Below are 72,089 nucleotides of genomic sequence, written 5' to 3'. Positions count from 1 at the left end.
CATTGGCCAGATTGGTTGTATGTGCAGGTATACTGAGGGAACTGGGTTACTAGGGTTAGTTTACTTGGTCTCAACTATTCGAAGTTGGTAGTATTCTTTGTATAGCGGCTTAATTATGAGAGTATTTAAAACTGGACTAGGTCCCGAGGTTTTTCTGCATTTGCGGTTTCCTCGTTACCAAAATCTCGTTGTGTCTTTACTTTTACTTTCCGCAATTATAATTATTGTATTATTTATAATCAAAAGTAAATATGAAGTACGTTAATTCTACACTTGGGTTGATCCATATAGTTTAAGGTTCGGTTTCGAACTTGCATTATATACCAAGTATATGCCTTGTGGTTTTCTATCTTCTTGACAGTCTCTGTTTATATTAGATCACGCAATGTGTCGGACTTATAGGTTGATTTCAAAAACATTATGGTGTACTTGGTACCGTCGTCATTTCAAAGCCATTGCTAAAATGTCTATTTATATTATGTAAGCATTCATTTCTCTATGACGTATGAGAGGTTTATAATCACGGTTACAACACCGCATTCATTAATCTTCACGGTATAGAAATCGTTAATCCCAGCCTACTGCATAAGAAAATATGTTATGCATATTTCATAATAGTATCAATTAGAAGTGAGATCAAAATTGCAACATTAGAAGTGAAATCAAAACTGCAATAATATATTGCCAGGATAAACGAAAATTTACATGACTGGACTTGTCTAAGAGAATTTCAGCCTTTCCATTGATCAAGATGCCTTAAGTGGGACATCTTCATAATTATGGTGTCTTGCTGACGGTTTTCGGGCTTGATTGAGAAATAGCCATCTCTTAAAACCAACCTTGTTTATTACTCCTTTGCACCAGTCATTCTCTAGCGCAACTTTCACTTTATCCTCTTTCAGAAAATGGCCATCTTCTAGGAGTTGCATAGGGAGACGCATGTTACCAAATCCAATTTTTACAAGCTTGACCTTCTTAGTTGGTGGAAATTGATGTTCATGTGAACCTTCGTTATCCTCTTGCTTCTCCTTTAGGTTTTCATCCTAAATCAAAACCAAAAGTCAGGGAAAAAACATAATTTTGGGTGGACTAGATAATTACATACATATTAGATATAGTGATAATACCGCATTCTGACAATAAATATGATATTCGATTATCAAATGCGTAAAAAAAACATATACAAAGTATTTTTATGTAGGATGTTTTTCAAGATTATAGCTAACATATCAATGAAAGTACAGTAAACACAAAATATAAAATTGAGCGTTTTTATTACCAACAAAGGAAACATTATAAAATCATTAATCTCATATTAATATCTCTAATTTTAGAGAAACCCAATGAAAATAAACATTAGGTGATTTATTTTAAGAAACTAAACCCACACATCTTGAAATTCGATGCCTTATTAACACAAATCTTGAAATTCAACACTACATGAAGTTAAAAACCGAATTTGATGCTTTATTAACACCAATCTTGAAATCCAACACTATACAATAAAACTTTAATATACTAATAGTCCTGGGACTGCTAAATTCTATCAATTTAGCGAAGTATTAATTTATCTATAAATTAATAAGTTATTAATTTATCGTAACATACCAAATTAAAATTAAATTTTCAAAAAAGAAAAAGAAAAAGAAAAATATTATGCGTGTAGTATATATACTTTCATATTAAAACTTAAAATAATAAGATGAAAACACAATAAATTATTCCATAATTTATCAAGGGACTAAAAAAATTTAGAGATGAAGTCCAATGTTGTAAACATATGAACATAAAACAAACACATTGGACTCTTATTTTAATAGGGCACTATAATATAGTGTCACTACACTGATTATTAATTTATATATTACTTGAGCCCTATTGAAACATAATTTTTTTATTAGCTTATAAATTTAGCACACTAGCCCAAATCGGGACTAATAATTATTATTTTTATTTTAGCGAAGTTATTTATTTATTGCGGATTAATTTAACGAAATTCTACTGTAATAAGAAGTTAAAAACCGATTTCGAAGAAATAGTATTGTATATGAGGCTCATCTTCTTGAGGTTCCTCCAAGGCTGGATTGCAAGAACCATGAACATTTTGTCTATGAACTCTCAAACTATCAGTACCAAACTCAATTTCTTCTCCCGGATCCTTAGAGCACAATTTCACTTTGTAGCGCCCATCTTCAAGAACTTTAGTAACAACACCTTCCCGCCAAGAATTGCTATAGAAACAATCGATTAAATCATTTACTTTCAAATTCAAGTTATTATCATTATCTTGAGGTTGATTTGGTGTAACATCATGACTAGCCACTATTGTTTCTTTCAAAATCCTAGGTTGGTTTTCTTGCGGAACATTTTTTTTTGTTTTTAACAACAAAACCCTAGATTGATTCTTGCAGAGAAATTTGTTTCTTGACCTTTTGAAGGGTACTTGTACAGAAGGACGAAAGAATAATAGAAATGGATGGCGAGCAAGTAAAAACCGGACACGTTGTATACTAAATCGTTCAGGCGAGTCGCTATACTTTAGGGTTGGTGGGGCTATGGTTTTGGTTCCTACTAATTGATATCCCTTTTTTAGTATGTACGTACTATCGCAAATATTTGGCGTTGGGTGTGTTTCCTTTACCAATATGCTAGTGCGCGACGTTTTCCCCTCCCCTCTGATTTAGAAGTTAAAATAAATTAAGAAAAAAAATAGGGATACATGGGATTCTCCATAATGTTAGTTACCTTTATCTCATGATTGTAATATAAGATATTGGAGTCACCCAACATTAATGTTGATCCCAAAAAAATGAAAGGAAAAATACATCTGAATTTGAAAATTGAAAATCTAAGCTAAACCTGGCATTCTCATCCAGTGTGCGTCGTATTTACAAAGTTGAATTTGTGCATTAAATTTCCAGAGCTCTAGAGTTTAACTTTTTTAGTTTCAAATGGTTAGGAGTTAATTTGTACGAAAGTTGTACACACATGTAATCAAATTTCCAAAATATTTGGTCGATTAAAAATTTACTATATGACTTTTTTTTCTTCGAAAATACGAGGGAGTACCTAATATATTAAGATTGAAATTCAGTTACCACTATAACAAAAGTAAATGGGAGTTACTAGGTTACATAAGATTTGTCTCCATATGTTCTCGATCGATTATCAGATACATTACATATAACAAAGACATTCGCAGCCCAAATAATATCAAGTATATTAATAAAAAAGAGATGATACTTTAAAATTACTAAATGACTGGTAGCATTTCCAAACTCACCATTGATACTATATCTCTGATCCTTCGCTTTCGCATACATTCTTTTGAGCAACAGAAGAGTTGGTTCTGAATCCCCTTGAAAGGTAAACGTACGTCCATTCCATTTCGTTGTCTATCGGAAAGCCGATTCAGCACCTATCCGCTCTAATTTCTCTTTTGTTGAGCAGTTTCCATATGATCCCTTAGCTTCAGTTATGTAACCTGCATAACTTACTAAAGTTAATTCAATTACTGAACTTGTTATATGATTTGACATTGACACAACAATGTTAATCATATAACTTAGAAGGGAATTTCATTTTTTCATTGAGTTGATGTTATCTGCAGATTATTATCAGTATTATCAGTTTTTCATTGAGTTAATTTTATAGGATTGTAATAATACCAATGGTTCAGATACGGACGAGATTTTTTTGACAATGCTCCCGCATGGACGTGCCATTTTCTATTATCCAACTAAGGAATTCTATACCGAGAAGGGTTACAACAAAAATTCTAATAACCCGTAAGTCCTTTTGTTGTCCTGAACAACAAAAGTTATTTTCGTTTATACAAGCGAATAAGTGATACCAAGCAAAGAAAAACACCCACTAATTATTCTTCCAAAACTGGAGCAAGCTTCAAGGTGGAAAGATCCTTTGTAGCGATGCAGTAATGGTAATATCCGTAAAGGTCTGTACTTCTTAATTTCTGGTGTTCACTAAGGTGTTATGATGCTTCCTGATCTATCATGTCAAAGGCATTTCCTCTTTGGTCTTCAATTTTTTGCGTAATCCACTCCCGAAAATTGTTTGAGTAGTTCATCAGGGGTTCCGCAGGACGATCATATTGTTTGTTTTTTTGTTTGTGTAGTTCATCGGGGAGTTCGAAGGGGAATTGGGAAACACCAGAGAAGAAGATTAGGAGAGAAACTATGTTTGTGAGCCAACCATGAAAGTTAATTCTACTATTTATTATATAATTATGTTGAAATTCAGGTGCATCAAAACCTATTCGATAACATTGCATTGCATAAAAGGATAGATAAGGGTTTTTCTCTTATATTATACATCTTACAACTCTTGTTAATATTAGAAATTACAGCTGCCACTATCATGTTGTTTGGGAGAATAGCGTGGGCTTCTTCATTAAAATTTTGATTGTTGGAGTGAGATTCAAGTTCTATATTATCTCCCGCTCTTTGTTTTGATTTTTTGCAATTTGAGTTAATTAATAGAATTATAAAGGGATTCAACAGTAAAATTACCATTTGAAGTAAGGTTTCAATGCACAAAATTATTTTCAACTTTCATCAGAACTTGATCTTTATGATCTGATTGATAAAAGATTTCTCAAAGCAAACTATTAATTTGTTCATATCCAAAATTTTGTTTTCAGTTAAAAGTTGACTTACCTTTTTAATGTTATTTGTTCCAATTGCAGGCTTATTCAGTGGTGGTTCGACTTATAGAATTCAGTAATCGTCCAACATCAATATTTTCTCCATTACCTAGTTTTCATATACAATTCTTTTTGATTTTCTTAATACCAGAAAACATCCTTTCCATGTCCAACATACTGTTTTTTTAATTTGGTTTTGTGTTGATGTGGGTAATTTTTGTGTTCGGGTAGTAGTTATTTTTCTTTAAGAATTGAAACTCACCAAGTATTTGGATTTTCCTTTATTCACCATCCTATTTTAGCTATCATAAAATAAAAAAATTCTATGTTTTGTTGCCCAAACCTCTGTCTTTTAATCGGTTTACGGATCGAGTTCAACACTTTAAGATAGATTCCCTTTTTTACTTTTTGATTATCCCTATTTCCATTCTTACCCCACCAGTAATCTCTTTCTAACCTAGTCAAATTACGAAAGATGTTCTTTGGGATTTTAAAATAATTTATTTGGTATATGTCAAGTGAAAAGGTGATATTGTAATCATAACCTTTTTTTTAGCATGAGAAAGGTTATTTCCCTTCCAACTTGAGACTTTACTATTCATTTTTTTGAATAAAGGTTCGAAACTTTTTATTTTTTGATAGAGGGGCTCTTAGATATTAATCATTTAGGGGGATAACTTTTATTCCCGAACTTTGTTTTATATCATATCTTGCTCTACCATCTATTTATGAACCTCGATTTTCCAAGGTTTGTTGATTGTCCCGAAACAAGAATAAACTCAGTGAAAAACTAAACTAAGTTGTTACTACTAGAAGTGTTCGCATCACAGAAGATAAAATAGTCGTCAGGTGCATTTTTGCGGATTTTCATACCTTTTATAAGACCCCTAGATTCTGCTTTAAGAATTATTTTATACAAATCTTTGATGTATAACATGAAAAGTAGAGGGTACCAAGTACACCACCAATTTTTTTGTTCAGAAACCTGTATGGACAAAACCTAATACAATTGCAAGTAGATTTAATCAAAGATACTTGAACAATATGTATATAGAGTTTTCTCTTATCTCTTCCACAATTCAATATTCCTAGACTACAAAATCCGTTAACCTGATTGTGTAGAAGGGTTCTTGGACAATCTCAGAAATCAAAGATCAATCTAGTCGTATCCAAATCAAGAGGATCCAAATTTTTCTAAGTATGAAACCTTATATGTATCTTTTTAAGATACAAATACTACAAAAAAAAGAATCGTAATTGATCACAAATGATAAGGACTTAAACTACCGAGATTGAATACATATTTACTTGTTATTCCTATATTATCAAGATAAAACAATATAATACGGAAAAGGAAATACACAATACACCAGAAGTTTTGTTAACGAGGAAAGGTGTGCTTGCAGACAAAACCCCAGGACCTTGTCCATCTTTGAACACCAAATTGTATTAAGCCTCTATGGAAACTAAACTACTATAAGACTTCGGACTAGAATGTTACTGAGACCGAATTAACCATCCAAACACTTAAGTTCCAGTCACGCTCCTTAGGTCTTTTGAACCTCGCAAGGCTCTACGCAATTGATTCCTTTAGATGACATCCTTTACAATCTAAGATTTTCTTCATCCTAAGTGAAGATTTTTGATATTAATCTTCTCTAATAGAGAAGCTGTTAGAGCATAGCTCGTTTGAACCCACCAAGCGTTGGTATGTCAAGTTTGGTTGTTATATTTTAATGTATCAAAACTCATTTTAAAGAGTCGCTTGATTATTTACTAGAGTTAAATTCGTATAGGTTAGCCAGAAAGTTACTAGGATATGAGACTTAAGTATTACATGAAGACTTGAAGAATGTGAAGAAGTAAAGAACTACAACGACGACATCATCCTTCCACTTGAGGTTAGTAATATTTGACTTGAACTGTTTCATTCCGAACATATCTTTCAAGTCGGGCATATTGAAAACATAACTGCGAAGCTGTGAATGATTATACTCTAGTTAGACATAGTATTAAGGAATTACAATACGAAGTATAACGTCTATATTTTGAACTTCGTATATAAGACATCGACATAATCGTATGAATGCTATCGTGATTATGTTTATGGGTATGGGTGAATATTTTGTCCTAGGAAACAATGTTTTACATTCGTTTAAAGGAAGTACAATTCATAAAAAAAATTTATGAATCGAAAGGGAAATCACTAGGCTTATTGGTATTGTTATTCATTTCAAATCTTTAGATTACCAATATGTGTGTTTAGTATACCGCTTATAACTTGTTTTATGTATCTTGGTAAAACTATTCACAATGCCTGACTTTTGTATTGATATGACTTTTATTAGTAAAACCGATCCTAAGTAATCACCTAAGATGGTATGATCGATATTTGTAAATGGTGTGACCATTCCTAGTCATTGGGTAACCGATCCTAGAACTTGGTTGGCACTAATCACAAGTTGTGTAATCGATCCTTGTAGTAAGTTAACAAGTTTTAGTAATTGGTGTTACCAATCCTATAACTTGTGCAACCGACCACAAATAAGTACCATAAATAAATGGTAAGCAATCCAGGTACTTAGTTAACAATTTTTTGGAAACTAATGTGACCGATCCTAGTATCCACTTAGAGGTGGAACCGAAACTTATTTTGGTAGAACCGTGAAACCCATTAATGGTGATTTGATAGGATAATCAATCACATAGTTCTTGGAAATCAGATGAACCAATTCTAAACTCGTTTGGAAGTGTGGCAAATCGGTTCCAAGATTGTAAATATGAAAAGGATTTATAAAGTAAAGATGTCGACATACTTTGAACATGTGCAGTAACTCTGACCTTTTATTGTTCAAAGATATTCCGTAATAACTAATGGAGAATCCCGGATCGAAATAAATTGAGAATCTTTTAATTAAGGTTTTTAGTTTTATATGCTTTTAATTTCCAACAATTAAAATACATATCTTTAGAAAATAAAAATTGGTAATGTGCATTTACTAATTGGAGATTTTCTACTGAGATTTCGGTCAATATTTGGACAGAGCATTTACAGGAATTATGAAAATCGAATTTGGAAATATATTGCATATCTTGAGAATATTTTCGGTTTTGTAAATTCCTTGGTGTCCAAACTTCCTTGATCTATAAATATTGAAGTTTGCATTTCGAGCAAACTAATCCTCAGAGCCAGCAAAACTACCTAGTTGTGTAGTTACTGGTGGAGCCGTTTATTCGGAGAGTAAAGTACCCTAATTAGGCGAAATCTCTTACGACCGCTCGTTTTAAAGACTTCTTTGGGATTGGGAAGCTCTACGAGTACAGTTGGTGGGAAACTAGATAATTGCAGTTTATTATTAGTTTTCAATTGATTTGATAGACTAACGGTGGTTGAACTTTGATTGCACCTAGTTTTTTTATGCTTGTGAATCTTCTCTTCTGATATAAGATTCACTCAAACTAGATCGAAGTTTTGACGGGGATCTTTAGACTGTTTGTAGATCTAAAGACGTCATGTGATAATCCATTGTTAACAGACTCTGTTCTGTTTTTGATTGATCAAAAGAGATTCAAGTTGATTGTGCGCAGGTGTTTATTGAAGATCTAAGAAGATTTGAAGACAAAGAAGATTTCTTATTTGAGTTCATAATCTTTGGCGTGCACAAAACTTGATCGGTTGGGGATCCAACTATAATCGGTTTCTCTTTGTGATAATCTTAATTGATTAATTGAGTAGATCGACATCAATATATTGTCTTCGTGACTAAGAGCATTGATTGCAAAATCTAGACTCAACTATTTTGGTAGTTGTATTGATAGATAGATCTAAGAACCTGATAAAGGAGTTTATTGGGATAAATGGAAGAGCCTTTTGTCAAACTCATATCACTTGTTTGAAAAGAGTTGGTACCGAACAGATTTGTTGTTCCTTTACTGTTTGGAATACGAACCAAAGGAATTGTTCCAAGTGCGTGACTTATTGCAAGTTGGAGGTGCAGGGATACGGACGGAACTAGGTGAACTATAGGTTTAGTTGCTTGGTCTCAACTATACGAAGTTGGTTTAGATTTTGAATAGCGTCTTAATCCTGAGAGTATACAATTCTGGACAAGGTCCCGGGGTTTTTCTACATTTGCGGTTTCCTCGTTAACAAAATCTTGCTGTGTCTTTTACTTCTCTATTTCCGCCACTATAACTGTTTTTATTATAATTAGAAGTAATATAGACAAACGTTAATTCTTAATTACTTGATAGAAATCCTATTTTGTTTGGTTAAGTCCGAACCTATTATCAAGTAATCATACTTCGTTGTTGTATTGTCTCGATTTTTTATCCATAGTCAATCACACAAGTTATCATGTTGTCGTATTGTCTCGATCTCGTATCCATAGATGATCACACGAAGTGTGAACCGATTAGTTGTATTGTCTCGACTCAGTCCATAGACAATCACTTTCGGAGAAAGGACTTATAGGTGGAAAAGTTTTAGATTGAGGTATATTTGGGTACCCTCGTCTTTTCGATTGGTATCCGAGCAGGCAAACACGAAAAGATTTAACAATCTGTGTTTGGTGCGATCCAACCTATAAGAAATGAACTCGAGTTCTCATGAATCGACTTTAATTAACATACCGCCAAGATTTGACGAAACAAACTATCTATGGTGGAAATCTGCTATGAGATCTTTTCTTCAATCACGAGACTTTAATACATGGCTATTAGTCGTCGATGGTTATAATCGTCTAAAAGTAGAAAATTCGGAAACTGAGTTTAAACGCTTAGTGGATTTCCCAAAAAAAGAAAAGGCTTTTGCTAAACAAAATTCAGATGGTTTGAATGCTATTATACATGATGTAAGTCGTGATCTACAACATCATGTATCAACATGTCAAACTTCGAAAGAAGCTTGGGATAATCTTCAGATCGTATTCGAAGGAAACACATCATAGAAAGAAGATAGACTTCAAACTCTTACGTCCGATTGGGAAAACCTTCGAATGGATGACAATAACACTTTTGAAGAGTTTTATATCAAACTCTATGAGATGGTAAATGCTTCTTTCTCTCTTGGAAAGACTATTTCTGAAAAAGATATAGTGTGCAAAATTCTCAGATCGTTGTCATCTAGATATGATTCTAAGAAACATGCAATCATATAAGCAAATGATCTTTCAACACTCTCACGAAGCACACTCGTGGGAAAGTTAAAGATCTTTGATCATAAATCACAGTCTATTCAAACTAAAGAAATCGCTTTTAAAGATGCAAAAATTCTGAAAGCTCCAATGGAGAGAAATAGACAGACGGATGATTCAGATGAACAGATTGCAGAAAATTCTGATGATAAAATTGAAAAATCATTATCATTGATTACTAGACAGTTTCGAGATCTCTTAAAGAAAATAAATAAGAGATTCATAAAGGATACTCATCGATCTTCTCGTCCACATGATCGAGTTCCTGTCAAAAAGGATCAGGAAGAAGATGATGAATATCAGCCTCATTGTTTTAAGTCTAAAGGGTTTGGTCATATAGCTAAAGACTGTCCCAATCCTAAAAAATACACTGGAAGCAAGGCTCTGGCTGTAACTCTAGATGAGACCTTTGATTCATATGATTCTGAAGAAGAGGAAACAACTAATATTGCATTAGTTGTCAATCTTATTCCTTCCTCCTCCATTAGTGATTTAACCATTTTAAGAATGGACATGTCTTCCGATGTTACTAAATCATCTAATGGTAAAGGGAAAAATAAGATGCAAAAACTGTCTCAAAAACAAAATTGCTAAAAGTTGTGTATGCAACCCCAGTCAATCTCAAGATACATCGTTAGTTCGAGGTGACAAAAAGAGACTTTCACATATGATACTAGATCAAGGACACTCTGGTTGTTCAAAATTCCATAATGATAGAAAATATCATACTAATACCACCTGATCCGTATTAGAATTCTTTCCTCACCACGTGTGCCAAATTTCTGTGAGGAAGAAGAAAGATCAAGGCACTTATGTGTAGATTATGGAAATAAAATCTAGTAATTGAAAATATTTGAGATATTCGTATATTTAGGAAAATTATATTTTCGGAAGTATGAAAATTATAAAAAGATCCTTCTCTTTTCTTGGTCATTCCTTGTCTGAACTATGAGTCTGGATCCAATGACGTCTCTTGATAAGATGTTAGATCAGAAAGATCACCTTAAGAATAAGTCTGCATCTTCTGTTGATATAGAGAAATCAAAGAGCAAAATCAAAAAGAGAGATTGGATTAGCAAGATGGAAAGAGAGAATATGTCGAAGAAAAATCAGTGTATTGAAGCATTGACACACTTTCGTGTTCAATCAAAGACAGAATTACATGTTCTTGCAGAATCCTTCACGAAAATTTCTCAACTGCAAGAAATTCTGGTCAAATAACAAGGTTATCTACTTGAAGAATTTCACAAGCTGAAGACTGAAAGTAATAATCTACCTTCCTCTAGCATTGAGATGAAGGATTAATCCAGGAGAATAGACATCCGTTTTTGATTTCTTTCAATAATTGTATAAGGTCTATTTTGAATAAAACTATCTATTATTATGAATAAAATTATTAGTTTATAATTTTTCTTGTGATAGTTTTTCGATTACATAGCCTGTGCTTGAATGCTTTATATTATTGCTATGTATGTTATGGGATGTTTGTTTTCGGTTTTCATAACCTTGATATTCGATCTCATATTATGTGAACCCTTATGGTTTGGGTGACTTTTTGGTTTAGCAGGATTAAGTTCTAGCTCATGTTGGTAGGCTTTATCAAAGGATCATAAGGGGTTCCGATTGAAACTAATATGTGAAAAAGTTACACTATGTTGAATCATTTGGTTTAGCATAAAAGCATATGTGTTTCGGGGTTTCAACTTTTGCATCGCATTAGTTAAAACCGGTTTTTCAACCTTTCTCTGGTAAAGGTTGGTCCTTGTTGTTGTTCTTTTGTTTTGGCGAGAGGATGACAACACAACGGGGGAGAGTTCTAATGTGAACTTGCGCTTAATGACATATCTTTTGGGGGAGAAGAGGATGCGGAACTTGAGGTAAAAAATTTGTTAGTTAATCGTTTTTCTGTTTAAGAAAAGCCTGATTTTATTGCATATATTTATTGATTTTGCTTAACAAAATTTCAGTACAATTGATGTTTATTCCATTATTTGTGTATGGATGTATGTGTGATTCAATTATTTCCGGTTAAGAAAAACTATTGTTATCTTTCGTTATGGTTTGGTATCAATTGTTTAGGCTTACAAAATTTCGGTGCAATTGCGGTATTATAATGTGTATGTTTGTTTCAATTGCTTCCGGTTGAGGTAAATTATTATGCAAGTTGATTTATTTGGTTTGTATGAATTGTTTATGGCTTAACAAAAATGGTTTTTGGGATGAATTGTTTAGTCCAATTTGATTCCATATAAGAGACACTAAGTTATTTATGATCTTAGTTAGACTTATCAAAGTGGAGGTTTCGGTTATTCAAGTCTAATTGAATGCCTTAACAAGAAATGCTAGTTAACTAACCTAGTATTTGTCTTGTTTAAAAGTGAAAGGTCAAAGTTATTATTTGAATAATTAGAGCCTGATGAGAAAAATAGAGTTAATTCTGATCTTTATTTTGGTCTTATCGAACAAGCGATTGTATTTGTGCAATCGGTTTAGCAAAAGAACTAAGGTGCTTAGTCAATTTTTGATTTGTTAAACTATTAGGGAAAATTTCTTCGGGAAATTATTTCCTTGGTAACATATCAAAACAAAATTACTTTGTAGTTTCGGTATTGATATTGGTTATCTAAAATGGTGTGTGGAACCCTCGTGCTTAACTCTTATAGGTTGCAAGTCTTTTGAGATTTGTAAGATCCTTTCGGTTTGTCCGTTATTTGCTCGTACCTATGTCATTTTGTGATAAAAAGGGGGAGAAATATATGGAGTAAACAAGTGATTTGGTATCACTAAGGAAAGGAAAATGGTGCTTAAACGTTATATCTAACGAAAGAGTAAAGCATAAACTAAGGGGGAGTAACATATCATATTGATACTTGTGGTTATCTTAACTACAAAAGGAATAACAAAGACGTGCGGATTGAAAATCTACCTATCTTACCTTTAGGGGGAGTATTAGCTTTGTTATTATAACGTCGACAGCGACATTTATGGATTGAATGTATACAAGTTATCGTGATGTTGAAACTTGGAATCAAGCGTATGTGTAATGAATTCTTGTAATTTGTTTATCCATATGATGTAAGAGTTTTGTCACTAAAATTGACAAAGGGGGAGATTGTTAAACCATATCTCGGTTGAACCCGCCAAGCGTTGGTATGTCAAGTTTGGTTGTCATATTTTAGTGAATCAAAACTCATTTTAAAAAGTCGCTTGATTATTTACTAGAGTCAACTCCGTATAGGTTAGCTAGAAAGTTACTAGGATATGAGACTTACAAGTATTACATGAAGATTTGAAGAATGTGAAGAAGTAAAGAACTACAACGACGACATCATCCTTCCACTTGAGGTTAGTAAAATTTGACTTGAACTGTTTCATTCCTAACATATCTTTCAAGTCATGCATATTGAAAACATAACTGCGAAGCTGTGAATGATTATACTCTAGTTATACATAGTATTAAGGAATTACAATACAAAGTATAACGTCTATCTTTTGAACGTCGTATATAAGACATCGACATAATCGTATGAATGTTATTGTGATTATGTGCATGTGTATGGGTGAATATTTCGTCATAGGAAACAATGTTTTACATTCGTTTAAAGGAAGTACAATTCATAAACTTGTTTCATGGAATCGGTAGGCTTATTGGTATTGTTATTCATTGCAAATCTTTGGATTATCGATATGTGTGTTTAGTATAACCGCTCATAACTTGTTTATGTATCTTGGTAAAACTATTCGCAATGCCTGACTTTTGTGTTGGTATGACTTTTATTAGTGAAACCGATCCTAAGTAATCACCTGAGATGGTACGATCGATATTTGTAAATGGTATGACCATTCCTAGTCATTGGGTAACCGATCCTAGAACTTGGTTGGGACTAATCACAAGTTATGTAATCGATCCTTGTAGTAGGTTAACAAGTTTTAGTAATTGGTGTGACCGATCCTATAACTTGTGCAACCGGTCACAAATAAGTACCATAAATAAATGGTAAGCAATCCTGGTACTTAGTTAACAATGTTTTGGAAACTAATGTGACCGATCCTAGTAGCCACTTAGAGGTAGAACCGAAACTTGTTTTGGTAGAACCGTGAAACCCGTTAATGGTAATTTGATAGGATAATCAATCACATAATTCTTGGAAATCGGATGAACCAATTCTAAACTCGTTTGGAAGTGTGGAAAATCGGTTCCAAGATTGTAAATATGAAAAAGGATTTACAAAGTAAAGTTGTCGACATACTTTGAACATGTGCACTAACTTTCACCTTTTATTGTTCAAAGATATTCCTTAATAACTAATGGAGAATCCCGGATCGAAATAAATTGAGAATCTTTTAATTAAGGTTTTTAGTTTTATATGCTTTTAATTTCCGACAATTAAAATGCATATCTTTAGAAAATAAAAATTGGTAATGTACATTTATTAATTGGAGATTTTCTACTGAGATTTCAGTCAATATTTGGACAGAGCATTTCCAGGAATTATGAAAACCGAATTTGGAAATATATTGCATATCTTGAGAATATTTTTGGTTTTGGAAATTCCTTGGTGTCCAAACTTCCTTGGTCTATAAATATTGAAGTTTGCATTTCGAGCAAACAAATCCTCAGATCTAGCAAAACTACCTAGTTGTGTAGTTACTGGTGGAGCCGTTTATTCGAAGAGGAAAGTACCCTAATTAGGCGAAATCTCTTACGATCGCTCGTTTTAAAGACTTCTTTAGGATTGGGAAGCTCTACGAGTACTGTTGGCGGGAAACTAGATTATTGCAGTTTATTATTAGTTTTCGACTGATTTGATTGACTAACGGTGGTTGAACTTTGATTGCACCTAGTTTGTTTATGCTTGAGAATCTTCTCTTTTGATATAAGATTCACTCAAACTAGATCGAAGTTTCGACGGGGATCTTTAGACTGTTTGTAGATCCAAAGACCACTTGTGATAATCCATTGTTAACAGACTCCGTTCTGTGTGTGATTGATCACAAGAGATTCAAGTTGATTGTGTGCAGATGTTTATTGAAGATCTAAGAAGATTTGAAGACAAAGAAGATTTGTTATTTGAGTTCATAATCCTTGGTGTGCGCAAAACTTGATCGGCTGGGGATCCAACTATAATCGGTTTATCTTTGTGATAATCTTGATTGATTAATTGAGTAGATCGGCATCAATATATTGTCTTTGTGACTAAGAGTATTGATTGCAAAATCTAGACCCAACTACTTTGGTAGTTGTATTGATAGATAGATCTAAGAACCTGACAAAGGAGTTTATTGGGATAAACGGAAGAGCCTTTTGTCAAACTCATATCACTTGTTTGAAAAGAGTTGGTACCGAACAGATTTGTTGTTCCTTTACTGTTTGGAATACGAACCAAAGGGATTGTTCCAAGTGCGTGACTTATTGCAAGTTGGAGGCGCAGGTATACAGACGGAACTAGGTGAACTATAGGTTTAGTTGCTTGTTCTCAACTATACGAAATTGGTTTAGATTTTGTATAGCGGCTTAATCCTGAGAGTATTCAATTCTGGACAAGGTCCCGGGGTTTTTCTACATTTGCGGTTTCCTCGTTAACAAAATCTTGTTGTGTCTTTTACTTTTTTATTTTCCCAATTATAATTGTTTTTATTATAATTAGAAGTAAAATACACAAACGTTAATTCCTAATTACTTGATAGCAATTCTATTGTGTTTGGTTAAGTCCGAACCTATTACAAAGTAATCATACTTCGTTGTTGTATTATCTCGATCTTGTATCCATAGTCAATCACACAAGTTATCTTGTTGTCGTATTGTATCGATCTCGTATGCATAGACGATCACATGAAGTGTGAACAGATTAGTTGTATTTTCTCGACTCAGTCCATAGACAATCACTTTCGGAGAAAGGACTTATATGTGGAAAAGTTTTAGATTGAGGTATATTTGGGTACCCTCGTCTTTTTAGAAGCTTATTTGATTCCCTTTAGACCGTTTAGATAAAGTCTTGGAAATATGTTTGCAATAGACAAAGCTAGCCAACCTCACGAATTTGGAACATTTACACTTAGTTAGAGAATCTTGGATTACTAACTACCTCTCAAGAAAATTTTAAACCGATCAACAAACAATAGTTTTACATATCTATCTTGAGGAATCACAAAATTGGAGACGAAGAAAACTTCGCAATTTCTATTTATCTCGTTCTTGATTGGAGATTGAAGAAAGCCTCGAAAATCAATTAGAACAAGATCATGATACACAAACTATTAAGGTAAAGATAGTTTGACTTGGCTTCACGAATCCCTAAGTGAATTCTTTAAGTCATAAACTTAATTATTTTCTTATAAGAAAATTAGGTTAATAGAGGACAGGTCTAGCATACAACTAGGACACAAAAGTGTCAGTGATTGAAATTCCCAGTTGTTTGTGTCTCTCTATTTATAGGCTTTCAAGACTAAGGTATCTTTGAATTCAATCTAAGATAACCTAAGATTCAAGCAAACAATTTCTCAGTTTAGATGAAACTCTTGTAAGTATTTCAGGTAAGCATGTGAGAAGTTCATCTTCAAATCACATAGAAGAATATATACTATGGTCCAAGATACTGGAACCATGCACAATGATAGTTCATGGAAAGTATGATATATGGATGTTGTTGATGGTGGTTTTTAATTCTGGCTAAAATCGTAAAACCTATATTTATATGCCTTTGTTCCGCAAAGAAATAGAGTCATTTAAAGATGATGAGCGCCTACGCCTCTTTGCTTACATATGTACTAAGAAATTCAGTATATTTTTTATATACAAAATTTAATTAGAATAATGTTGGTTCCAAAAATCCCAAATATTCTGTAAATTTTGTTGAGCTCCTACTCGCATTATTCACTAATGCAGGCCCGCTGAATATCTATCCTATGTTGTGTTCACAGCTGAATTCTTAGTACTGACATCATATGACAATTAATGTTCATTCTTAGCTGAGTAGTATGAATTTCCCGAAGTGTCAGAATTAAGATGCGCGTGAAGGTATTCAATCAGAGGCACGCAAGTCGTGCCAGCAAGAACAGACGTGTTGCTTACAAAAGTAGCCAAAAAATTAGTGATTTTTGTATCAACGTGTAAAATTCAGCAAAATTAATTAATTTTGTGTCAACTCACAAAATTCAATTTTTTGACCTAATTTTGTCAATTTACAAAAATTAGGTTTTTGCCCCAAAGCGGAGCCTGCACGATATCTCGATCCCTATTGGTCGATACTAAACCTAGGCAAGCTAGGAAATCGTCCCAAGGAGCTAGTAGAAGTACAATCCTACCAAAAGTTGGAAAACAATAAGAGAAGGGAAACCGCGACAAATAATGGCAGCAGCAAAAGGGGCGCATGACCATGCCACTTGGCCGGTCGGTTTTCCCTAGCTGGCGCTTTGCATCACCGACGGACCCTATTCCATATTGCTGTTTGGCGGCCCCTCTTTTTCATCGTCCAATCAAATCGCTCCAATGCTACAAGATCCACTCTTAATTAAAGAGGGAAGTAGGCTCATCGACGCGTTTAATTTCTTAAGAAAATAGATCTTGGCGGTCCAAGTCAGTCGCAAACTAATAACGATCACACGACTTGGTAAGCTCCGTTAGCTAACCCTAGCTCTTACAAGCATGACCGAACAAGTTCAATGGTACTCACCGACTGGCACACTTTTATTTCATCCAATCAGAACTCTCCTAGCCTGCAAGAAGGATTCACAATTGCTAGCCAAAGTAGGCTAGTCGAGCGGCTCCAAAAAGGATTTTAATTAGGTTAAGACCTCCCATGGAAGTCTTAAATTGATCACAGCCGTCCAACTTAGCCGGACAAATTAGCTGGCTTAGATTCTATTTGGGGCGACCAATGAGGTACCGTTATGTTCACAGGCGATCCATCCTTTCCCTTGACCAATCACGTTGCTCCTAGCCTGTAGGTTCCGCTTCGAATCATTTCCCAAAGTAGGTTGGTCACACGGCTTGAAAAGTCTTAATTAGGTTAGGGGCAGTACATGGAAGTCTCAAAATAATCTCAGTCGTCCAACTTAGCCGACCAAATCGACTGGCCTAGATCCGATTTTGGGTGACCAATAAGGTTCCATCGTGATTACCGGCCGTCCCTCTCCTATGAGGACGCCTCGTCCCCAATCTTCTCGAGCAACTTCTGGCAGTCGATTAAACAAGGCCGGTCACGCTCCTTTTTTAAGATCATGAAATCCGTGACTGGTTTGAACAAACTATGAACAACGATGCTCTACATGCACCAATCATGTTTAAGATGCTTGCTTAATAGTGATGTTTTACATGCATCGATTACAAACGACATTTTTATAAATATCGATTTCACAAATTATTTAATTATTTAATATAAAAGCATTGTATGTTATTTTTTGAGCGTTGAGTCACGACAAGTCTCATTCATGCGACTTGACTTGACACATATGACTACCTGTCGCCTATCTTTTGCATGATTGGTCGAAATAATTAGGTATTGCAAGTAAGACCCACTCGGCAACTACCGTGAAGGATTTATTCTATTTCTTCGTATAACTTGCTCCATATTTTCTACAAAAATGCTCGAGACATCAAACATGTCACAAACTGGTGGATACTCATCAAGATATTGGTCTGGCAGTTTACAGCGTGCGGTGTGCAACGCGCCCATTATGAGAGAGTGTCAGGAAAGGCGTACAGTTAATAGCAGTAGAAAAGTAGTGGTTGTAAAGCCGACCAGCCTTCCCTTCGTAGTAAGGACATGGTTCTCACCATTTTTACATGATCCCCACTTCTCCATCATTCAACTACGTCCACTTCCTACGAGATCAGTGTGTTCGACTATTGTATAAATATATTTTTCAATCTATTTCAACCAATAACATTGGTTATCAACGCAAGTATTCAGAAACCACACAGAATTTATAGCTTGCACTTTGCAAGCAGATTCTACATTCTGATACAAGTCATAAAAAACTACATTTTACAGAGTTCATCATTCTGATCTCAACACCTTCTCTGCTTCCCTCCCTAAGATCAACCCTTCTTCTTCATTTTGTAACCGAAGCAAGACTGGAACGACCATTTCTTGGTTTAGGCCAGTATTGTACAGATTGATCTCTCGAATCTAAAGTACTCCTGTGAAGTACATTTATTTAGAATTTAGATTCGTTTCTAATCGACACACCCAATTTACCATTTTGAGTAAAATCAGTTTTTACCCTACTACAGATGTATAAGCATAATCAATTCCGTTTAAAACTCAAGACTTAAATCATGATTTACAAACACAGAGTGATGTAGTGATCAAAGATGTCTTAGAACTGTTTATGATAGTTGTAGGAATGCCAAACATATTTGCGAAAATAGTTTATGAGCATCTGCTTAATTCGTACTGCATAGGTATGTGTAAGGGTATACTAGCAATGGACCAGTTTGTGAATTAAGGATGCTAGGTTACACGTACTGGGTATGTGTACCCTAAGAAGTTCACGAATTCAGGCCCCTGGGGTACGCATACCTCTACAAATATTCAAAACCTCAGGGTACGCGTAATGGGTATGTGTATGTCTCCTTTATCCTTATGGAGTACTAGGGTCTGCCCTTATTAATTGCGTGGGTGCTCTTATAAACTGTTAGTCATTGGTCAGTCTTGTATTGAATGTTGACCGATCAGATAGTGACATGTGTCGATTATCTGATCGTTGTTGTTAGGTCTTCACTTCCTTAAATGTGTAAGAACCTCTTCTCTACTTTCAATTAATGAGAAAATACCTGCAGATTAGTTTAGTAGCTGTGTTCATTAGGAACTTATATCCAATTTCATTAACTCTTGATTCCCAAATTGTACTGAGTACAATACATTTGTCATCAGAGGCACTCAAAAAAAATTCTCGATGGGCGCGACCGATCCAAAAACTATTAAGGATGTTATAGAACTGATTCAGCGACAACAGCTGAGCTCTGAAGATCTTTTTGCTGCCATTGATGACAAGCTTCTTTTACAACAACAAAAAGCTGATTCGAATCAAGCATCGATTAACCAATGGTTTGATGAACTGCTAGCCCGCTTCCCATGTACATCAAAAACATCTCAACCAAATGATTCAGGAGGATCAATTCATGGTAGTCAGCTCGACAATCTTCCAATCTTTGGTTCAATCTCGCCAGGGGGAACTCAAAATCAATTTAATCGAGTACCAAAGCTTGATTTCCCAAGATTTGATGGTGATAATCCTCGTGGTTGGATCCAAAAATGTGAACGATACTTCTGGCTACATAATATCGATGAGAGTCGCAGAGTAGATATTGCAACTATCTATCTTGATGGCAAAGCCGATAAATGGTTTCTCAATTTTCAGGTTGGTCGAACTCGTGTAACTTGGTTTGAATTTGCTCGTGGTATTTGTGTCATATTTGAAAATCCTGTGGAAGAAAATTTTCTTGGGAGTTTTAATAAACTGGTTCAGCTTAACTCTGTAGAAGAGTATTTTGAAGAATTTGAAATCTCTCAAAGCTCTAATGCTTGCTAATAATCCGTCCTTAAGTGAGCACTATTTTATCATGAGTTTCATTAGTGGGTTGAAGGAAGAATTGTGTAATTCTGTAGCTATGTTTTATCCAAAATCACTTTCCACAGCTTTCTCCTTAGCAAGAATGGAGGAACAGAAGTATCACATTATTGCTGCCAAAAGTGTTAGAACTAACTCTAGCTCTTTCACTAACTCTAGAGCTTTCTCTACCACATCTTTCCCTCCTAAACCAATTTTCACCCCTTACACTACTTCCAAGTCTACTCCTACAACTCCAAAATCTTATTCCCCATCACCACTCAAGCCCTCATCAACAAATCCCATTATTAAACGTTTAACTCAAGAGAAAATGCGCAGTCGCATGGATAAAGGTCTTTGTTATAATTGTGATGAGGTTTATTCATTGGGTCATAAGTGCAAGGGTAGGCAGCAATTTTTTATGGTGCAAACTGAAAATTCTGATACACGGGACACAGAGGTTGAGGATGAGGTTTTTGAAGAAGCTGTGGAATCACCAGTTGAGTCTGACATGGAGATTTCTCTTCATGCTCTCACTGGTACTGTCACAGGTGATACTATACGCATTCCTGGTCTTCTTAAGAGACAATCTATCTATATTCTTATTGATACTGGTAGCACAACTAGATTCATAGATTGTTATTTAGCCGCTAAACTCAAATGCAAGGTAGAATACACAGCTCATACTGTATGTTAGTTACAGTTGCTAATGGGGAGAAAACAGTGAGTACTGGTATTTGTTCTAAACTTCCTTGGAGTATGCAGGGTTATCAATTCACTGAGGACTTCATGTTACTTCTGAAAAAACGGGGGTACAACAACCACACCCAATATTTTGCTTAGAAATCTGTATGGACATACTCCAATATACTTTCTAGAGAATCAACTAGACATTCAGACTCAATCAAGATAAAATTTATATCTCAATCTCTCGATTTGATATATACTCAAGCAAATAGAAATCTGCGAGTCTTTATCAAATACTAGAGAGATAACTTGGATGGTACCAAAAACCAATATCCAAGTGTCAATCAATTTAAATCAACAACCAAAAGGTCGGATATTCTAATTGATTGAACAATGCACAACCTATGATATTTCAATTATATAACAAAATATAATGCGGAAAAGAAATAACACAGACACCATAATTTTGTTAACGAGGAAACCGAAAATGCAGAAAAACCCCGGGACCTAGTCCAGATTGAACACACACTGTATTAAGCCGCTACAGACACTAGCCTACTCCAAATTAACTTCGGTCAGGACTGTAGTTGAACCCCAATCAATCTCACACTGATCCAACGTACAGTTATGCTCCTACATCTCTGATCCCAGCAGGATGCTACATACTTGATTCCTTTAGCCAATCTCACGCACAACAAAGAGTTGCTACGACCCAAAGTCGAAGACTTTAAAAACAAATTTGTATCACACAGAAAAGTATACGGTAATAGATAAATCCGTCTCCCACGTATACTTACGAGTTTTGTTCCGTTTTTTGATAGATCAAGGTGAACATGAACCAATTGATAAACCAGACTTATATTCCCAAAGAACAACCTAGTATTATCAATCACCTCACAATAATCTTAATCGACACAACGAAAAATGATATTGTGGAATCACAAACGATGAGACGAAGTGTTTGTGATTACTTTTATATCTTGCCTATCAGAGATATCAATCTCAAGCCAATTATTATAACTGTACTCGTACGATAGACACAGCAAGATCGGATCACACAACTATGAGAAAGTAGTATCGGTCTGGATTCACAATCCCAATGAAGTCTTTAAGTCGTTAACCTGGTTTAGAAGAAGAAACCAAAGGTTAAAGGAGAATCGACTCTAGCTTAGCACAACTAGTATCATACAGAAGGTGTGGGGATTAGGTTTCCCAGTTGCTAGAGTTCTCCCTTATATAGTCTTTCAAATCAGGGTTTGCAATCAATGTTAGATTGGTAACAAAGCATTCAATATTCACCGTTAGATGAAAACCTGATTAGATTCAAGCTAATATCTTTCAACCGTTAGATCGAAAACTAGCATGTTACACACAAATGAAATGCACGTTTCTAGGCTCGTGTAACCGTACCCAAACTTGTACATTTGTTGGTTCAACAATAGTCAACCAAATGGTTAGCCATATGATCACTTTCATATCAACCATATTCTTCTTCACCATAACTAGTTCAAGTGACTCAAATGAACTAGTTAGAGAGTTGTTCAATTGCAAGGAAATATTATGTAACTACACAAGACACAATCGAAACAAAAACGATTTGATTCACTCGAATCGTTTCATGAACTATATAGACACGATTTGCAATTTGCATTCCTTAGTTTATATAAGAATAAGTTCACAAACATCGTTTTTAGATATAACCTACTCAAGTTCGCGGACTGGGTTCGCGCACTTAAGTTCCCGGACGGAGTTTCGCAAACTCTAGCAGAATTTCTCGGAACGAGAACTTCCGCCAGTTCGCGGACTTGGCTCACGCCACCATGCCGGTTCTCTTGATCAACAAAGTTCGCAAACTTCGGTTCAAGGAATAAGAACTTATACATATATGTGTTTCCACAACAATGCTTATATCCTCCAATGGTTATATAATCTAAACTCTCATTTCAATCATCGAAACATTCTTAGAGGACGTTGATATTCTATAGTTGTTATTCACAAGCTATTTTTCGTCAAAGTAAGAAATTTTCAAAGTGATTAAAACTTGTCATGACTTTCGTCACTAGGTAAAGATAAACTTGGTTAAAGCGAAAGCTTACCAACACATATTTCGAGAAATAGATAGGCGAAATAAACTCGGCTCGAAATAGCAAATGTGTATAATCTAAGTCTATATAGAAAAACGACTTTTGTCTCAAGATAGGAGATAAATATACTTTTGAGTGATAGATAAATTCAAGTATCCACATACCTTTTAGTCGATGAAGATCCACCGATTCCTTGAGTATTCCTTCGTTTTGTATGATGATTTCCATGGAGTTCTTGAGCTCAACTACACTTTCTATCCTAGTCCGAGACCTTAGCTATAGTAGATTAGAAATCAAGACTTATAGTTTTGATCACTAACATTGACAAACATGCTTGATATAGCAACGCATGCGAGTTCGACCGAGTAATGCTCTAACAACTTCCACTTGGAGGTTGTGACATGGTGTTAGGTGCTGATTGGCTTAAGAAGCTAGGCGATGTTATGTTTAATTTCTCTAAACTCAGTGTTTCTTTTGTTCATAATGGTCAACATATTACATTACAAGGGATAAATAATTCACCTTCACTACTCATGATGAGTGGTTCAGCAGTTAAGAGATTTATAGAAAAAACTACTCATGGCCTCATTGGTCATCTCTTTTCAGTCTCAACTACTCTTATACCCCCTCCAACACCTACACCTTTATTACCTTTGTTATCTGAATAAAAGGATATTTTTGCTGAGCCTACTTCATTACCACCTCACAGAACCTTAGACCACTCAATTCCCTTGAAACCAGACTCTCAACCTCCAAACCAAAGGCCTTATAGATTCCCTTACATTCAAAAAGGAGTTGTGGAACAACTGGTGAAATAAATGCTTTCTTCTGGAATCATACAACACAGCCACAACCCATTTTCTTCACCAATTCTTCTTGTCAAAAAGAAAGATAATACTTGGAGATTTTGTGTTGATTACATAAGACTCAACAACATCACTATTAAGGACAAGTTTCTTATTCCAATTGTAGATGAGTTGTTGGATGAGCTACAAGGATTTCTGTTTTTGCCTAAGTTGGATTTAAAGGAAGGTTATCATCAAATACTTTTGAACCCAATGGATATATACAAGACTGCATTTTAGAACTCATCATGGGCACTATGAGTTCAAAGTCATGCCATTTGGTTTGACCAATGCACCTGCAACATTTCAGGCACTTATGAATGAAGTCTTTGATCCCTACTTAAGGAAGTTTGTTTTGGTCTTTTTTAATGATATTTTGGTTTACAGCTCTTCCATGTCTGAGCACATTGATTATTTGAGAATAGTATTTTCCTTACTCGGCATCAATATATTATCTTGTGACTAAGAGTATTGATTGAAAAATCTTGACCCAACTACTTTGGTATTTGTATTGATAGATAGATCTAAGAACCTGAAAAAGGAGTTTATTGGGATAAACGGAAGAGCCTTTTGTCAAACTCATATCACTTGTTTGAAAAGAGTTGTTACCGAACAGATTTGTTGTTCCTTTATTGTTTAGAATACGAACCAAAGGAATTGTTCCAAGTGCGTGACTTATTACAAGTTGGAGGCGCAGGGATACAGACAGAACTAGGTGAACTATAGGTTTAGTTGCTTGGTCTCAACTATACGAAGTTGGTTTAGATTTCGTATAACGGCTTAATCCTGAGAGTATTCAATTCTGGACAAGGTCCCGAGGTTTTTCTGCATTTGCGGTTTCCTCGTTAGAAAAATCTTGTTGTGCCATTTACTTTTAATTTCTGCATTATGATTTTTTTATTATAATTAAAGTAAATTGCACTTTGTACGTTAACAGGGCACTTGATATTGATCCTGTTGGTTTCGGTTATTTCAGTACATTTTATCAAGTGAACATTTTGTTGTAGTATTGTCTCGATTTCATATCCATAGACTATCACACAAAGTGTATTGGATTTCTCCACTTGACTTTGATATTTATTCACGAGTTAGGCCAGTCCGGACTAACCCTATTTCAAGTGGATACTGTGTTGAAAATATTCCTTAAGTGATTGTATCTCCAAGAGGTTTATACACAGTGGGTCTTGTATAGGTTGTGATCAAAATAAAAGATTGTGGTATATTTGGGTACCCTCGTGTTTTCAATATGAAACCTACTTAAATCATATGATATGGTCTCGTAAAGATAGAATGGTAATGTTGTGAGTAAATAGATGGTTTAGCCTTCACATACCTCTTTTTCAATGAAGTTCGCCAAATGTTTTTGTTTGATCTTCAGTCTCCAATCTTCGAAGGTTATCTAGTGATGTCTGATACTGAACTAGCATACTCTAATCCTAGTTCGAGACTTGACTTTAATAGACTAGAAATAGAGATATAGTTTTGTACACTAAGATTGACGACAAGATTGAGATATTAAAACTTGCGATTCCGACCAAGCAATGTTCTATCAATCTTCCCCTTTGTCAATTTTAATAACAAAACTATCAATACACATGGATTCAAAATAAATAAACCTTTCGGCTCAAAATCCGTCATGCTTGATTTCCTTGGTTCTTCAACATCGTATTGAATTCTTCGTTCTTCAAGTTTTTCCATGGTTCTGCAAATATTCATTTCAGCGCCTTTGTTTTTGAAGATCCGTAGCGATAACAACTTATGAAAATATTGCCAAGTATCTCTGAGCGAGTATCCTATAATGATAAAATAGCTCCATTCAATGGTCCTTATACAAAAAACATAGCATTGTTACCTTCCTTGAAGTTAATTATACCAAAATTTTGAAGCAATACTATGGTGATATGTTCTCCCCCTTAATCATTAGTTACGTTTTTTCCATAATAGTTAAAACCTATAGATTATTATTTACTCCCCCTTACATAATGCTCCGAAAAGCCATATGTTATAGTAGCATACTACTAAATAATGTTCCTCCTTTTTTCAACAAATTGGAAAAGGAGAAAAACAAGGGATCGTAATGAATTGCACAAAAGAGTTATCGAGACTAGAGGTAACATACCAACTTTTTATTTAGATGATTTCACCAAATAAACTTAATGCCTTCATCAAGGAGATATAAAGGTACAATCATCTACTACAATTCCACAGTCGAACTTCCCACAAAGTTACATCAATTAAGCAAAAATTATAATTGAACTCTCCCTTATTTGATGTCGTTCCTCAAATAACAACATGAGCGACCTTTCTCTAACAACAACAAAAGGATTTCTGGACATTAAAAAATTTGCTCGCCAATTTACGAACAAAGTAGATTTGTATTGTAGATGGGGAAAAACGATTTGCTGGTTTTTAAGGAATTGAGGAGACGACGACGTACGGAGGAGACTCCTCGAACCGAGCGAAATGTTAAACCTCACACAGATGCACCGCTGCAAAGGGGGTGCTTTAGATTCGAGAGATCAATCTGTAGTACTCCGGCCTAAATCAAGACAATGACCGTTCCAGAGTAAATTCGGTCACAAGAGAGGATGGGTTGATCTGTAGGAGGGAAGCTGAGAAATGTGTGGAATCAATGGTAATCAAAGATTGTGGGTGTGTGAATTCTGAATACGATAAGCTCTGAGTGATTGAAATTGCTCAATTGAGAGTAGTTGCTCAATTGATGAGTTGATGATCTCGTGTTGTCAGTTTGACGTGAGATTGATGATACTGATGATTCAATCATGATTCAGAGACTTATTTATATTGCTGGAATTGTAGACACCATGATTCCATGAAGTGTGACAGTTGATGGAATCAAGGAGTGGGGAAGTGGAGATCGTGTTTGAAACCAGTTGCTCAAGTGGAGACTTGGTCGATTTTCCACCCACTACCTCGTGAATTCCTTCAACTGATTGCACGACTTGCTCACATTCCATCGTGTGTTTGAACACACGTGCCGTAGACCGCCAGACCAAAACCCTAAGTGATATCCCCCAAGTGACACGATTGACGTCTCGTGGTTTGTTAGTCAATTGATGACTTCGTGGTTTGATGGGACGATGAGTCCATGTAGTCTGAGTTGAACATGATGTTCTGAAACTCGTGAATTGAACATGTCATGAGACAGAGGTATAGTTCTTACGATGAAGTGAGCAAGTATTGCTCATTCGATGGATCGTTGAATATTGATTGTTGAACCAATATTCCTTGGTTTGACAAATATTATCATCTGAGCAAGTGTTGCTCATGTGATGAATTGTTGAATATTTGATCGTCTGAGCATGTGTTGCTCATCTGATGGATTATTGGCAGCGTACCAAAAATATTAATTAGAATACTGGTCGTTGAACCGAGCATAATTAATAAAATTAATGACCATGAGGTCGTAAAATTATTAAGGTTGGAATCTGGAATGATGATCCTTGGATTCAGAAACCCTAATTTGATCAATTGATGATCAATTCATGGTTCGTCAGAATTTCAACCATGGGACGAAGGAGGGAGCGACTACATGGGACCGTGGATCAACCATGTAGTGTCCATATGCTCACGTGAGCAAATACGAAGAACTCCTGAAGAGTTGACGATTTGTTGGTGAAAGAATGATTAAATGCTGGTTTAATCATTTATTGAAAATGCTCGTCTGAGCCTTAGGTGAGAAAACCTAATTAATTATGACGAGGCGAGGGACCGACCATGGAGTCATGAAACCGGCCCTGGGTTGTCCCGTGACCGCCTGACGATCACTTCATGAAAATCCAAAGTGTTTGGGAGAGTTTTGGACCTAATACGAAGCAAATTGTGAAAATTGATGGGACCGGCTTCCGTGAGCCAAAGAGCCAATCTTGGTCGGTCAAGATAGCGTGCTCGTGTCCCCAAGGCGTCCGCGTCTCAGTCCTGAGAATTTTGATATTTTCTGGCGTGCAATTGAGCATCCATTCGAGAAAATATGCCAAAATTAGGGTTTCGACGAAACTGAGGAAAACACCATGAGATGATGAAAAATAATTATAAAATAAGGAATGAGGAGGCGTGGGACCGCCGTGGTCAAGGCATGGTGCCGGTCGTGACCACGGTCCCGTGGTGCCTTTTCCTTAATTTTATAATATTTTGATGATTTTATGAAAAATTCATGAATTTTGAGAAATTTGATGAATTTTGGGAGTTTCCATGAATTGAAGGAGTTTTCATGAGTTCAAGGAAGCAAAAATATTAAAAAATAAAACAAGGGCGTGTGGGACCGTGGAAGGCATGCCGGCCGGCTAGGGCCCGGTCCCACAAGTTTCCCTAATTTTATAATTTTATGAAAAATTCATGAATTTTGAGAAATTTGATGAATTTAGGGAGTTTCCATGAATTGAAGGAGTTTTCATGAGTTCAGGAAGCAAAAAATATTAAAATAATAAAAACAAGGGCGTGTGGGACCGTGGAGCATGGCCGGCCGGCTTGGGCCCGGTCCCACGAGTTTTCATAATTTTTTTTAGGTATTTTGATGATTTGAGGGAATTTTTCCTAATTTGAGAGAAATACCATGAAATCAAGGAATTTGATGAATTCAAGGAAAAAACTAATAATAATAAAACAAAGGGGCGTGTGGGACCGGCTAGGGCATGGCCGGCCGGCCAAGGCCCGGTCCCACAAGTTTTCATAATTTATTTTATTATTATTTGATGATTTGTGCAAAAATACCATGAAATCAAGGAGTTTTTTCATGAAATTAGAGAAATAATAATAATAATAAAATAATAAGGAACCGTGGGTGTGGGGCCGGTTGGGACCAAGGCATGGCCGGTTGGCCAATGGTCACGCCCCACACTCCTTTCCTTAATTTTATATTATTTTTTATGGATTTATGGAAGTACCATGAAACCGAGGAGTTTCCTCGACGAGAAGAATTTGATAAAATGAGAGAATTTTCATCAAATCATGGAAAATAATAAAAATGCATTAAAATATAAAACTGGCGTGGGATTGACCACGACACGGTCGGTGGTCGTGTGTCCTGCCCAGCACCCTGGTCAATATTTTAATTATTTATTATTTTCTTCTCTATTTTGCATAGGTTCATCGTTTCGTTGTATTTTTGAAATACTCGTTCGTGCGGTGACTGTTAGTGTATCATCGTTGAATACACCTTCACCATTTGAATCGGGGCTTACTTAGAGGTAGCTCAGACGCCCGGTTGTTGATTATTTATTACTAATTGTGGAATTCATGGAGAATAATTCACAAAACTGAGTAATAAGATGTTTATTATTAATTCATAGGATCAGCTGAGGATTCGACTACGAATTCAGAATAATAAAGTGAGCTTAACCATTCCATGGGACGTAGATCGACCATAGAATCGGAGTAATTAAGATTTATCTATTACCATTTATGAGACCAGTTGTGGATTCGATCATGAAATCGGAGTAATGAGATAATATAGTTATTGCTATTCTATGAGATCAAGCGTGGATTCGATCATAGAATCAGAACAATTGTTATTGCCATTCCATGGGACCAGTCGTGGATTCGACCATGGAATAGAGCAATTAGGAATAATTAACTTTGTGGCTCTATACTAGAGAGCAAGCTGTCTAGGAGCATTAATATCCCGATATGAGCTTGTCGGTAAGTCATATCCTTTATATAGTCAGGGTAAACTCGTTGTTTGTTCCTGAAGACGTTATCGCTCTATACTAGCAGAGCAAGCTGTCTAGGAGCCGTCCATCACGTGATGCTATATAGAAATAATCACTGAAAGTATTCAGTATTCATGAGATATGTCGTTGTCCAGTCGTGAGACTACATATCTACATGTACTCTGAGAGAAAGTACTCTCCGTTGAGAATTCGATGAGAGACGTGTCTCGATACTCACGTCTGATTGCTGAATCAGAGCTTCGTATAATTATGAGTTTACGAATTTAGCCTTTGTCGAAAATCCACCATCTACATTAAGTCCCCTGCTTACTGAGGAAAGCTGTGTTCCTCAGTCAGCATTAAATGGTGATTTTCCGGCCATAAATAATAATACCAGTAATTGAACTTAGTCGTAAGTTGAGACGTTACCGGATTTAGAGAGCATGAGCAAACCACGACTTGATGAAGGCTTCAATGTCATGATTGGAGCGTCGTTTGATGAGCATAAATTGGTGTTGAACCGCTGGTTTGGACGACGAGTCCGTGGTCGGTTAGGATTCGTCGGGTCGGGCCCAATAAGGAAATCCTTAGAAAATTAGGTTTTGGAAATAAAATTGATATAAAAGGGATTAATCCTTTTTTTTTTTTCACACACGCCAGCACCTTCATCACTCGCACCTTCACGCCAGCAGCAGGAGAAGACGCCGGCGCCACCGCCGCCAGTCGCCGTCCGTTCGCCGCCGGCCAAATTCCGGCCGACCAGGTACTTTTTTTTTTTTGCTGATGTTTATGATCCTCATGAGTTGTTCATGCTTTGATCATGATGAAGTTATATACATGTGTGTATATTAGTGTGAGTTTTATGAAAAAACCCTCGTTTTTGAAAACGTATGTTCGTTCGATCGTTAGTTTTGAAAACTAACTATAATCCCTGATTTAGAGAGATTTTTTTTTATATGAACCTAGGTCCAGTGATAAAACTTAGTGTATGAGCTTTCATGTGTACCAAGGTTTATCATAAAAGAAGTGAATTTTCATGAAATCGGAATAATCCTTCGTTTTAAAGACAAATAACGATGACACGAAGGAAAATATGTATGATGAACTTGTGTCCAGTGATAAAATTTTGCTTATGAGCTTTCATGTAAATACAAAACTTTATCATATGTATGAGATGTGAGCTTTCACAATATTTTTTGAAATAAACCTTCGTTTTAAAGACAAATAACGACGATACGAAGGAAAATATTATTTTTTATATATATTATATGCAGCCGTGACATATATTGTGCAAATATGATGATATATTTATTTCATGAGTTTGTTTTCATTAATAAAATCTTGAGATTTATATGCAAGTTGCATTAATTGCTTTTCGAAAAATCAGAAACGTGGGTTTTGAGGAACCTTCGAAGATAGACAATATATTTATGATGAAATATTTTATTGTTGTAAACTTCATAGGTCAGTTGTGTGAATGTTCACATTATGAAAATTGTGTCCGTGATTTATGAAAAATCAGTTTCGAAATTAATAAAGTTTCTTTTTGCAGTTTTCGAAGAGACGAACGATTTTGAGGTGTTAACTCTAGTATTACTATCACATTGTTAGTGGAAGTATAAAAGGTAAGAGTTAAGAGTTACCATTTTTTGCTGATGTTGGTTTGTTTACATAGTAGTAATCTTTGATCTTCCGGTTCCAGAAAATGTCGACCAACGTAACACAATTACGATTACTGGTATTCCTCTTCTTCCTCTGGCTCTTTGATGAGGATTCCGACTCCTGTAGCGAAATCGAAGGCTAGGGTTACCCAGAAGGGCGAAGCCTAATGTTCCTTTGGGTAAGCGAAGAGTCTCTTTTGCTGAACTCGAAAAGAAAAGAGCTGAAGACAAAAAGGAGGATGCCCGTCAACGTGAAAAAGATCGCACCCGCGTAAGAGACAGAGGGTTGAGGAGAAGCGTCAATTCTTGGATGGGGTGCCTTCTGATTCTGATGCTGATGCTTCTGAAGGAGAGATCACATGGGAACCATCCGAGCGTTACATTAAGCCTGATCGATATGAAAGAGAGCATCGGAGGACGATGAAGAAAATTGAAGCTGCAGCAGAAGATAATTCGGATTCAGATGATGGTTATCTTCCGTCCACCGGACTTCACCAATGATCCTGACAGTGACTCTGAAGAAGATGATTCCGAGAAGGACAGTGACGATGAAGCTGACAATTCGGATGAGTCCGACGAGTAGTTTTACTTCCATCTTCTTGTAGATGGTAGAGCATTCCCTTTTTAGTCTTCATAGATATCTTTCTTTTGACTGTTTAAACGACTTTCAATTAGACTTTTCTTCTGAATGATGAACATTTTGTTAACGTCGATTTCTTCTAATCCATGACATGGACCAATGCCATATATCCAAATTCATCATGACTTGTCGATTTTCATGAGAAGTAACATAACACACGGCGAGAATTCATGACGTGTACAAGGGCGTGGCCTATCCTTTGACCCGTGATGTTCAGTCCCCAGTGTGTTATTTTCCTCCGTTTCGGTATCGATTTGAAGCCTAGGGTTTCAGTGAAACTCGTAACTGAGTTGATACATAACTATCGCCTGATATATATATCTCAAGACTCCAAATCTATGATCCACGCAAATATTTCTTCCATTCCTGAGTCAGTTTCATCGTGCAGAGAAGTTTTGATCCTACCCCTTGCCGTCATGTCGAGCAATAGCATTTCTTCTCAAGATGATCTTCAGTCGAAGCGTGAAATAAACGTCTATCTCAGTAAGTTGTACACTTTTTTCTTCCTCCTTTCTTGTCTCTGTTTCGATTGTTGATCACAAGAAATGATTTGTCGTAGGACTGTAAGAAGAATACTACTCCTCATAATGCAAGGCCTAAGCGGACTGTTAGAGCTCCTGCCCGGTATGGATCGGCTCGTGCTGAAGCTGGATCGTCTGTAAGTAAACTATGACTCTTGAGATTGTACTGAGTCCCGGGATTAACACTCTTCATTTCATCGTAGGCGGATGTCCGTGTCGTCGTCGACGCTAGACGAAAAAGAGTGGAAAGTCCGTGACCGTGGTTGAGGTTGAGGAAAGCAGTAACCAGGCATGTGAAGATTCTGTAGGATCCGTGGAGACCGGAGACGGTGTCCATGCTCGTGAATACCCAACCGCTGGACTTTTATTCGAAGCCCCATTGATACCTTCCCAGACAATGAAATGGTCGGCGGATTCGTGGTTCCCAAATGTCATGTATCTCTGTACACCAAGATCTGGAAGAAGTATGGTCACATTGCCACCACAGAAGTGTGGAAAGGTTTTCTTCCAACCCTTTTAACCACGGTAGCGGGGTTATTGCCGATCATCGAGGAAATGAATCAGATGCACTTGCGAGACGTCAAAAACCATGCTGCACCAATGGGATGAAATGATCTCGAATTGTGAGATATTGCGATTCAATGTAAGCTGGCTCCGTCGTCGTCTTGAGATAATCAAGGTTCATAAGGGGCAGAGGCTGCTGATGCAATTTCCATGAATGCAGCTTTACTGGATGAGGAGAGGATACTGGCTCTGGAGTCAGCAAGGGTTGAGAAAGCGGTCGAAGACTTGAAGGCAAAGACCAAGATTTTTCAGAAGAAGCTTGACGAGGCTTCTTACAGGGATTATCCGTTGCTGGATGGTTTGCTCTGAGTGAGCATTTGTGGTTGTTATTTTTTGAGTAAATCTGAGTTTCTAGTTAGGTGAAACAGTTGATCGTGGTATGAACGAATTTTGCTCATTTTGAAATGTTTAATGAACAAAGGAGCATTCGCATGCTCTTTGGAGGAATGAAATTACATTTTTGAAAATACTTGAAATGATGAAGAGGTAGTTTGTTTCATGGATCAGGCATAATAAGCTTTGAGCCATTTGCAGTTGATGATGTTTCCTTCCTTTCCTCCACTGATTGCTAAAATTTTGTAGTATCCGCTAGAAACTGCTTTGATAACAACATATGGCCCTTCCTATTTAGGAGAGAACTTAGGAGCGAACATGTCTTGTTGAATGTGCTTTGCCGTCTTTAATACCAAATCTCCTACTTGAAATGTTCGAGGTCTTACCATTTTGTTGTAGGCTCTGGAGATTCTCTGTTTATAGGCCTCCACATATTTTTCCACCTTGGTTCTCCTTGATTCCATCATATCTAGCTCAGCGATTTTTGATCTGGAGATTTCGGCCTCATCCCATTGTACACCACTGGATGTTGCAATCCTGGCTGAGGGAACTTTGATTTCTGCTAGAAGTATGGCATCGGCTCCATAAACAAGGGAATATGGCGAAGTACCGATCGAGCTCCTTGGTGCAGTTCTGTAAGCCCATAGAGCCATGGGTAATTGCTCATGCCATGATCGAGGATTGTCATGAATCGTCCGACTGATAATCCTGACCAAGGTCTTGTTGGTACTTTCTGCTTGACCATTTCCTTGTGGATAGTAAGGCGTGTAGAATATTTGTTTGATCCCGTATTTATTGAGTAGCTTCTCAACATCTTGATTTGCAAAAGGAGTTCTATTATCTATGATGATATGCTTAGGAACTTCGAATCTGCATATTATGTGCTCTTTGATGAAGGCGACAATCGTAACTCCAGTGGTTCTTCGAAGATCGACCCACTTGGTGAAGTACTCTGTCGCAGTGATGATGTATTCATGTTGTTTTGAAGATGCTGGATTGATCTTCCCAATAATATCTAGTCCCCAGCTGTAGAAAGGACACAGACTATTCACAGAATTCAATGGGAGACAATGAGTGTGGATGAGATTACCATGAGTTTGGCATTGGTGACACCTCTGAACGTGTGCGGCTGCATCATCTTCCATGGTTGGCCAATAATATTTCTCATGAATTTGAAGAAATAGTTTCTTCTTTCCTTGATGTTCTCCATCATGTACTTCCTTCAGGATTGTAGGGATTTCATGTTCGGCTAAGCACCTTAGCAAATTTCCACCAAAGATTTTGCGGTATAAGATCCCATCGATATGGACAAATCTCTTAGCTTTCTGAATGAGTTTGACTGATTTCTTCTTTTCCAGTAGTAGTTCGTTGTCCCGAAGGTATTTGATGTAAGGCTCCCTCCAGTCCCCAGTGTGGTGGATCGTCAAAACCTCCAAGTGATGAGGAGGTGTTTGGCAATCAGGACAAGATCCTTGTAAATCTCTCGATTGAGTCTCCATGGATGGCCAGTAGTACCCCATTCTTTGAAGCTTTATGTAAAGTGTTACCACTAACGTTTGCCCACAGACTTCCTCATGTATGCGTTTGAGCTGTTCTTCCGCTTCGTCACTCCCAAGACATCGTGATACAGATCCATCAGGGTTTCGATAGTATAGCCCTCAATGAAGAAAGAAGTAGTTTTTCAATTCCTTAAGGATGACTTGGCCTTCTGAAATAGAGCTTCTCAATTCATGAATGATGGGTGCTCGCCAATCGTTCGCTGGAATGTCTTCGATCTGAGTGAGCCAAGTTGATGATACCGTACGTCTCTGTACAGTGATCGTTTTCTGCGCTCCTTCGAATTGCAGCTTGGAGGCGAGAGTTGCTAGGCAATCAACATGCCTGTTGTTAGTTCGTCCAGTATGGACGATCGTTGCGTCAGCAAAATAGGTTAACACTCGTTGAGCTTCGTTTCTGAATGGAGAAAGTATGATTTCTTTGAGAGAATACGTTCCATTCATCTGGTTGACCAATAATTTTGAATCTTCCCTTATCTCGAGGTGTGTTGCTCCTGCTTGTTTGGCCAAGGATAATCCTAATAGGAAGGCTTCATATTCCGCCGAGTTGTTGGTGCAGTGGAAATCCAACTTGAACGAATGTGAGAAAACTTCACCAGATGGAGACACCAACACTATGCCCGCTCCTCCGGTGTCACTACTAGGGGTGGCAGATCCATCAAAGTATAGAATCCATGTTTCTTCCTTGATGCCTAAGATGTCTGGGAATTCGCCGGGTACTTCTTCATGTAGTGTGTTGTTGTGTCTTCCCCTGAAAAAGCAGCGTGAAAGTCAGCGACCGCTTGACCTTTGATGGATTTTGGTGGCTTGCAAGCTATGTCAAATTCTGACATCTAGAGTAGCCACTTCGCTGGTCTTCCTATCAAGGCTGGCTTTGATAGCAAGAACTTTATGGGATCGTCTTTGGAGATTAGTACGACCCTGTTAGATAGTAAGTAATGTCTGAACTTCTGGATTGCATGTACCAATGCCAGACATGACCTTTCAGCCTTTGGGTATCGGAGTTGAGCATCTCTCATTGTGCGGCTGAAGTAGTAAATCGGTCGTTCGACGCCTTCGTCATCTTCCTGAGCGAGGATTGCGCCGATGGCAACGTCACTGGAGGTTGTGTAAAGAATCAGAGCTCGTCCATGCACTGGAGACATCGTGACGGCCGATGACAATAATATTTGTTGTATTTTATGGAAAGCTTCTTGTTGAACAGCTGTCCAGGTGAAGCTTGCTCCTTTCTTCAGCAGAGGGGTGAACGAAGCAATGGTGGTAATAGCTTTTGCCTTGTCAGGGTCGACTTTGATCCCTTCAGCGGTGACCAGGAATCCTAAGAATTTTCCGGAAGGAACTCCGAATGCGCACTTTAAAGGATTCATTTTTAATTTGTATTCTCTGCACCTTTCGAACACCTGCCTTAAACTTCGAGATGAGATGCTTGAGTCTTCGATTTTACCACCACATCATCAACATAGTCCTCTACTTGCTTGTGCATCATGTCGTGGAATATGGCAGTCATGGCTCGTTGATAGGTGGAACCAGCATTCTTTAATCCAAAGGGCATCACAGTGTAGTGAAAATTCCCAATGGGAGTACGGAACGCAGTCTTGTTGGCGTCATGTTCATACATCTTGATCTGGTTGTACCCACTATAGCCGTCCATGAATGAGAACATACCGTGACCGCTGGTTGCATCGACGAGCATGTCAATGTTTGGTAGAGGGAAATCATCCTTCGGACAACATTTATTCAAGTTCCTGAAGTCGACACAACATTTGATTTGACAATTTTTCTTCTTAACTGGTACCACATTTGATAGCCACGTTGGATGAAGAATAGGTTTGATGAACGTTGCTGCCAACAATTTCTGGATTTCGACCTTGATTTGCTCCTCGACTTCGTGTCTAAATTGTCTGGACGGTTGTTTGGCAGCTTTGGAACCAGGGACGATGTGCAGGTGATGGGTAACGAGTTTGTCATCCAGACCCGACATTTCTTCGTACGTCCAGGCGAAGACATCTTGATATTCTTTTAATAATTTCACTAGCTCGGTCCGCTCCTCTGGTGATAGCACTGAACTGATCAGGATTGGCCTTGGATCGTCTTCAGCCCCAATGTTGATTGTTTCAAGATCTTCAGTGGTAGAGTCAGCACCGTCCTGTAGTTGTTGTGGGGCGTCTTGGACTTCTTCAAGTGATTGCTCACTCTGACATGATTCTTCATGGTGGGGAGACTTTTCATCGTTCTCCCCGATTAATTGCTAATCTTTCCGTCGGCGATAAACGACTCTCCCTTCTACGTCTCGATCGGTCGTGAAGTTTGTCCCTGGAGTTGAGACTTGATCATTATGGCGTTTAGTCAGTGTAGTGGGTGACTTGATCACTTTAGCAGCTGAGGATGACGGATCGTTATCAGCCTTCTCGATAGTCTTCCATCTTGGAAGTGGCGTACTGTGAATCCTGCTTGGCGGTTCCGGGATGCCTTTCTGAGATTCAAGGAACTCAGTATCATAGACGGGAGCATAAGGAGATGATGAAGCCGGAATGCGAACGATCTTGTTGTCGAGTAGCGCCTTCATGCATTGATGGTATGTTGAAGGAACCACCTTATTATCATGGAGTCATGGGCGTCCCAGTATTATATGGTAGTCAGGTTCTTGCTCGATCACATGAAACTTCGCTTTCGATCGAATCGGCCCCACCCTCAAATCTATGTATGCATATCCATATGTATGACTTTGACTTCCTTCAAATCCTGTCATTAGGATGGGATAGCGAACGATTTTACCTTGTGGGAACCTGGCCATCCTGAGAGTCTTCATGGTGACAATATTGGTAGAAGCACCGGTGTCAACAAGAGCTCTTCTAAATTTAGTGTCTTTGATGAAACCAGTGACATACAATGCTCGATTGTGTCTTTCGTCCGTCATGCGATCTTCTTCTCCAAAAGAGATGTTGTCGATCGAATGCTCAGGCACTAGGGAGACTTCTTCAACTGATAGTGTTGGTGGCGTTATTTGCACGCTGGATGATATCTGGTTGAGTGCTGAAAATGTGTCTGTGCGCTGATCCCTGGAGAAGTGCAGGAGTTCACATAGATTTTCGATCAAATGTGTGACCTCTTGTTCCACCGGCTTCTTGTATGTGGTGAAGCTGTTGATTCGAGGATCAGATGACGCTTAAGTCCCAGGTGTTGAGACTTCTGGAGCGGAGGTACCGCCTAACTGTGATGTTAATTTGATGAGAAAGTCGAGGATGTAGTTTTGTACACTAAGATTGACGACAAGATTGAGATATTAAAACTTGCGATTCCGACCAAGCAATGTTCTATCAATCTTCCCCTTTGTCAATTTTAATAACAAAACTATCAATACACATGGATTCAAAATAAATAAACCTTTCGGCTCAAAATCCGCCATGCTTGATTTCCTTGGTTCTTCAACATCGTCTTGAATTCTTCGTTCTTCAAGTTCTTCCATGGTTCTGCAAATATTCATTTCCGCGCCTTTGTTTTTGAAGATCCGTAGCGATAACAACTTATGAAAATATTGCCAAGTATCTCTGAGAGAGTATCCTATAATGATAAAATAGCTCAACTCAATGGTCCTTATACCAAAAACATAGCATTGTTACCTTCCTTGAAGTTAATTGTACCAAAATTTTGAAGCAATACTACGGTGATATGTTCTCCCCCTTAGTCATTACTTACGTTTTTTCCATAATAGTTAAAACCTATAGATTATTATTTACTCCCCTTTACATAATGCTCCGAAAAGCCATATGTTATAGTAGCATACTACTAAATAATGCTCCTCCTTTTTTCAACAAATTGGAAAAGGAGAAAAACAAGGGATCGTAATGAATTGCACAAAAGAGTTATCGAGACTAGAGGTAACATACCAACTTTTTATTTAGACGATTTCACCAAATAAACTTAATGCCTTCATCAAGGAGATATAAAGGTACAATCATCTACTACAATTCCACAGTCGAACTTCCCACAAAGATACATCAATTAAGCAAAAATTAAAATTGAACTCTCCCTTATTTGATGTCATTCCTAAAAGAACAACATGAGCGACCTTTCTCTAACAACAACAAAAGGATTTTCTTGGACATTAACAAATTTGCTTGCCAATTACGAACAAATTAGATTTGTATTTGTAGATGGGGAAAAACGATTTGCTGGTTTTTAAGGAATTGAGGAGACGACCGTGCGGAGGAGACTCCTCGAACCGAGCGAAATGTTAAACCTCACACAGATGCACCGCTGCAAAGGGGGTGCTTTAGATTCGAGAGATCAATTTGTAGTACTCCGGCCTATATCAAGACAATGACCGTTCCAGAGTAAATTCGGTCACAAGAGAGGATGGGTTGATCTGTAGGAGGGAAGCTGAGAAATGTGTGGAATCGATGGTAATCAAAGATTGTGGTGTGTGAATTCTGTATACGATAAGCTCTGAGTGATTGAAATTGCTCAATTGAGAGTAGTTGCTCAATTAATGAGTTGATGATCTCGTGTTGTCAGTTTGACGTGAGATTGATGATACCGTTTATGCTTCAATCATGATTCAGAGACTTATTTATATTGCTGGAATTGTAGACACCATGATTCCATGAAGTGTGACAGTTGATGGAATCAAGGAGTGGGGAAGTGGAGATCGTGTTTGAAACCAGTGGCTCGATTTTCCACCCACTACCTCGTGAATTCCTTCAACTGATTGTATGAATTTCTCACATTCCATCATGTGTTTGAACACACGTGTCGTAGACCGCCAGACCAAAACCCTAAGTGATATCCCCCCAAGTGACACGATTGACATCTCGTGGTTTGTTAGTCAATTGATGACTTCGTGGTTTGATGGGACGATGAGTCCATGTAGTCATTGAGTTGAACATGATGTTCTGAAATTCGTGAATTGAACATGTCATGAGACAGAGATATAGTTCTTACGATGAAGTGAGCAAGTATTGCTCATTCGATGGATCGTTGAATATTGATTGTTGAACCAATATTCCTTGGTTCGAGCAAATATTTATCATCTGAGCAAGTGTTGCTCATCTGATGAATTGTTGAATATTTGATCGTCTGAGCATGTGTTGCTCATCTGATGGGTTATTGGCAGCGTACCAAAATATTAATTAGAATACTGGTTGAACCGAGCATAATAAATAAAATTAATGACCATGAGGCCGTCGTAAAATTATTAAGGTTGGAATCTCTAATGATGATCCTTGGATTCAGAAACCCTAATTTGATCAATTGATGATCAATTCATGGTTCGTCATAAGTTTAACCATGGGACGAAGGAGGGAGCGACTACATGGGACCGTGGATTAACCATGTAGTGTACATATGCTCATGTGAGCAAATACAAAGAACTCCTGAAGAGTTGACGATTTGTTGATGAAAGAATGATTAAATGTTGGTTTATTCATTTATTCGAAAATGCTCGTCTGAGCCTTAGGTGAGAAAACCTAATTAATTATGACGAGGCGAGGGACCGACCATGGAGTCATGAAACCGGCCCTGGGTTGACCCGTGACCGCCTGATGATCACTTCATGAAAATCCAAAGTGTTTGGGAGAGTTTTGGACCTAATACGAACAATTGTGAAAATTGATGGGACCGGCTTCCGTGAGCAAAAGAGCCAATTTTGGTTGGTCAAGATAGCGTGCTCGTGTCCCCAAGGCGTCCGCGTCTCAGTCTTGAGAATTTTGATATTTTCTGACGTGCAATTGAGCATCCATTTGTGAAAATATGCCAAAATTAGGGTTTCGACGAAACTGAGGAAGAACACCATGAGATGATGAAAAATAATTATAAAATAAGGAATGAGGAGACGTGGGACCACCGTGGTCAAGGCATGGTCGTCCGGTCGTGACCACGGTCCCGTGGTGCCTTTTCCTTAATTTGATAATATTTTGATGATTTTATGAAAAATTCATGAATTTTGAGAAATTTGATGAATTTTGGGAGTTTCCATGAATTGAAGGAGTTTTCATGAGTTCAAGGAACCAAAAGATATTAAAATAATAAAACAAGGGCGTGTGGGACCGTGGAAGGCATGACTGGTCGGCCAGGGCCCGGTCCCACAAGTTTCCCTAATTTTATAATGATTTTATGAAAAATTCATGAATTTTGAGAAATTTGATGAATTTAGGGAGTTTCCATGAACTGAAGGAGTTTTCATGAGTTCATGGAAGCAAAAAATATTAAAATAATAAAAACAAGGGTGTGTGGAACCGTGGAGGCATGGTCGGCCGGCTTGGGCCCGGTCCCACGAGTTTTCATGATTTTTTAATATTTTTTAGGTATTTTTGATGATTTGAGGGAATTTTCCTAATTTGAGAGAAATACCATGAAATCAAGGAATTTGATGAATTCAAGGAAACCTAATAATAGAATAATAAAACAAAGGGGCGTGTGGCACCGGCTAGGGCATGGCCAGCCGGCCAAGGCCCCGTCCCACAAGTTTTCATAATTAATTTTATTATTATTTGATGATTTATGCAAAAATATCATGAAATCAAGGAGTTTTTTCATGAAATTAGAGAAATAATAATAATAATAAAGTAATAAGCAACCGTGGGTGTGGGGACGGTTGGCCAATGGTCACGCCCCACACTCATTTCCTTAATTTTATATTACTTTTTATGGATTTATGGAAGTACCATGAAACCGAGGAGTTTCCTCGAGACGAAGGAAATTTGATAAAATGAGAGAATTTTCATCAAATCATGAAAAAATAATAAAAATGCATTAAAATATAAAAACTGGCGTGGGCTTGACCACGACACGGTCGGTTGGTCGTGTGTCCATGCTCCCAGCACCCTGGTCAATATTTTAATTATTTATTATTTTCTTCTCTATTTTGCATAGGTTCATCGTTTCGTTGTATTTTTGAAATACTCGTTCGTGCGGTGGCTGTTAGTGTATCATCGTCGAATACACTTTTACCATTTGAATCGGGGCTTACTTAGACGTAGCTCAGACGCCGGGTTGTTGATTATTTATTACCAATTGTGGAATTCGATGGGGAGTAATTCACAAAACTGAGCAATAAGATGTTTATTATTAATTCATAGGATCAGCTGAGGATTCGACTACGAATTCAGAATAATAAAGTGAGCATTACCATTCTATGGGATCGTAGATTCGACCATAGAATCGGAGTAATTAAGATTTATCTATTACTATTTATGAGACTAGTTGTGGATTCGATCATGAAATCGGAGTAATGAGATAATATAGTTATTGCTATTCTATGAGATCAAGCCGTGGATTCGATCATAGAATAAGAACAATTGTTATCGCCATTCCATGGGACCAGTCGTGGATTCGACCATGGAATAGGAGCAATTAGGAATAATTAACTTTGTGTCTCCATACTGTAGAGCAAGTTGTCTAGGAGCATTAATCATCCCGATATGAGCTTGTTGGTAAGTCATATCTTTTATATAGTCAGGGTAAACTCGTTGTGTGTTCCTGAAGACGTTATCGCTCTATACTAGCAGAGCAAGCTATCTAGGAGTCATCCATCACGTGATGCTATATAGAAATAATCACTGAAAGTATTCAATATTCATGAGATATGCCGTTGTCCAGTCGTGAGACTTCATATCTACATGTACTCTGAGAGAAAGTACTCTCTGTTGAGAATTCGATGAGAGACTCGTATCTCGATACTCACGTCCGATTGCTGAATCAGAGTTTCGTATGATTATGAGTTTACGAATTTAGCCTTTGTCGAAAATCCACCATCTATTTTTCTCTCTTCACGCCAGTTACGAACAAAAAACTTAATGTTAGAGGCACTAAGATACATTACTTTTGTGAGAAAAATAATCATCAACAAAAACTATTCTGTAGGCCAGTTACTAACAAAAACGTCAATTTAGCGATATGACTCAATATAATAATTATATTTTCTCTATCCATGCACGGACGTAGAGATTAAACTTCTAGATCTTATTCCTGTCAGTTACGGTTTCGGGAAGGAAATGCGACACTAGAGAACATCTTAGGGATTCCATGTAATATATTCACAAAAGCGTAATTATGGTAAGATCAACATTGCAATTCTCAAAGTAGTTTACTCCTCTTTTAGCCAGTGACAAACACAAAGAGTTAAGAGCTTAACCTATGAGAACATATGAGATATCCGTTATCATCGCTAGAGATATCATAGCAAAGAAAAAATCTGAAAAAATAAGCAATATACATTATAATCGATAAATATTAGGCATTGTAATCATTTCCAAAATAAAATTTAAATAAATAAACTTTAATCATTGCAAGATGATAGTATTTGGAATATCTAATGCAAATCACATAAAAACGCTACTCCAGAAGCTAGTGTTCCTCCTTAAAACAATAACGATAAAATTCTTACAAGGAGTTAACTAGAAAACAAAAGGAAACCTAATTAGTTTCCACCGGAAACATCATTGTTTTTGAGGCCTTTGAGTTTTTCTTCTACAACAAGAACTCTGCGAGAAAAATATTTTCATTGAGAACATCATGGACGTGTGATTATATGAAACAAGGGCAGAGGAAACCGTTTTCTTGACCATTCAAGGCTTCAAAAAGTTGAATCTTTGCTTCTTCAAATTGCTTTAAAAAATCATAAAGAAAATTAGCAGATATTATCTCTTCTTCATCTACATCTTGATTAGCATATGCAAAATTGAAATTTACATCAGGATGATCCTCAGAAGTATTGGATTTTTCATCTTCATCTTCTACCAAAGTTATTTTTTTCTTCCCTTTGACCAAATACCGTTGCAGTTATTACTGAAAGCTTCTTCCATGTTTTCATCAGATAGGGTATGTGTCATGGAGACATGTTTAATTGCATAACACTTTGAATTAGAGAACTCAACTCAAGTATGTGGTATATATAAGGTGAACTCAAGAGGTATTTCCAAAAGTATGGTCGGTTCCGTAACCACTTTCTGAAAATCGGGTCAAAGTAGGAAACATAGAGTTACCCTTTGAACAAAAGAGTTCGCGAGCCGTTTTCATATGAAAGAATTTTAGAAAACCATAAACAGTTTATAAAAATCTCACGGACACTTTTGTGTTCCTAAAAGGATATCGTTTCAAAACGAGCTCAATATTAATACGTGAATGACACTTTTCTATAGTGCAATGTTAAAGTCATCAATTTTGCTTAAGTTTAAATATCATGTCAGATGTTAGATAAGTCTAAGACCATATATAGCTTATATTTTATTTTGTTTTGTAGAATTTCTTATGGATTTTGTTCTCATATCTTGCTTAAGAGTCAAATAGGCACGAAGAAAATAATACAAAGAGCATAAGATTTATTGAAGCCCACATCAAGTCATTTGCATTTTGGATTTTACTAGTGATGTGGTTGCACCAAGTCAGTGACTTATAAAAAGTGCATAAAATACAATAATGATACAAGGCTCAATCACCAAACCATTCTTCTCAATCTGTCACGTAACAGTTTGAGGATGGAAACATCTCTAGCAGCAGGGGCTCAACAAGGGAAGATGTCAATTTTTGTCTTTCTAAGGTTGATGGAACATAACAATATTACATAGTATTTGAGCAGAGCAGATAATAAGACTCAAGGATATTAAGTGAAGAAGACATAAAGCAGAACTATTTGAATCAAATAGAACACCCGTTAATTAGAAATCCTCATCGTACAAGATTTTGATGATGATGAGGATCTAAATCTATGTTGGTTAGAAAGCACAAGGGTGGGTGTTTCAGCATTCACCACGAGAAGTAAGCCAACGTTTAAATTTTTGCTACCTTTAGAGTTTCAACCATTAAATCTGAAAAAGTTATCATAAAACTCAATGTCATCATGGAGCGAGATGAAGTTGGTACCTTTCTTTGAGTTTGTCTGTTTTTCTTTGAAGGTGCAAGATAACTTGTCGATGAGATCGTTGTACCTATATATCATCATGGTCATGTTAGCCATCTGAACAGTTTCCATAACCGATAGCTCATTGGAATCCTTTATGGTAGACTGAATACTTTTAGGGACCCATATTTTCGAAGGTTTGTTCCAATTTTTCTTGGAGTGTTTTGTGCCCATACTCTTGGTTTCAATTCGTTTATTAGTAGAACACGTAGAACTGTTATTCTTGGGAAATGATACGTTGATGTGAGGATCAACACCCGTTATTCTGTAACCAAGAGGTTTAAAATTCGAATATTAGTTACACCTTTTAGGATGAGATTTAAGGTGTTTTTGAGATTTTCAAATCGGCAGTTCTCCAATATGAGCTTACACTTCATACGAACATGTTCATTCTGTATTGCAGAAGCAGCAAAATTTCTGAGTTCTGATGGGATTAGAATGAGTTGCGCTGACACAAGAAACACAAAAGAATCTTCCCTTTTTGGAGACACAATTTTTTCTTGGTCAGAGAAATTCAATTGTTCCTCCCTTATCCAAGTAGGGACACTTTGACATGGCCATCTGAAGGAGATTTTGCTAGGACATCATGAGCACCATTAGCAATCACTTTTTCCAACTCCTTAATATTTTCAGAAGTCATAAATACCATGATTTATAAGGGCTGATACCAGGATTATTGGGGCTGATACCAATCGTCTAAGATCTTGAGATGGTATCAGCCTCTAGCAATGTTGGTATCAGCCCTTATAAATCGTGATAAATACGACTAATTTTTATGATCCACAGACAGTACTACAAGTAGCATGAGGAGCATTTTATAGACGTATAAGTTCCAAGGCGTTTTCCGCTGTACGTTATAATTGTATCATGTTTACAATTTCACCCCTATTAAACTGAGGTGTACAAATTTGGACTCTAGATCGTTGCTACTCGTTAGAAGTAACTCATCATTTACAACAACTGCCAACCAAATACACCGTTCAATTTATTGTTCATCAGCTCATGTAATATGCACTCATATATTTATCAATTCCTCATTTTTACAAAGAACAAATGGAACCATGCATAAAGTGTTTTTAAAATAAAGAAATTCTCATCTAACATTTGCTTTCAAGCAATCCGTGTTTTTGCTTCAAATCAATCATTATTGTGGTGCCACCAAACCCCGTATAATCAAAATCCCCACACCAACGACATTTCTCAACGGACACCATTTTCATTTCCTATTATTATGATTTAGCAGTTAAAACTTACATCCACCCCACTCCTAAACCGCACTTAAACTTTCTGTTCCCTGTCACTGTATAGAGATTAGAGACCATAATTGTCCACAAACTCTTCCGCTTAAAGCCTCCTCTCCTAATTTCTTCAGAGTGTAGATACTACTGTAAATTCCTCCTCTCCCTTTCTCTTTTACGCGCCATATCTTCCAATGTAACAGTAATCTTAATTGCCGTGATCTTACTGATCGTTAATAATAAGAATGTGGATCTAGCCAAAGCAGAAGATCCTTATAGATACTTCACATGGACAGTAAGTTACGGAAACATATATCCTCTTGGTATTCGTCAACAGGTAATTTGATTAATCCAATCCAATTAGCACTTCTTCTCTGTTTCATGCATACATATATGCAAATTTTGAAGTTCTGCAATATGACAGGGGATATTAATCAATGGTCAATTCCCTGGTCCTGAAATCTACTGCAATACCAATGATAATCTCGTAATCAACATCATCAATTTGTTACCTGAACCTTTCCTCATCTCATGGTAGGCACACATAAACTCATCTCTCTCTATTCCCAGTCTAATTCATAATTCATTTGATGACTAGTAACTTCCTCCCCTAAATGGCTGGATCTGTAACTACCATGTGCCACCTTGTCATACAAGGTGGGTGGACCCGTTATCTCTAGTGGGTCCACGGTAATTTTTTCAGAATTTTGTAAATTGAACTAGGAGTATTTTTTTTACGGGATTTGAAAATATTGCGTTAATAGAAACGGAATACAACAGAGGAGGAATTCATGGGAAGATGGAGTTTATGGAACTAATTGTCCGATTCCTTCTGGGAAGAATTTTACTTACAATATTCAAGTTAAAGATCAAATTGGCAGTTTCTTCTACTTCTCTTCTTTTGCCTTCCATAAGGCAGCCGGTGGATACGGAGCGATTCGAATCCTCAGTAGACCAAAAATTCCTGCTCCGTTTGCGGAACCAGCAGGAGATTTTACTGTTCTTATCGGAGATTGGTACAGTTATGATCACACGGTAGATATATTTACTCCTGGATATCTTCATTTTGGTTTTCACCTGTGAAGTTAAAAAGAACTAAATTTGGTTGTACATTTGACATTTGCTGTTTTGTGTGTATAGCATTTGAAGTCAGTTCTTGACAGTGGTATTCAGATAGGATTACCCAATGGAGTTCTCATCAATGGCCGTGGACTTAATGGTCAATCATTTACTGTGGAGCAAGGTATAACATCTGAACTGTGTCCACTTTGATCTCATAAGTGCATCCTCGTGAAATTACTTAAATTTTTTTTTCCTAATGCTACAGAAGCCAAGCCGTTTGAACCTAATGCCATGGTTTTTGTGGTACAGGGAAAACTTACAGGTTTCGGATATCAAATGTGGGATTACAAAGCACATTGAATTTCCGGATAGAGGATCACAGTATGAAGTTAGTAGAAGTTGAACGAACCCACACACAACAATCTACCTATTCATCTATTGATATTCACGTGGGACAGTCTTGTTCCGTTCTTGTCAGGGCTGATCAGTTTGCTAAGGATTACTATATTGCCGTGTCGACTCGTTTCACCAGCACCACTCTTACAAGCACATCTTTTCTGCATTACGCAAATTCTGTTACTCCTGCGACTGGTTCTCCACCTCTTGGACCAACTTCTCAATATGATTGGTCCCTCAACCAAGCTCGCAGTATCTTGTATGTATCGCTCAAATCCTATATCGAAAAAACAAAAGAAACTTGTCGAGTTAACGGCAAACATATGATCTGACTCGTTCAGTATAAGACAGTGACATGGCTACAATGGTGCCCGCGTTGGCCTACACTGACTGTTGATATCGGATGATTTTGATTCTCCCTGAGATGAGAATGACATGACTTCAAAACATTTAAGTAATGTGTTAATCTTGTTGTGTGTATCCAGGACCAACCTTAGCAAGTGGACCACGACCAAACCCACAAGGCTCGTATCACTACGGTTCAATCAATGTCACTCGAACTATTCGGCTCTCTAGTTCTGCTGGTTTTATCGACGCAAGCAGCGGTATGCAGTTAACAGTGTATCGTTTGTACCCGGCGATACCCCATTAAAGCTTGCCGATCACTTCAAAATCCCAGACGTTTTTCGCTTGGGGAGTATACCTGACTACCCATCAGATGGTGTAATGCACTTGGTCACATCAGTCATGGCTGCTGATTATAGAGCTTTCATTGAGATTATATTCGAGAACCACGAAGATATTGTCCAAACTTGGCACCTTGACGGCCATTCTTTCTTTGTTGCTGGGTAAGCTCGGTTCCCATACTTGGAATGAGAACCTTTTAATGCATGGATCCTTAATTTGCATATTTTTTGTGGTGTCATGCACAGAATGGACGGAGGATTATGGTCGCTAGCTAGTAGAAGACAGTACAATCTTAAAGATGCAATTTCGCGTTGCACCACTCAGGTCGATAAAGATAACAACCATGTCTATAAGTAGCATATTTAAAGCTTCATCTTAATGAACTTATGAAATTTATACGTTTTATTTTGGTAACAATGCAGGTTTATCCAAATTCATGGACATCAGTATACGTTTCCCTTGACAATGTTGGGATGTGGAACTTAAGAACAGAGTTTTGGGCTCGGCAATACCTCGGACAACAATTTTATCTACGTGTTTATTCACCGGCTGAATCAACAAGAGACGAGAATCCCATCCCTACGAATGCTCTTCTATGTGGCCGGGCAACAAAATGAAGCGCATTTGTAACAATATCATAGGGAAGATCAGATCAATTGACCAGAAAAATCGGATCCTGAAGACTTGTAATTTTGAAACTGTAAAGATGACGAAAAATTCTTCTTGTAGTTGAAAGTTTTTACATTTCCCAAAACTTTTTTTTTTCTTTTTTTGATTCATGTTGAAAAATGATTCATATGGAACATGAATTTTAGGACCACAATTTAATGATTTCAATTAGGATCAATTTGATCATCAATAGCGCGCTTTGAATTCAGAATCAATCTGCACGGTTCGGGTTCTGGGGTTAGATTTATCGACGTAGTATATATTTTATTCAATGTCCACATATACGTGTACCAATGGACAATTATTATTTCTCTCCAACATTCTCCGTATAGCGGGTCCCATAAAAATTAAAGCAAAAGACAGAATTGAGGATATAATCGTAAAGGACAAAAGCAGGACTCATGTCAGTATGGTCAGTCAAAGAAGACTCCAAAATGTTTGAGGATATAATCGTAACTCAAGAATTCAATTTCGATTAAAATTGAACCGCCATTTTGTCTTTTTCCATCGAATTCTCCCCAAAAAAGAAGTGTTTTTTCCACATGTGGACCTACCAAAGTGCATTTTTTTTGCTAAACGGCATTAAACCACGTCAAAAAGAAATCCTACGTGGAATAGTGAAAAGAGGGTGACGGAGGTGATGGACAATGTCGGAGGACAGTAATCACTAAAAGCACTAGGCGTTACGAAAAAAGATAAAAAACCTGCAAACAGACGGCGTTTTCTTTTGCTTTCTTATAACAGCAACAGAGATACAGAGGCGAAGAGGAGAGAGAGAAAGCGTGAGAAGGTTTCAGAGAGTGAGATGCTTTTAGCTAGGTTTGCCTTCATCACCACAGAAACTAAGAATCTCATTTTATCAGTGAAGAGAGATAAAATGTGGGGATAAAGATTTTATTTGATTTGAGTGAGTGATATTTTAGAAGATTTTGATTAATGGGGAGTATATCATCATTAGAAGAAGATGGAATGGATCAAAGTGAAAGATATGGAAGTTATAGTATAAGTGCAGATGTGAGTGAATCAGAAAGTTCAAGTAGTTTTACATATAATCATAATCATTATAATGATGAAGGAGCTTCAAGTTCTTTTGCTTCTTCACCATTATCAACACATCCAGTAGTTACTAAGATTTCTGGTTTTCCGGCGTTAATGTTGCCTGTAATTGGTGGTAAAGATGTTGTTGCTTGGGAGGAAAAATCGGACAAACGTGAACCTAATTTATCTGGTAATTTACTTAGGTTTTCCGTATTATACTCTCTACACAGTATCATTTTTTTTTACACTTTAGATCTTACTCTTTTTCTCAGTAGGTCATTTTTGTATTATTGATTTTTATTTTTGGTTGAATTTTGTTCTTCAAATTGTTGCAGAAGTGGATATGATGAAAGAGAGATTTGCTAAGCTATTACTTGGTGAAGACATGTCTGGTGGTGGAAAAGGAGTTTGTACAGCTCTTGCCATTTCTAATGCTATTACAAATCTCTCTGGTGAGTCTCTTTGATTTCTGATGTTTGATGTGTTATGGAATTTCATGACTAGCCAAGAACATGATTTTTATCAGAACAGGAACAAAGAAAAAGGGTGAATTATTGAGCAAAATTAGTAGCTAAAAATAACCTCTTTGTTATAGTGTGACTCTTAACCTTAAAAAATGAAAATGGTTCTGTATTGGTGTCTTCTTAATTTGGTTTTAGGATAGTCCTTCTACTGAGTAACTACTGACTTTTTTTAGTGTAAATGGCAGCGACTGTGTTCGGTGAGCTGTGGAAATTAGAGCCATTGGCACAACAGAAGAAGTCCATGTGGTGTAGAGAGATGGAATGGCTTTTATGTGTGAGTGATTCGATTGTAGAGCTTATCCCTTCCATTCAAGAGTTTCCAGGTGGCGGGACTTTTGAGGTTATGGTGACTCGCCCTAGATCTGATCTCTATGTAAACCTCCCTGCGCTTAAGAAGCTTGACGCTATGTTGCTTAGTATGCTTGATGGCTTCAGCGAAACTGAATTTTGTTATGAGCAAGGGATTTATTTGGCTGATGCTAACAGTGGTGCTGTTAGTCGGTCGCCTTCAATAGTTGGGAGGCCTTCTGTAAGACAAGAAGAGAAGTGGTGGCTTCCTTGCCCAATGGTTCCTCCTGATGGGTTATCAGAAGTTTCAAGGAAGAGATTACAGCAATGTAGAGAATGTACGAATCAGATCCTTAAAGCTGCCATGGCGATAAATAGTGGTGTACTAGCTGAGATGGAAATCCCAAGTGCATATTTGGAAAGCTTGCCCAAGGTATTAATAGTAGTCTGTTTTGAACTATTTTATCTGTATATGATAGGAGAAGCAGGAAAGTTAAGAAGAATAAATAGTAACAAGTACTTCTATTTATATTCGTAGAGGTTTAACTGTTCTGTCTTTGGGTCGTGCATGTAACCAATAATTAAGCATAGGATGTCGTTGTGGCACATATGCGGCCATGATTTTGCTGTTTCTGTGCAATATAATGGAGTGGTTCACAAAGCTACTTCGCACCAGTCTCGTTAAAACATCAAATCACTTCTATCCATAGACTCTTATGATGTGTATGTTGCTTTAACATACAAGGGTATTAATTTAGTTCATATGCATATTTATGCTATCTTGTATATATAAAATGAGAGCACTTAACATTTTAATTTAGATTACTAATTCTTGTAACCATCACTTTGATGTATATATATTCTCATTGGTAGTTATTCTTTCTTTTCCTTGCATAGCAGCTTGGTTAATCAATCTGTTGCAACATACTGTAATTGTTTTAGTAAAATTTGTGGTTTTTTGTTTTCGGCTATGGGTTTATCAAGTTTACATCTATAATCAGTCGATTATCAACTAGCTCAGTTCTTTCCTCGACATAGAACATAGATTGCTGCAATTTCTTGTCTATGATTTTCATCTACTTGCTATTCACGGGAGTGAAGCATTTTCATGGTAGCTTTTGTTGGTCTTCTAGTTTTGCTACTCCAGTGAGAGTAAGAACCTGATTTAGTAAAAAAAAATCTTTTGATTCCTGCCTTCACATGGTTTCTGTTATTGTCTCAGAATGGAAAATGCTGCTTGGGTGAAATACTATATCGCTGCATTACTGCACAACGGTTCTCCCCTGAGTCACTGCTTGATTCATTAGATTTATCGTCAGAGCACCAAACTGTGGATTTGGCAAACAGAATTGAGGCTGCTGTGCATGTTTGGAGGCTGAAAGAAAAGAAAAAACGTGCTCATCATGTTAGTGCTGGGCGTTCAACATGGGGTGGTAAGGTCAAGGGCCTTGTTTCTGATATGGGGAAGAGTCAGCTTTTAGCGCAAAGAGCTCAGACCCTCTTGCAGACTTTAAGGCTCCGCTATCCTGGCCTTCCACAGACTTTGCTGGACATGAACAAGATCCAATACAATAAGGTATCTCCTTGAACTGCCCTTTAGTTTCACACCAGATTAGATCGGACTTGAAATTTTTGACAGGAGGAAATGAATTTGTGTCGTTATGGTTATATTTTATGGCTTAGAGAGTATCATTCTGTGGTAATCCAACCAAAGGCACAATCATGTTTATTTTATTACCCGAAATTGGGTGCTCTGGGGTCTTCAACACAAAACCTAACAGGGCACACTTGTTAAGGAAGATAGGAACTAGGGAGGGATATGTAACTAAGGCTTTTTAAACAAGAAATTCAGTATGTTGTTGAACTGCTTTCTTTCTTTGAATACCAGGATGTTGGGCAATCAATTCTCGAAAGCTATTCCAGGGTGATGGAAAGCTTGGCATTCAATATAATGGCAAGGATTGATGATCTCCTTTACGTTGACGACGCAACCAGGCAATCTTTAGCTGCGGATTCAAAATCTGTTTTTGGTAGGGGAGGGTTGAGTGGTATTCCCATACAGAAACCAATCTCACCAAGCCCTTTCTCAATTCAAACTACCCCTTATGCGTCTCCATTTGCGACGCCAAGCTTCTTATCAAGTACACCAGTTACCGGAAGTCCGAAAAAGACTTATCCCTCTCTTGGCAAACAAGACCATTTGGGTTTACAGGATGCAAAATTAGAAAAACTGAATCAAAATAGTGGAGATAGAGTGTGGTCTGGAAATTTAAGTGTCAGAAAAGATTCTGGAGATGCACCAGAGCGAGATTGAATTGCCAACACGCCATTCAAGCAACTGATCTGTAATAATGCCCCTCTTTGACATGGTGGTGGTTTAGGTTAGTCACCTTTGGGTCTTTTGTATATTTGATTAGATACTTTCAATTTCACAGTTAGTTTATGGATAGTTATCAGTAACATCCCTAGGCAAGTAAAATAATTTCGTCTCTTTTTTGTAACTCTCCCTTCTAGATCTGTTAATATTGACTACATTCTTTAGTTGCTCAATTTAACACTCATTGAACCAGCTACTACTGCTGACTTGTAGCTTAGTGTTAAGATCGAGGTGTTGAGCTCTTCTTCCTTTGTTAAGTAACTTATGTTCGTGAAAACCTCTATCTGTATATTTTCATACTTCCGTTGTTCTTCCTCTCGCGAGAATAATGGCCAGCAAATATATTAAGTTAGTTTTTAGAGTCTGGTATTGGTAGGGAATACTACCGGACCAGTGAAGCATTAAAGTCCCAGGCCACCAAGGCGCCAACTTGTACCATTGTAAAGGTTCTCTCTTACTAATGATACACATTACCCTGGACCAAATAATTAGTTTGAAGTTTGAATAGTCCAGAAAGTTATCCGCAGGTGATTTATGTTCATGGCCTAGACTGTGATGCCGGTAGTTGGTTCTGAATCAGTGGGCCTTGTTGGTCCCCTATTTCTTACATAGTTACATACCTGAAATTTCATTTTTTAGAACCCTGTTTTAGGGCATACCTAAAACTTTCACGACATACAAACCAATAATCTCATCTAGGGTGCCCTTACAAGGGGTATCTTTTGGGTAGTTTAATTACCTATATACCCTTCAACCGTTTTAATTACTAATCTACCCTTACCCTTAATATAAAAACCAAATCAGTTTTAAGAAAATCAAAATCAGTTTCTATATCATTTCTTCATCTTTTCCTTTCTAGCCGAACCCTTCCTCTACCTCGCGAGAAAACAAAATTTCATCGCCGTGATTAATCGTCGATTCGCGAAAATTTAATCGACGATTAAACTCAACTACATAATGGGTCGTACAAAACAAAAAGCAGGAAGTGAGCGTTCTAAATCGTCTTCAAATCCCTCGATTGAAGAAGAAGAACCAATTGATATTTACAACCAGTTTTTGTCTTTATTCAGTATGCCCTGAAAGTTTTACGTATGCCCTAAACAAGGTTCTTTTTTTAAGCCCTACTTACCCCTGCCCTACTTAGCAATTCAGGGGATTCAGCTGGAGATGGTATGAAAGTTCATGTAAGACAAAAAGAATACGGGTTTTAGTATGCCTCTCTAAACTGGTACATTCATTAACAGTCATGTTCAACATGTTGGAAAAGTTGGGACGTGAAAATTTGAATTTCGTTTTGACAGAATGTAAATTTAGTATTATTTAGTAAATTATTCATGATTTGGAGATAATTTGCCTGGCTAGTTTGGGGCCTATTGTGATTATTTGGGACCTATAAATTTCTTCAACCAACCTAAAAAGAAGGATATGGGGTGTCTAAAATATGGTAAAATACTAAATTACCCTTTAAAGAAACCTTAATCATTCTAAAACAAATACAAAATCATAATTATTCGATTAACAGATACAAAACTCAATTCTTTTTTCAATTTCCATCAAAATAAAAACTAAAACTTAATCAATCACAAACAACAACTGAATTATAATTATTTTTGTTTTGGGTTTTGATTTTTTTTCGAAAACAAACAATTCAAGTGATTGAGTTAAATCCCATTAATCCATTCCTTCTAAGAGGAACTCAACAATAATTTAACTCTAAATCTTTGAAATTCACTCATTAAATATTCTGAAAATCAACCCGAATCGGTTTATGTGTGCACTAGATTAGTCCGATTGTAATTGATGTTACATGAAATCGGTTTTTATTATACACCTACGTAAACCAATTCTGGGTTGGCGTGATGAACATTAACCACAATCGGTTTACGCTAGTGCACACATAAACCGATTCTTGGCCCAAGTTTGGGTTTATAGAGAAACCAAGAATCGGTTTTTATGTGCCTCGTATGTAAACCAATTATGGAAAGGTAGCTATTTCCCATTATTCCAAATTCACAATCGGACTATTCGTGCGTCTATATAATCCGATTGTTACCGTTAACGGCTATTTTATTTTTGAAATTATAGTCGTTAGTCCCTTGTGTATATAAAGAGGATAACCTATTCTCTTTTCAAAAAAAATATTTCTCCATTGTTCATTTTTTCATTCTAAGATGTCAAATCCATCATCATCAACTACCAACTCATTCGAACACATACTTGGAAGATGAAAACGAACTACTCCATCTTCGTCAACTACCATTTCAATTAAAGACATAATTAAGAGAACCAAACGAACTACCACATCATCGTCAAGTGCTGTGGTGGAAGAAGAAGACGTACTCAAGGCAAAGAAACAAGGTGAAGACCAATTCCAACTAAGGAAAAGATTGAAGGATGTTGAGGAAGAGACCGAACGGGTTAAAAATTATTACATAGTCCGGGATATTTTCGAAAAACATTAACACGAGAGTATATTTTGGATTCAAGTTTCATTAGGCCCTTTTGTTCGAACAATGGACGGTAAGTACAAAAAACCACTCTATCAATATGATCCAGCCCACGTTTTTTCAAGGACGATTTCACGTTAAGAAATTGTGCTCCAAGTACAACGAGTTTCTCGCTAGGCGCAGAGGTGACAGGTTTTCGGCACAGGATGCTTATACCAAGTGGAGAGGAGAGATATTTTATCATTTCGAAGCGCATTGATAGTTGAATCTCGCACTAAGAAATAGAGAAGTTCGTTTTATGCAGTTACAAGATCAATGTGGTAGTCTAGTACCATTCTAGTTTAAATTTTAAGAGTTTATGTAGAGTGGAAATGGACCACAATCGGATCATGTTAGACAATATGTAGCCCGATTAAGGAATTAAAAGTTGTCTGTTTTTCTGTAATTTATTTCATCTAGAATCGGATAACATCGTTGTTCACATAGACCGATTCTGAATAAATTCACGGCAAGTTTTGTCCAAAAATGGTTTATAGTAATGTTAGAGCACTGCTTGGTCGAACTCGCAAGCGTTTCTATCTCAAGCTTGTTTGTCAAGTTTAATTGTCAAAACTATAAGTCTTTATTTCTAGTCTACTTATAACAAAGTCTCAGATTAAGATAAATGTGTAGTTGAGCTTTAGACTTCATGATGTTCATCGATTGAAGACGAAGATCTACTAAGGGGAGCTTGGAGGAATTTCATCAACAAAAGGTATGTGGAGACTTGAACTCATCTATCACTCAGAAGTATATTCTATTCTATCTCCTATTGAGACTAATTCGTATATCTATATAGACTTTACATTATACACATTTGATATTTCCAGCTGAGTTAAACTCGCTTATATCTTTCTCGAAATATGTGTTGAAAAGCTTTTTTGCTTTAACTACGTTCATCATTATTCTTGACGAAAGTCAAAAGATGATCATGTGAAAATCGCCTTGTAACATCTTACATGATTTGTGTGAGACAGTCATTTGATGTAGACTCGAAATGTTTCGTATTGATCATTCGATCACTTGAAAATTGCTTATAAGCTAATAGTTTGTGTGAGACAGCTATTGTCGTCTTCTAAGAATGTTTCAATGATTGAAATGAGAGTTTAGAACAATTAATCATTGTATGGATAGAGCACAGTATGCATACCCGTATGCAAACTGTTGTAAGAATAATTCAAGTCCGGGAACCAAGTATGCATACCCGTAAGCGAACGGTTTTAACTGTCAAAGTCCGAGAACAAAGTTTGCGTACCTGTTTGAAAACTGTTTCACCTGAATTTGGTCTGGAACGACAATATGTGTACCCATTTGTGAACTGTCGGAAATGATCAAGTCCGGAACTTAATTTTGTGTACCCGTTTGCAGACTTATGTGATTAAGTTATAAAATCGGTTAAGTATGATTTCATACTCATAAACAAATACATTTATATATTAAGGAATGCAATCTTTGCAAACTGTGTATAAAATGTTCATGATCTGATTCTTTTGAATCAATCCGATTTTGCTTCAATTGTGTCTTGTATACTTCTATGAGAATATAAACAATTGAACAATTCTATGAGTAACACAATTAGATTATCATTTGATCTGTCAAGATGAACATGGTTAAGACAAAAGAGTTCATATGGCTAACTTCGGTAAACTGTTATTAAGATAACTCAATATACATGTTTAGGTACAGTTACCCATATCTAAATAAAGGTATATTTCATTTGTGTGTAACAAGCTAAGACCATCTAACAGTGGAGAGATATTTCTTTGGTTTTGTGCAAACTTAGCTTGAATCTTAAATCAGGTTTTCATCCAACGGTGAACATTGATTGCTTTGTTACAAAGTTATCAAACCCTGATTTGAAGACTATATAAGGGAGAACTCTAGCAACTGGAAAACCTAATCCCCACACCTCCTGTGTGATACTAGTTGCGACTGGAGTCGATTCTCCTTTAACCTAGGTTTTTCCTAATACCATTATAGGTTAACGACTTGAATACTTCCTTGGGATTCTGAAACCAGACCCAACTATTTTCTTTCTAGTTGATTGTTCTGATCTTACTTGTTCTATCGTACTGAGTACTATCTTTGTTAGAGCATGGCTCGGTTGAACCCACCAAGCGTTGGTATGTCAAGTTTGGTTGTCATATTTTAGTGAATCAAAACTCATGTTAAGAGTCTCTTGATTATGTACTAAAGTTAAACTTTGTATAGGTTAGCTTGAAAGTATTAGGATATGAGACATTACAAGTATAGCGAAGACTTGAAGATGTGAAGAAGTAAGGAGCTACAACGACAACAATCATCCTTCCACTTTAGGTTAGTGATATTTTACTTGAACTGTTTCATTCCCTAACGTATCTTTCAAGCGTGCATATTGAAAACATAACTGCGAAAATATTTGAACTCTATATAGACATAGTATTAAGGAATACAATACGAGGTTTATTGCTTAACCATTAAAATTAGTAGATAAGACATCGCCATAATAATTTGAATGCTATTGTAATTTTGTATGGGTATGAGGTGAGGATTTCATCCTAGGGAACAATGTTTACATGTGTTCTAAGGAAGTAAGTTCATAAACTTGTTTTGTGAACCGAAAAGGAAATTGACAGGTGTTATTGTTTTTGTTATTCATTGCATATATTATGAACAACCAATATGTGTGATAAAGTAGAACCGCTAACAACTTGTTGTGTTTTTGGTAGAACTATTCACAAAGGCCTGACTTTTGTATTGGTATAACTTTTATTAGTAAAACCAATCTTAAGTAATCACCTTGGTATGATCGGATTATGTCTGCCTTGGGGAAAGGGGACCGATCCTTGTAAGGGAAGGGGAACCGATCCTTGTAAGGGAAAGGGGAACCGATCCTAGTATGGGAAAGGGGGAACCGATCCTTGTAAGGGGTGCAATACATCAAGGGGAACCGATCCTTGTATGGGGTGCAGCAAGGTTTACAGCAGAAAGGGGAACCGATCCTGTGACATGTGCAACACATATAAGTTAGATACCATATATATGTGGGGAACCGATCCTAGTACCTAGTCAACCGAATCTTTTGGGAAGCTAGTGTGACTATGCGTAGTACTCACATGGAGGTAGAACCGAAACTTTTTTTGGTAGAACCGTAAACCCATGATTGTTATTGAATGTTGATTTGATCAATCACATAGTTCTTGAAAGTCAGATGAACCAATTATAAACTTGTTTGGAAGTGTGGCAAATCGGTTTCAAGGTTGTAACTGTGGAAGAGAACTTACAAAGTAAAGATGTCGACAAACTTTGAACACGTGCTGAGAATGTTTATTTCTATAACTGTTCAAAAATATTCCTTAAAGGCTAAGGGAAGAGAATCCCAGGATCGAAACAAAAATAAGTTAATAATCTTTTAATTAAGGTTATTAATTTAATTTGTATGGAAATTACAGAATTAGTAATGTGCATTTACTAATTATATTTTCCAAGAGATTTCGATTGTTATTTTTGGACAAAGCATTTCCAGGAATTATGAAAACCGAATCTGTGCATTTATGAATATCGTGAGAATATTTTTGGTTTTGGAAATTCCTTGGTGTCCAAACTTCCTTGTCTATAAATACACGAAGTTTGCCTTTCTAGCAAACTAATCCTTCGTAACAACAGACTTCCTCTTTTGTCTTTGTTACTGGTGTAGCCGCCTATCGGAGAGGAGAGTAATCTAATTAGGTGAAATCTCTTACGGTCGCTCCTTTTAAAGTCTTTTTTGGGATTGAGAAGCTCTAGCGCGACCCGTTTTAAAGTCTTTGTTTTCGATTGATTTGATTGACTAACGGTGGTTGAAATCTGATTGCACCTAGTTTGTTTATTCTTGAGAATCTTCTCTTATGATATAAGATTCACTCAAACTAGTTCAGAGTTTCGACAGGGATCTTTAGACTGTTGTTAGTTCTAAATACGATCTTGTGATAATCCATTGTTAACAGACTCCGTTCTGTGCATGATTGATCACAAGAGATTCAAGTGATTGTGTGCAGGTTTTTGTTGAAGATTTAAGAAGATTTGAAGACAAAGAAGATATTGAAGATCTGACTTGGGTTTTATAATCTTTGGTGTGCACAATACTTGTTTCGGTAAAAGAGGATCCAATTAATAATCGGTGTATCCTTGTGGTAGATTGGATTGATTAATTGAGTAGATCGTCATCAACACGGTTCTTCGGATTAAAGGTGTTGTTGGCTTAATCATAAACGATTACCTTAGGGTGATTGAACATAAGATAGATCTAGACCCGACGAAGGAGTTTATGTTAAGATAAACGGAAGAGCCTTTGTCCAACTCATATCACCAGGTTGAGTAGAGTTGATACCAAACAAATTTCTTGTTCCTTTACTGTTTGGAATACGAACCAAAGGGATTGTTCCGAGTACGTGACTTATTCATAGGTCGGAGGCGTGGGAATATAGACGGAACTAAGTGAACTATAGGGTTAGTTACTTGGTCTCAACTATACGAAGTTAGGTGTAATTTTGTGTAGCGTCTTAATCCTGAGAGTATTCAATTCTGGACTAGGTCCCGGGGTTTTTCTGCATTTGCGGTTTCCTCGTTAACAAAATCTTGTTGTGTCATTTACTTTTATTTTCCGCATTATAATTGTTTTATTATAATTAAAGTAAATTACACAAACGTTAATTCCTATTTACTTGATAAGCAATCCTATTGTGTTTGGTTAAGTCCGAACCTTTGTATCAAGTAAACATACTTCGTTGTTATATTGTCTCGATCTCGTATCCATAGAAAATCACACGAAGTGTGAACCGATTAGTTGTATTGTCTCGACTCAGTCCATAGACAATCACTTTCGGAGAAATGACTTATAGGTAGGAAAAGTTTTAGCTTGAGGTATATTTGGGTACCCTCGCCTTTTCAATCTTCTCTAAGATTTGCTCGAGATTTATCTCCGATAGGTAAGATATAAAAAGTAATCATAAATCTCTTAGTCTCATTCTTTGTGATTCAACAATAACTTGTTTTACTATCATATAGTTAAGTTATTGTGAGGTGATTGATATTTCTAGGTTGTTCTTCGGGAATATAAGACCAGATTATCAATTAGTTCCTGTTCACCTTGATTTATCAAAAGACGAAATAAAAACTTCGTAGGTATTTCTGTGGGAGACAAATTTATCTATCAGAATAGACTTTTCTGTGGGAGACAAATTTGTTTATCAAGTCTTCGACTTTGGGTCGTAGCAACTCTTGGTTGTGGGTGAGATCAGATAAGGGAATCAAGTGTGTAAGTCATGTTGGGATTCAGAGGTGCAAGGAATGCGACTGTACCTTAATCAATGTGAGATTGGTTATGGCTCAACTACATTCCAGTCCGAAGTTAACTTGTAGTAGGCTAGAGTCTGTAGCGGCTTAATACAATGTGGTGTTCAAAAATGCGGTTTCCTCGTGAACAAAATTTCTAGTGTCTGTGTTATTTCTTTTCCGCATTATATTTGTTTATATAATTGAAATATCACAGGTTGTGCGTAGTTCAATCAATTGATAAATTCAACCTTTGGTTGTTGGTTGAAATTGATTGATACTTGAACATTGGTCTTTGGTACCGTTCAAGTTGTTTCTCATAATAATCAGGCTCACGGATCCTATCTGTTTGATTTCCTGATTATATTGAGAAACATATATATAACTCTTGGATATATTTTCCTTGATTGAGTCTGATTGTCTAGTTGATTCTCGTGGAATTATATTGGAGTTAGTCCATACAGTTTGCCTAACGAAATATTGGGTCTGGTTGTTAGACCCCCGCTTTTTCAATTGGTATCAGAGCAGGCAAACACGTTAAAGACCTCATAAGTCTGTGTTTATAGCAATCTGACTCTATGGACAGAAGCACCATCTCTATAAACGTACCGCCAATCTTCAATGACTCAAATTACTTATGGTGGAAATTTTTTATGCGTTCCTTTCTCCAAGCACGTGATTTTCAATCATGGGTTCATTTTGTCAATGGTTATAATCCTCAATTGGTTACAATAGACGGTGTAACAGTTGCAAAGGATATTGGTAGGTATGAGGCTGATGAGATTCTTGGTGCAAAGAAAATTTTTGACAACATAAATGCTATCATACATGTCATTACCCCAGATCTTCAGCACCATGTGACTACGTGCACTCGGTCTAAAGATTCATGGGATATCTTAGAAACCGTATTTGAAGGGAATACCTCTAAAAAGGAAGTTAGGCTTCAAAACCTAAATTGTGATTGGTAAAACCTTCGTATGGATGATGAAGATTCATTTGATGAGTTTAATCACAAAGTTACTGAAATTGTTAACGCATCTTTTGCATTGGGTAAGACTATTCCTGAAAAGGACATTATGATGAAAATTCTCAGATCGTTACCAGCTAGGAACGATTCTAAGAAACATGCCATCGTTGAAGGAAATAACCTTGATATTATTTCCAGAAATACTCTTGTTGGAAAGTTAAATATCTTTGGTCATGAGCATACATCCAAATCTGGAAAGGATATTTCTTTCAAAGCACAAAAGAACACTAAATTACTTGATAAAAGTAAAAGTGTTGGCAACTCTGCAGTTAATCCTACTGAGACTGACTCATCAGATGAATATCTTGACAACTCAGTCTCATTGATCACAAGATATTTTAGAGATCTTCTTTTGAAGAGAAGTAAACGGGTTCATCAGAGATAACCCAGGTCATTAGTCAAACCTCACGACCGTGCCCTTCCTAAAAACAGAGACACCGTCGATACTGATGAAGAGGATATGCCACAGTGCTTCAAGTGTAAAGGTTTTGGTCATTTTTCTAATGAGTGTCCAAATCGTAGAAAATACGCTGGGAACAAAGGTCTTGCTGCATCTTTTGATGAAATGTCTGATCACTAAGATTCAAATGAAGATGAAAAATCAAGTGCTCCTTGGTGAAAATATTGATTTTGATAACTGTAGTAATAAGTACATCAATCTTGATATTATTTCCGGAGAAACTTCTTCAACCACTTTGGAGGATAAAATGGATTTTTCCCTATCTACTAAAAATTCTATTTCACATGTTTCAGGTACCTCAATATGTTGAGCAGCATGCTCAGCTATGGTGTCTGAACCGTCCTCCACATTGACATGACTCTCTAAGTGTTTCAAGTACAAACATAAAATAAGATATGTCAACAAACTTCAATGGAGAGCAAATCGATTATAAAACATTAGAAGTCGAATTCATCTGAGATATGTAAACTCAACACTTCTTTGAAAAGGTTGATTTCTAAAGAAAAAGATAGACCTCTGCAGAAAAGAACAAGGTCTAAACAATCTGCGAAAAGGGGTATTAAGAATTTCGTACAAGAAGTGTATGGTGGATAGATTATTGTTCACCCCAACACAGCTTAATTGTGTTGAAAGTGCATCTTGTCTCATGTGCCTGGTCAAGGCAAGATTTGAGCACAAATCAGGCTTTAGGAAAATAATTTTTTTTGTTTTATTTTCTTTTTGATTTCTGGATTTCTGGAATTCTGTTGATCTTTTCATATCATAAATTGGTATTGAAAAGGTTTTCTCCTTTTTGTTCATTGAAAGAGGGTTAAAATTGATAATTCTACCTTCTTTAGGGTTAAGAGTTGGTTGTACGTGAATCCTACTCTCTATATAGGTTCCGTAACCCTACATTCCTTTTTCCTTCCCTGAAAACTCTTTTTATCACAAGATTGCTTGCAGAGCTTGAATTGTGTATCTCTCTCACAATTCCATATTGGAATGAAAACTCCAAGCATCATATCTTCTGATGGAAAAAATGTTAATATGATTGTTAAGTCATCAATCATGAAGGAAAAAGGATAAATCTCTTTCCTCTACAACTTTGAAGAGAAAAAGGAAGAATATGAAGAAACCAAGGGTTATCCCCTCAAATCTTCAGAAGTTTTCAGGTGTTGTTGAAGAGTTGAAGGAAATAATGAAGGAGATTCAGCAAATAAAGGATATTGTTTTAAGAACTCTTGAAATTCAGAAGGCCCTGGTTCGGCATCAGTCAAGAAGGTTTCTTGGAATTGACTCCTTTCTTCACGAACCTTATGTTCCAATGTCTGTTGAAGACAAGGAGTTCAGGGACGATAAAGAATTTTTCAAGAATCTTAATGTCTAGGAAACTTCTTATGAGAAATTATTCTTGTGCTTTTAAGAAAGATAACTAGGGTTTGGAATATCATATATTGTGATTACACATAGCTATTGCCAATGATTTTCATCTTGAAATGTTTTATATTTATTTATTTAAATTCCAAGTTATTTGGAAGATGATTTTGCAGTATTAATCTTTATTGGTTTTATATATTGCAAAAAATATTATGGGATATGTGTATTTACGTCCGTGAATTATGATTATCTCATATATGTCAAAAGTTAAGTCTATTATTTCTTTATGCAAATATTGATAAAATATAGAATGAACTTTTGAATATTCCGCAGTATTGATCTTTCCCTGATCCACTTCTATCTGAAAGTATTGTATGGCTCCGTAAGTTTTCTTATGTTGAGCATTTCCGATTAAATTAATCATTAAGGTTTCTTTGTGGTTAATTTAATTCAGATTACTGGATACAAATTCATGTTTCATGTGGTTTGTTAATGTCCAAAGAAATCCTTCTTTTCTTGTAAAATTAAGGTCGCTCTTGTTGTTCTTTCGGGAATGACATTTTATGAGGGAGACTTCTTAATTGAACTCGTGTTTAATTGCCGAATCTTTGTGGGGAGTGCGACTGTGGAATATTGTAGGAGTTTTCTTGTATCTTTATAAACTCCTTGATGAATACACTAAGTTTCGACTATGTGAAATCATCGAAACAAAGTTGATATGTTCTATTTTAGTCATGAATAATATCTTTGAGAACTTCATTATGATCCCGCTAGTTTTCGTACCTTTGCCAATTTATATTGACAAAAAGGGAGAATATTATTTTGTAGTTCACACTACATACATATGGTTTACAGATCACTATGTAAGGAGGAGTGGTTTTAATTGTGAGATGAAGTATTGACTAAGGGGAGTGATACAAATCACCGTAGTATTATTGTCAAAGTTGTGATACAATTGAACTTTGATGTTGTGTAATAATACTATGACACTGTATAACAATAATTGAGAATATCAATTTTCTTATTGTTATGGCTACTGATCTTCAACAACTATGATGCTGAGTTGAACACGTTCAGAATCACTAGAGTACTTGGAGTGACGAAGAATTCAAGGAATGTTGAAGAACTAAAGAAATCAAGCATTTGGATGAGAAGCTACAAAGTTTATTTATTTTGTAATCCATATGTATTGATAGTTTTGTCACTAAAATTGACAAAGGGGAGATTGTTAGAGAACTTCTCGTTCGAACTCGCAAGCGTTGTTATCTAAAGCTTGTTTGTCAAGTTTAGTTGCCAAAACTATAAGTCTTGATTTCTAGTCTACTTATTGCTATGTCTCGGATTATGATAAAATGTGTAGTTGAGCTTCAGGCTTCACGACGTTCATCGATTGAAGACGAAGATCTACTAAGGGGATCTTGGAGGAACTTCATCAACAAAAGGTATGTGGAGACTTGAACTCATATATCACTCAGAAGTATATTCTATTCTATCTCCTATTGATACTAAGTCGTATAACTATATAGACTTTATATTATACAGATTTGATATTTCGAGCTGAGTTTAACTCGCTTATATATTTCTCGAAATATGTGTTTGAAAGCTTTTGCTTTAACTACGTTCATCATTATTCTTGACGAAAGTCAAAAGATGATCATGCGAAAATCGCCTTGTAACATCTTACATGATTCGTGTGACATAGTCATTTGATGTAGACTCGAAATGTTTCGTATTAATCATTCGATCACTTGAAAATTGCTTATAAGCTAATAGTTTGTGTGAGACAACTATTATCGTCTTCTAAGAATGTTTCAATGATTGAAATGGGAGTTTAGAACAATTAATCATTGTCTGGATATAACACAGTATGCATACCCTATGCAAACTGTTGTAAAAATAATTCAGGTCCGGGAACCAAGTATGCATACCTGTATGCAAACGGTTTTAACTGCCAAAGTCCAGGAACTAAGTTTGCGTACCCGTTTGCAAACTGTTTCTCCTGAATTCGGTCTGGAACGACAGTATGCGTACCCGTTTGCAAACTGTCGAAAAGGATCAAAGTCCGGAACTTAAGTTTGCGTACCCGTTTGCACACTTATGTGATTAAGTTCTAAAATCGGTCAATTATGATTTCATACTCATGAAAAAATACATTTATATATTTAGGAATGCAATTTGCAAACCGTGGCTAAAGTGTTCATGATCTGATTCTATTAAATCAATCCGATTTTTCTTCAACTGTGTCTTGTATACTTCTATGAGAATATAAACAATTGAACAACCCTATGAGTAATACATTTAGATTCATTTGATTATCATTTGATATAGAAGTGTTAAAATGAACATGGTTAAGACAAAAGTGTTCATATGGCTAACTTCGGTTAACTGTTATTGAGCCAACTCAATATACACGTTTAGGTACGGTTAACCATATCTAAATGAAGGTTAATTTATTTGTTTGTAACAATCTAAGACCATCTAACGGTGGAGAGATATTTCCTTGGTTTTGTTCAAACTTAGCTTGAATCTTAAATCAGGTTTTCATCCAACGGTGAATATTGATTGCCTTGTTACAAAGTTATCAAACCATGATTTGAAGACTATATAAGGGAGAACTCTAGCAACTGGGAAACCTAATCCCCACACCTCCCGTGTGATACTAGTTGCGACTAGAGTATATTCTCCTTTAACCTAGGTTTTTCCTAAAACCATTATAGGTTAACGACTTGAAGACTTCATTGGGATTCTGAAACCAGACCCAATTTTTTTTCTCTGTAGTTGCGTGTTCTGATCTTACTTGTTCTATCGTACTGAGTACTATCTTCTCTAAGATTTGCTCGAGATTTATCTCCGATAGTTAAAATATATAAAGTAACCATAAAGCTCTTTGTCTCATTCTTTGTGATTCCACAATAACTTGTTTTACTACCATATAGTTAAGTTATTCTGAGGTGATTGATATTTCTAGGCTTTTCCTCGGGAATATAAGACCGGATTATCAATTGGTTCCTGTTCACCTTGACTTATCCAAAGACGGAACAAAAACTTCGTAGGTATTTCTGTGGGAGACAAATTTATCTATCAGAATAGACTTTTCTATGGGAGACAGATTTATTTATCAAGTCTTCGACTTTGGGTCGTAGCAACTCTTAGTTATGGGTGAGATCAGCTGAGGAAATCAAGTGTGTAAGTCATGTTGGGATTCAGAGGCGTTTGTACCTTAATCAGTGTGAGATTGTTTAGGGCTCAACTACATTCCAGTCTGAAGTTAACTTGTAGTAGGCTAGAGTCTGTAGAGGCTTAATACAATGTGGTGTTCAAAACTGGACTAGGTCCCGGGTTTTTTTTTGCATTTGCGGTTTCCTCGTTAACAAAACTTCTGGTGTCTGTGTTATTTCTTTTCCGCATTATATTTGTTCATGTAATTGTAATATCACAAGTTGTACGCGGTTCAATCAATTGGTAAATCCAACCTTTGGTTGTTGATTGAAGTTGATTGATACTTGAACATTGGTCTTTGATACTGTTCAAGTTGTTTCTCATAATAATCAGGCTCACGGATTCTATCTGTTTGATTTGTTGAGTACATTGAGAAACAAAGACATAACTCTTGGATATATATTTCTTGATTGAGATCTCTTTATTAGTTGGTGCTCTCAGAATTATATTGGAGTTAGTCCATACAAATTGCTTAACGAAATATTGGGTGTGGTTGTTAGACCCCCCGCTTTTTAAAGTAATTCCAATGTAAACCGATTCCTCTTTGAATTCAGAACCGGTTGATAGTAATTCCATCATAAACCGATTCTGAAAAGGCTGCAACGTACTACCTTCAAAATTGGACTTTAAAATTGTATAAGAAGACCAATTATGTTACAAATTTCATGAGTCTAACGTACCCAAGAAAGACAAATCACTTTCATTCATTAATAGTGGTTCAGTTTGTACATACAATATATGAAAGCGACAAAATATAAGCATCCAATAGTTCATGTTCTTAACATAAGGAAAATACTCATTTCAACATTTGGAGACCCTTCATTTGATCCGTCCCGACCAATTCCTCCCACCGATTCATGTGGGGATCGTATTTTTTCAATTATTCCTTGGTGAGCTCTGAATCCTCATGAAACCTACACACCGGTGGTAATGGACAATCTTCACGTAGTCTAAGACCAATATAATGAATGTTATTATACTTGAATAAAACAATTCTCCGATCCTTAAGTGATTCATCCCAAATGGTGTATTTCGGTGCGTGTGTAAAATATATTCCCTTACCAAATATATGAACAACGCAATTCCACGTTTACGCCAAGAGATGACCACATAGAGGCATGCTCATCCAATACTCTCGGGTAATTAGTCAATTACCCTTCCCTTGTACTCTAGTATCCATTTTATCAAATTTCACTTCTTTGTTTTTTCTTGCTTTTCCTTCATCATCGATATGTAAAATTCCTTGTCTTCTTGTAGGCGTAAGGCCATCATCTTTCTCAATATTGGCATTGGGTTAAGTTCTCATCGTCCGCCAAACTTATATGGCCTATTTGTTCCAACGCAACATGATGACCACAACTCCCATCCGCATCCACGTCGTCGGTAGATAACACATAGGTCTTAATGATTTCATGAATTTTTGAATAATACTCCTCGAATATGGTGTAACATGTTCGATGGAGTCTACCTCGTTCATCCCTAGGCGTTCTTCCATCACTAAGAGTGTCCATTAGAGTCACCATAGAACTCATTTGTCTTGCTTGTCCCTTCCATGCACGTATCCTTGATACTCGTGTTGTACTCGCTTGACTCTCTTGAGAAGGAACGATGAGATCGTTCGGCTCCTCGTGTATTGTAGGCGCATGACTTTCTTGAAAAGGATCGATTGGATCCTCATGTTGCGAATGAGAGATTGGATCATTTGAAAGGACTATATTTCCGCTTCTTGTACCGCTTTTTCCCTTCTTTGGTCGACCCCTTTTTCTCTTAGTCGGAGCCTCTTCATGATCATTTTGGGAAGGAACTAGTGGATCATTTGTCTTGGATTGTTGTCTACTTGTCCCACTTTCCCCCTTCTTTGGTCGACCCCTTTTCTTTCGAACCGACGCCTCTTCATATTTAGTGTCTTCATACTCATGTTGACAAAGGTTTCTTTTGTTACTCATCAATGGGTTTCTTTGGGTACTCATTGCAACCTTAAACTCTTTCCTTTCTTCCTTACTATCCATGTTGGTAGGTGGTCTACCCGTCGGCGGTAGCACCGTTGGTTCTCCAACCGGTACCATATGGAGGTTAACGGCTAGTTTCAAGTCATACATCAAAACTTGTCGTGCCAAGCGATCATTTTTTGCTAATTTATCGATGATTTCTCTTCCAATATCCGTGTCCACAAAGGATTCGAGTGGTTCTTAAGTTGGGGGTGGTTTGAAAGTTAGTTGCTTCTAAAATGGATGAAAGATATCAAACAGAATTCCTTGTTCATACCTCGCAATCATATGACGACACGGAAATCCCAAGGCCGTCATCGTCATACATGAACATACAATGCTCCATTGCCCCACCTCGTTAACCACATAATATTTGTATCCTTCATCATAGAAATGGTTGCCCAGTGAGACACCCTATAATTTAACTAATCAACCGATGGTAATCCTCATAGCTGGTGATGATTTTCATCCTACTCTCTTCTATTTAAGCCGTTATCTTGACGATATCAGTCTTGGTATATTCATGGATGGCTTGTTGTACCGTAACCACACTGTTTTGGAGCAAGCTTTTCAAACGTCCATGAGATCCTTCGGCGATACTTGTCGCCTCACTCTGGTAATGCATGTGTTGGTAGGTGTAAGCATAGAAATATTTTCCTTGTACGGATCCAACAATTCCTTCAAGAATAAACAACACATTTCTCGTAATCCTTCTTCCATAGCCCAATAAAAGTATCCAAATAAGATTCGAACTTGGCCACGGATATTGAGTGTACCATTAAATCCCAATGATCGATGTTTAAAAGCCTTCTATACTAACCCGTTCGCTTCATACTCTGTTTTGGTTTTCTTCTTCTCCTCATCTCGTTGTTCCGGAGTTAGTTCTTGAAGACACTCATCTTCGGCATTTTCACGAGCATTACCTTTTTGTGGCTTTGGCTTTTGGATATTACCCTTACAATTACTTCTAATGTTGCATTGTATGTGCCATGTGAAAATAAAATGCTTAGCATTTGGTAAAAATACCCCTATGGCACTCATTAGTGACAAAATCCCTCTTAAAAATGCTTGGAGTCCGGGAAAAGAAAATGCTTAGCGTCCGGGAAAATGCTTAGTGGTATAATGGCTGAGTTTATATGCTTTAGATGATTGCTTAGGACTTAACTGCAGTGGGAAATGGTGGTGAGCAGATGGTGGTGTTGATAAAGCATTGGTTTTAGCAATAGAATTGATGCTGCTATGGGTTATAAAGATTTTGATGCAGCAATGAGATGATGGTGTTGTGAGATGATGTTCAGAATTGGAGTTGTGGTTGTTGCTATGAATTGATGATGTTGTGGGTATTGTTAGCAGCTGGTATTGAATGTCCTTGGAACTTAGATGTATGCTAGGAATTGAATTGCAGGAAGGAGATATAGTTGAGTTTGGTTGGTGTTCAAGGTTGTAGCTGTTGCGGTGAGTGGTTTGTGTGATTTCTGGTGATAGAAGTAAATATGTGTGGTGGAAGATAACCTGAGTTGTGCTTCAACTGAAATGAAGAAGAGCTGAGTTGCAATGAGAGTAGGCATATGATGGATTGAGTTGGTTGTGCAGGCATGTGCAGTGAAGCGGAAACAGGAAACTGAAGCTGTAAACGGCCAAGATGGCGCAACAGAGCTTGGGCCAATTCAAATGGCCTAGGCCCTAGGCTAAGACCATTCAGTCGAGTTAGCATCTAACTCAGACGTTACCTTTCTGACCAGCAACTGACCGAGTTAAGAATGATTGAATCAGTTGATTCGATGAGTTGATTCGACCTGACTTATCAACTTTATACAATTTTAGAAATCACTTTACATCTCTTTACAAAGAAATATGATATCTTTGTTTGAACATCTCTTTGTTTTACAATTTCGCTTCACAAATTTACAAGCCCGACTCCGTGCCATTATGGCGGAACTAAATTGTAAGTACAAAATTTAGTTTTGCGTCAATGTTTTCGGTCGGTCGTCCCACCTTGGCAGCGGTCATCTAATGCATTATTAGCAGTTTTTATCAAAAATAAAATGCTTAGCGCCCGGGAAAATGCTTAGGTTGGATAGTACCAATGCTAGTCGAATGCATCCTTGAATTAAGATTTTCTATTTTTATGTTACTTTGAGAAGATATATTTTCATAATGGAGATTGCAGAGATGAAGCTTCTTAAAAACACCACTCTTTACTCTTGAGTTTGAATATTGTATTACAGAAGGTTTGGAGATTGAAAATATCTTTGAGTTTCCATATTTGTTGGATATGAAGCGTGATATCCGGGTTATCAGTTTTGACTATTTTTTAAAATTTGAAATATAGGGAATTCCCACTGATAATTATGGCCGATTCAAGACGGATGATTTTGTGAGTTAACTGGGAAGATCTGATGGACATCATGATAAAGAAACTAATCAACGAGTAAAGATTCTAGATTTTGAGATCAAAAGGAAGGAATATCAATGAATCAAACGAATTTTGAAACCACAATTATGATGAGGAGAATCCAGGAACACTACTTTTTAATGAGAAAACACCAATGTGACAAACATCAGACAAATCTGAATCAAATTGGAATCCGACCACCACTGGGACTACACAAAATCAATTATGGAAACCTGCAAAAGCAAGTTAAAAAACCATCAAGCTAAAAATGAATATACAATGCAAGATAATTGCATCACGAATAATTTAGAAACTGATTTTCAAAACCTTCTATAAACGTTTAAAAAAAACAGTCAGATAAATAACCGAAAAAACATCAAAGATTGAATCTCTTTGAAAGGTCTATTCCCCCACTCTCAAACACAAAAGGAAAACAAACAACAACTTGGAGAGTCTGCTGCACTGGTGTTATTACCCGATTCCCCCACTCTCAAACTTCTAAGTCGTCAACACCACCAAGATCATCAAAGATTACGAACCAATACAACAGAATATCAACATTCTACAACATCGTAATTATACTCAATTTCTCATCTAAGATCATCCATTAGACTGGGAGAATCTCTTGTTTAATCGATCTCTATCAAACAAAGGCGTTTGTTCCATACTAATTAAGAAATTAACTAGATTATTTGGGAAAACGTAAGAGTTATTACT

General features: G+C 36.7%; 1 protein-coding gene and 1 pseudogene across 1 annotated transcript; both read left to right on the top strand.

The window, feature by feature from the left end:
- Positions 1-19,758: 19,758 nt before the first annotated feature.
- LOC113359791 lies at positions 19,759-48,957 on the top strand (annotated as a pseudogene).
- Positions 48,958-49,649: 692 nt separating this feature from the next.
- Positions 49,650-53,342, top strand: LOC113356967 (rop guanine nucleotide exchange factor 1-like). The gene is made up of 5 exons (XM_026600208.1): positions 49,650-50,147; positions 50,293-50,409; positions 50,667-51,202; positions 51,992-52,345; positions 52,658-53,342. The coding sequence occupies exons 1-5, from the start codon at positions 49,856-49,858 to the stop codon at positions 53,081-53,083; spliced, it is 1,725 nt and encodes a 574-aa protein (XP_026455993.1). The 5' UTR covers positions 49,650-49,855; the 3' UTR covers positions 53,084-53,342.
- The last annotated feature ends 18,747 nt before the right edge of the window (positions 53,343-72,089 follow it).

This window comes from Papaver somniferum, chromosome 3 (assembly GCF_003573695.1).
Source record: "Papaver somniferum cultivar HN1 chromosome 3, ASM357369v1, whole genome shotgun sequence".
Taxonomy (NCBI): domain Eukaryota; kingdom Viridiplantae; phylum Streptophyta; class Magnoliopsida; order Ranunculales; family Papaveraceae; genus Papaver; species Papaver somniferum.
Note: the sequence above shows the minus strand (reverse complement) of the source record. Positions and strands in the feature narration are given on the sequence as shown.

Coding starts and splice junctions, on each gene's coding strand:
- LOC113356967 (XM_026600208.1), top strand. CDS start 49,856: ATGGGGAGTATATCATCATTAGAAGAAGATGGAATGGATCAAAGTGAA. Junction 50,410..50,666: donor TGCTATTACAAATCTCTCTG/GTGAGTCTCTTT, acceptor TGTAAATGGCAG/CGACTGTGTTCGGTGAGCTG. Junction 51,203..51,991: donor ATTTGGAAAGCTTGCCCAAG/GTATTAATAGTA, acceptor TTATTGTCTCAG/AATGGAAAATGCTGCTTGGG.